Genomic DNA, 72,089 nt, shown 5'->3' on the forward strand with positions numbered 1-72,089 from the left:
AGTTGAAAGAAATGAAGCCAACTAAAGAAACAAAAATAAATTGTACAGGGGTTCAATCCGTTGCTTAAAAGATGACGAAATAGCATAGGGTTCTCCTTTAGCCTAGGGATGACAATGAAGCGGGTTTTTTTTCGGGTAACGACCTTGCCCTGCCTCTAATGGAACGAGGTTTAATTTTAATAAACAGGTTTGAGACGAGTATAAGATTTTTTTTTTTTAAAACCCAGGGTAGGTTCAGATATTGCCTCATCCTGTCTCGTCCCGATTATTTATAAAATTAAGTTAATTTAAAATTTTATTTTACTATTTTTAATATATAGATAATAATAAAAAATTTTAATAAAATAAGTTATAAAAATATAATAATTTTATTATTTATAAAATATATTTATTTTAATATAATTAAAAATTTTAAAAGTAATTTTTTTTTAAAAAATTTTAAAAAAAAGGTTAAATGAGACAGAAATGAAAATTATTTTTAATAAACTGGTCGGGTTCGTACTTCAGCCCTATGACGATGTAGATGTTAGGAAGAGGTGCCAATATAAGAAGGCAAAAAGAGAAAAGAAAGAAGTCCCATTATTTCTGAAAGCCATTTGAAATTCAGAAAGACCTTATCGTCCATTGTGAACTGTTGGCACTCAATGAACATCCGAATAGGACATCAACCCCTCCAGACATGACAGGAGAAAGGAATATGTGCTGCACCTGTCACTTTCCAGCCTGAGTAGAAGGGGAATGTAATGTCAGAGTGTACAAAGCGAAGATCCTAGATTGACCATTACATGTTGTCAAGAAATTATGCTACGTTTTCAGGATATGTTTGTTCCCTCTACTGCCATTTCCTATCTGTACAAGACGTGCAAGTTGGACGTGGCTCATGATCCCACGTTCAATCTCCATGACTCATAAACGACAACGAGTGCATCAACAACATACGGAGGTCATGACTCATCTCATCATCCTCTTTCAGGGAGTTTTACTTTAATTATATTCTTTTTGTAAATCTTCTTCAATCATTTTCATCTTGTATGATAAAGTCACTATTTCTAGAAAAAATCAGCTTTGAAGTTTCATGAATATGGCTAACTAATTAACCTCTTAATTATCTCTTTGTTTCAACTTTTAGCGGCACATCATATGAGCAGTTATTCCTTGGGATAGAAAAGAAGCGAATATATATGGATTGGGATGCCAACATAGGACCCTTTGTTTCATACCAAGAAAGTAATTCTTGAATATGATGGAATACTCAGGCGATATGTCTACCTAGAATCTGCAACCACAGGTGCTATGGTGTAATACCCGGGTTTTTAAGGAGATTTTAGGAGCATAAAGTATTTCGTAAAATTGTGGGTCAAATTGTCAAAAAGAGTAGTAAAGATTCACATGTTAGTATCTAATTGGGAGAGATTTTGGAAAAGTTGGTCAAAAGTCAATAGTTTGAAAAATTTGTCATGTCAGATGTAAGGAGTGGGAATTTTAGAAATTAAATTTAGATTTGGAGAAAAATTTAGCTATCAAATAATTGAGATTAGGTTTTGAAAATTTGAATATTAAGTACGGGAATTAATTTAATTATTATCGGGTAATAATAAAAAGAATCGTAGTAAGAAAAACTTTGTAAAAATTTATATTATATCAAATTGTTATAATCGATAATTAAAAAAAATGAATTTAATTTTATAATGAATCAATTTAATTTTTATAATTGGAATTAAACTTTATAAAATTACAAAATATTGAACGGAGTTGAATTGAAATTAAATTAAGAGTAAATTATGATATGTGAATTTAGAAAAAATTATATATATACAAAAGGGGTAAATTAATTAAATGTGAATTTTATGAATTTAACTTTTGAAATTTTGATGTGATTGAATAATTTGACAAATAAAGTAAATTAAATAAAAGTTATACCAATGAGTTGAGAAATTAATTTTTATAAATTGAATTACTAATTAATTTATGGAATTAAATTTTTAGAAAATTACTTAAATTTTGTTGGTAAATAAATATTAGTAAAATTAATGAGTTAAAGGTTATTATAAATTTCAACTTCTTGGTTGCTGAAAAATTATTTTATATCTTTAATATTTTTATGAAATTGAATTTTATTAATAGTTAATTATATTATGTTTTAAGTGAATTTTAGAGTAAAAATGTTTCAGGTAATTATTGTCAAATTATAATGTTTGAAGAGCAGACCTATAGTAAATTAAATTACAAATACGGTAATATGTTTCATGAGGTGGAAAATCATAAGTTGGGTATAATTCATAATTACAAAAGGTGAATTAGGGGATAATGATTTTAATTTAATTAAGATACAGGACGTGTGTGATATTTTCAAAATTGTTTAATATATATATATATAAAGTGAGATTGACTTGGGAGTTTAAAAGGTGAAAAAAGAAACATGTCTTAATTTTGGATTGGCGAAATTCGAATTATTTTATTGGTCAATTAGGCGAGTTGAAAATTTTGTGCCACGTCAGTTTTATGGTAGAAAATTTCTTAGAATTTTAGAAATTGAAAATTTACAAAAACAAAAAACGAAAACGAAAACAAAAACGAAAAGTGAATTAATTAAAATTAATTAGAATTAATTAAGTAAAAATTAAATTAAATTGCTTACTAATAAAATCGAGAAAATTAAATTTTTGGGTTGATATTTAATAAATTAATAAATTAATTTGTGTGTTGCAAAAAAAAAAAAAAAGAATTGGAAATGAAACAAAGCAAATGGAATAAAAAGAAAAACAAAATTAATTCAATGGGTTTTTGGATATTGGGTTGTAGACTTGTGGTGGCTGGTAGATTAAAAGAAACAAAATGAAATGGGTTTTTAAAAAGAAAAAGAGAAAAGGGGAGAAGTGGCAGAAGAGAGGGTTCGTGGCGACTGTGAGAGAAGTGTTTCGCCGGAACTTTGGGTGGCCGTTTGGACGGCCAATCGTCGTCCATTTCGCCTGAGAAGGTGTTCTACTCGACGAGAGAAACAATTCTACGGTGACCGATCTTGATTCTAACGGTTGGATTCATAGATTTGTGGTAGGGAAACCTAACCCTAAAACTTCAATTAAATGTGTTTTCCTTGAAAAAAATTTGTAGATCTTTTCATTATGAGTTAAGTAAGTAATGTTGGTGCTGTAGGAATTTTTTTGGATGATTGGGATTTTTTTTTGAATTTTTGTGATTTCGAGAATTTCTTTTTGGTTGATAAATGATTGTTTTGGGTTGTCAAAATTATTGGAATCGTTGGAAAATTCCAAAATTGTGGTATAATTTCAAATTTATTGATATGTGAATTTTTGAGAATTTGTTGGAATATTTTGATAATTGAAAATTATTAGAATTGTTGGAAAATTATGAAATTGTGGTATAAATGATAATTTATTCATATGTGAATTTTTGACAAATTGTTGGATTATTTTTGGTGATTTTATTGTGGGAAAATAATTATATTGGATTGTTGGGAAATTTTGGAATTGTGACATGATTGTAATTCCGATGATATTGGTGATACATATAAATGAGAGTAATTAACCTCATGGCATGCATTTGCATCATGGTTGTGTGACGAAAGGATAAAAATTGTGAAAAGTGAATGAAATGGCAAAAGAAAGAGAAAAATGAATAGTGATGAAAAGTAAAGGCTCATGTGAGGCGAATAAGAAGGGAAAGAGATCCCTAGGGTGAAAGACCCAAAAGTTTACCCCGGGAAGACTCTGAATGAGGAGTGTATTTGGGTGCGGACGTGTATCTTTCGGTGAAAGCCAAAGAACGACAGTGTATTGTATGACTGTGTGTCACACGTTCATATGCATTTCATTTAATTGTTGAATATTGTGGAATTGTGTATAATATTAGAAATTAAATTATGTGGCTTGATCGATACTGTTGAGATGCTTTTTTTGTGTTCTTTGGAACTTAATAATCCCCATTAACCCCTCGGGTGTTAGGCACCCTATTAAGCAATGTGGAATGCTTACCTCTTCCTTTTTTTTTTTTTTACATTTTTTTAGATGCAAATATCACTCTTGAGGATCCACAAGTGGGGGCAGGGAGGACTTCAGGATCCCCCTGGAGGTTTTAGAGCGGACTAGTGGAGAGGGGTGTATTTGTTGTGTTTGTTGTATTAGAATTTGTTTTAGTAAATTGTGAACTATGGATTTGTAGTGAGATCTTATTTTGATTAAATTGTTTAAGTGTAAACTTTTATTGTTGGACTGTAATGATAATTATTATATCTTGTTTCTTTTGAGTAGTGATTGAGATATTGTTAGTTGGTGGGAACTCTAGTGTGATGTATGTGTAGAAAAAAAAAATCAGAGCGTTTTGGTTGACTGTCAACTTGGAATAGGAGAAACCCTTAGGGTCAAACCTTTGACCTAGGGTCATGGGCCAAATTTTGGGTTGCTCGGAATTTGGGTCGTGACATATGAATTGGCTCTCCTTGTCCATGGCCACACTAAAAATACTTGCATGGAAAATGAAACAATTGTAGGTGGTAAGGATTGTGAGTTCAACATCTATTGCAGACTAGGAAGTGATTAGAGACTCAATGGCAAACGAAAGGTTTAAAAAACCATATGACCCTCATCTTAGGCATTCAAACATAACTCATTCTCGAAAACCAACAAAACAACCCGACTTGATGACTTAACTAGAAGGGAATACAAACATAGCAACTAGAAAAACAAAAAAACTACAACTATTGAGGGTGAAGAAAGGCTGCATGACCAAGCACATCCACGTCAGAAAATGTTGGGTTAGATTTGCTTGATACTTTGGTTGGATGCAAGTGGAACATTACATAACATGGGGTGCACGAAGTAGGTCTACTGATTCTCAAAGATGGGATTGTTGGAAAAGGAAAGTCCTTCTCTTTAATAGGAGCTCTTCATATGAAAACTCCACAGATTTGTTTGTAGTTATACTTATAGGCTCTAACAAAGCAACATCAACAAGAGCAATTGGATCTGAAGACTTTGGAAATTCAAAAACCGTGTTGACCATCCTAAGAAGGGGCAACAATAGACGCGTTGTTTAGGTCTCAATTGTTTCGCCCATGGCATTGATGTTGTCTTTATCATACATCATATCTTCGTTTAAACACACCAACCATCACACCCTTCCTCACTATTGGTAGTTGAACCTCATCCATAAAAATAATCACTTAAAACATGTTACATGTAGTTCAATATGCTTCGTAGTTTACTTACATTCTGCTTGCTTAACATACATATGTAAAAAATGCCTTACACTTTCTTTCAAGCAAAACTTGGTCAAAGGCTCTAATAGGGAGTTTAAGATATAAAAGTCATTAGTAGCATCTGGTGGACAAACATACTTTAAAGTAGAGGTGTCCAATGGGTCGTGCCACCCATTTTGGCCTGTGGCTGGGTATGTCGAAAGGTTAGGCTAAGCCAACACCACATAGTTGGTCATGCTAGGCCTAATGAAACGGTCCATTGTGCCATCACACCGACCTGTCGTGCCAACCCCCTTTCAAATATCTATTTTTACTCTTTCCTTTTTCCTTTTTATTATATGTCAAATGTTTATAATACATTTCTCAATAACTATATATTGACTAGTTTGAGGGGCAAAAAAGTGAATCAATAGCTATTTTTACTTTTTCATATCAAATGGCCATATTACCCCTTCTAACAACTATATAATAACTAGTTTTAGGGATAAATAAGTAAATGACTCATCAATAACTTTTTGTAAACACCTCACATTTTAATTCTTTCTCACACAATTTTCTATTATCACTTTTTACATGTTTACAATTCTCTCTAATCTTGCTTTCTACAATTCTCTAAGTTTAAATTCTCTACAAGTGCTCCGATTCAAGGCTTCAAGTTATCTACTCTCCACAAGTGTTCATTAGTTACAAGTTCTTTTGTGCTAAAGATATCTACTAACTCTACAAGTATTCATCATTCCAAGGTTGAGGTATATATATTTAATTATTTTATTTATTTTTTTAACTTTATAGTTTCATTTAATTGTTCTCTTCCTTTTACATTTTTTTTTCCTTGTAAAATAAAAAGTAGATCTTTGTTACTTAGATGTTGAATACCTTGACTTTGGTATTGATGATTGCAATGAATTTAATCCTTTTGAAGATGAGGAGACCCCCACTTCCTCTAATGTCCCTTTTTCTAACCTTTCCCAACCCAATCCTATGAGCAAAAGACCTAGGGTTAGTCAATGCACATCTGTAGTATGAAATCACTTCACTATAATAAATAGACTTAAAAATGGTATTGCACTTGATGCCACTTAAAAAACTACTGAAAGTCCAATAGGAAACATCCAGAAGTAGAGTGAATGGGTGATTTAAAAATTTAAATAATAATTATATATCTCAAGAGATATCAGGAATGTCTTAAGAGAATTATGGACGCGAAGAAAACCTAACCTATGTATTTTAGGGCTTTTGGTAGTGAGTCCTATATCCTCAGGGATAGGGAGAACCTTGGAAAGTTTGATGCTAAATTTGATTCAGGTATCTTTCTAAACTATTTTTCTTCTAGTAAAGCCTATAGGGTGTACAATCAAAATTCACAGATTATCTAGAAGTCTTCTAATGTGGTTATAAATTATATTAGGTATGATCAGAATATAATTGATAATCAAATTTTAACCTAGGTATCAATTTGGGATAACCAAGATGTGGAGACTATTAAACAAAACCTTAATGATATCTATGAAAGAAACATTGACCCTAACAATGATGAATTTGTACCTCTGGATGATACACTTATTTATTTAGGACATTCTTGATATCTCTTGAAATAAAGTTTTGATATAACTTATAATTATTATTTAAATCTTCAAATCACCCATTCACACCCCTTATGGATGTTCCCTATTGGGCTTTCAACGGTTTTTCAAGTGGTTTCAAGTGCAATACTATTTTTCAGTCTATTTATTATAATGAAGTGATTTCATACTACATATGTGCATTTACTAACCCCAGGTCTTTTGCTTGTAGGATCAGGTTGGGGAAGGTTAGAGGAAGGGACACTAGTAGAGGTGGGGGTCTCCTCATATTCAAAAAGATTAAATTCATTACATAAATCAATACCAAAGTCAACGTTTTCAACATCTAGATAACGAGGATCCATTTTTAATTTTAGAAGAAAAAATAAGTAGGGTAAAAAGAAGAGAACAATTAAATGAAGATATATAATTAAATCAATAAATAAAATAACTAAATATAAATACCTCAATCTTGTAATGATAACACTTATAGAGTTTGTATATATCTTTAGCACAAAAGAACTTGTAACTAATGAACACTTTGGAGAGTGGATAACTTGAAGCCTTGAATCAGAGCACTTGTAGAGAATTTAAATTTAGAGAATTGTAGAAAGAAATAGAGAGAATTGTAAACAATATAAAAAGATAATAAAAAATTGTGTGAGAGAGAATTAAAATGTGGGGTATTTATAAAAAATTATTGGTAAGTCATTTACTTATTTATCTTTAAAACTAATCATTATATAATTATTGAGAGGGGTATTATAAATAGGGGGAATCATGTAATCATGCATCATTTAAAAAAAATTCATTTTTTAAAACTTTAACTTTTCATTTTCAAAAAATATGTATTTTGGAGAAAATAACCCTCAAAACATGCGCTCAAATAATAAAATTAAACAGTATTCCAAACTTACTTCCCTTTTCTCTTAGCTCCCACCACCTACCACTCTTTTTAAGTGCCTTTTTCTTTTTATTATTTTGACAAGACAAATGAGCAACCATTGATTCATTACTATTATTATTATTTTTTTAAAAAAAACATAACTTTGACACGTGACAATCACCATACCACGTGATTTTTCATTTTTATTTTTCTCTTCCTCTATAGTATCCCCATCTTCTTTTTTACTTTTGTTTTTTAAAATATATTAGCTTGATGAAATTTTTTTAATATTTCATCTTTTTATATTTATTAATTTTAATTATTTATGGACATTTTTAAACAAAAATAATAATATATAATAAATAATTAATGATAATAAATTTAATATAAAAATAAATACGTGATAAACAAATTTAGAGATTTAGGGCATAAATTTTTTTATATCCATGCTAAATAAAATTTTTGTTTATTTTATAAATCTTATTATATTGTCAGATTATTTTATTATTTATATTTTTAAAATTTTAAATTTTCATGTGAAAATCATAATTAATGATTATAGTTTTAGCTTTTTGCTTATAAATTTAACTAACCCAAATTACAATTGAGATTTATAATATAATTTTTTTTCTTTGCTAAAATGTTTAATATTTTTAATTAAAGAATATGAAAATTTGGTTGTGATGATAACGTTTTGCTTTATTAAAATTTTAAATTTTTTATTTATATTTTCATAAAAAAAATTGTATTTAATAAGTTATATTAATTTTTCTTAATTTTACTAAAAATTAAAATTTTTGTGTAATGACATTATGCATTGATCAACATAATCATAAAAAAAAATTAATTCTTTTATGAAAAAAGTAACACTAAAGTGTGTTAAAAGTAACACACGTTAATATTACTTTTAATATACTGTGATGTTACTTCTTTTTTATTTTTTTATAAAAGAGTGATGTTTTATTTTTCGAAAATTGTGTTTATTAATGTGCAACTTCATTATATAAAAAATTTAATTTTTAATAAATTTAAAAGAAATTTAACATAAATGATTAAATACAATTTTATAAAAAAAATATTTTATTTTTATTTTATATAAATAAAATTTTAAAATTTTAATAAAGCAAAATGTTAAAACCACAACCAAGTTTTTATCTTCTTTAAATAAAAATATTAAACATTTTAACTATATAAAAAAAAGTTAAAACTACATTCAAGTAAGAATCCTAAGCAAAAAGTTTAAAAATCATGATAATTAATTTTGATTTTCATATGAAAATTTAAAATTTATTTTAAAAATAGAAACAATAAAATAATATGATAAAATTATTTTTATTTAATCTAAAATAATATTTATCAAATAAATAAATATTTTATTTAATGTGATATATAAAGTCTTATATTCTAAATTGCTTTGTACATTAATTTTTTCTCATTAATTATTTATCATATATTATTATTATTATTATTATTATTATTATTATTATAATAATATGTTTAAAGTGTCTCTAAATAATTAAAATCAACAACTATGAAAAGGTGTAAGAGTGAAAAAAATGAAATTTAAAAAAAGGTTGATTATTTTCTAAATAAAATGAAGGAAAAAGAAAAATAATGTGGTATGTTGATTAGCCACATGTCAACCTTAAAAGTAATTGACATCTTTTCACTTGTCATTTCAAGGTTGAAAAAAAACAAAAACAAATGGGTTTATAGGTTTAAGAAAGAGAAAATAATGAAGGGGAATCTTAAACTTTTAATGAAGTTACTATTTGAATGCATGTTTATTGGATTACTTTTTAAAAGTTCTTAAAAATTCTATATTTTATAAGCGATGCACCTTTACATAGTTTACCCTTATAGAAATTTGAGATAAAAATATTAATAGCAAGTAATTTACTTATTTATTTTTTAAATTAGTCGTTATATAGTTGTTGGGATGAGTAATATAGACATTTGACATGAAAAAGTAAAATTAACCATTGATTCACTTTTTTACCCTTTAAACTAATCATTATATAGTTGTTGAGAAGATTATTATAATTATTTGACATTTAATAAAAAGGAAAAAGGAAAAATTAAAAAGTATTTGAAAAGGCCAAGTGGCTTGACATGATGGGTCGTTTCATTAGGCCCAACATGGCCCCTCCTTTGGGTTGTGTTGGCCGAACCTGCTATAGTAATTTGGTCATGTTGGCCTAGCTTGCTACAATAATTTGGTCATGTTGGCCTGGCCTACTATAATAATTGGGGGTCATGCCAGCCTGGCCCAGCCTTTTGGCATGTCGGACCATGGGCCAAAATGGGTGACTCGACCCATTAGACACTTTTATGTGTGCATAAGGGCATTATAATAAATACACAAAGTTACATAAAAGCTTATAAACGATCTTTCTAAATTAGGTTAATTAATTAATTGAAACCCAATAAAGTTAATTAATTAAATAAGATCTAGTGTACTATATTAAGTGACTCAAACTTAGATATACTTAAACCATTTAAGTTTATATAAATCCATTTATATAAAGAGAATTTCACTTGATCCATTCTATCATCCAGAAAAGATCTTTAGCCTCCATCTCCATAAAGAGAATTTCACCATTTTCAAGTGCCAAGGTCTAAGAGAAATTGCAAGGTTTTTGAGATTTGCACCATCTCCTTCTTTGACTAGAACTTATTTAGGAACTGATCATAGGTAATATTATTGAACACCTAGATCTAGAGTCCTATTGTTTTTAATGCTTTCATTGCCTAAATCTAGTATCTCTAAGAAGATAGTTAATACACCTCAATGATCCAAGGCTTGGATATTCCAACACAACTACCATTGCTTGATGTTATTTCTTAAGGAAAAAAAGAAATAGCTTCTTTTTAAGTCCACCTAGAGGAAATGGAAGGTAGGGGGCTAACAAGGAAATTTAATCGCAACCGAGATCACATCATATTAAAGGTGCAAGAATCACGACTCCTAAATTGAAAAGCTGCAGCCTTGTCCCAATGCCGAAAAGGTCATTTTATGCCCTAACTTGAAGTTAGTTTTTGAAACTCGTTCAAGTCAAGCATGTTGTTTCAAGAAATTGGTCAAGTCAACTGATTCAAGCTTAGAAAATACCGAGTTTATGTTAAATCATAATTTGAGTATTGGAAGTGCCTTGAATCTGACCATGGTGGATACAACTCGGTCAACTCATATCAGACACGACTAATACTTCGAATATTGTATATTTGGTCAAGAATCAAGGGCATCTTAGGACATGTGCCACCAGAGAAGGTACAAGACACAGAAGAATGCAGGTTCCAGATTAATCAGCACCTTAAGATGACAAGAGTGCCTCAACATCCTACGCTTGACCTCGAACAATTGATCTCTAAGCTCTACCTTGCCGCTGCTGACGTTGATTTAGTTCTAGCGCCACTGGCTGCATAGGCCCACAGAAGGCGCTTGTGCAATCCTCAGTGGTGTAGTAGTTCGTCCCTCTGACTAGCATCAGCTTGGCCAGCAGAATCTCTAATAAAATGGCCCCCTTGACTGCCACAAGAATCAGATTAAAAAATTTCATAGTAGCATTACTCGCGCCCCTACCAATATCAGAGCGTATCTGGAATGTGAGAGCAAGTGACCAACTCCTGCTGGTGCTGGTCTGAGTCTTTAGCCTTCATTTTACTAAGCTATTCTGTGGGAGGATCCTTTCATCAACAGTACAAGTATAATACTCCAATCTTCATCTGCATGTACGTTTTTAGGACCCCACAAGAATTTGTTGGTCATGGCACCATGTGATCATGAATTCATGCCTTACATCTTAAAAATTTATGTAACTGCTCTCATGTGAAGTATTATAGTCATGGGTAACCATGGGTCCGTGTTCATCACTCTTACAAAAGGGTTTGCAATTGTGGATAATTTCAAATCGACTCAACTGTGACCATTGATGGGCATGTTTACTAACGGGTAATGAATTAGTATTGGTATAAACTAGTGTGGAAAGTCGTTGCATTTGATAAAAGAACCAAGTTGCATGGAAACAAAGGGAGGAAGTCATATACCTAGATTTGTTTATATTTTTTCTATTGTCACAGCTCTTCAAAGTCGATAAATTGAGAAGGAGAGATGCATTTCTTCACGGAAGAAGGAATATCAGAGATAGACATGGATGGTTGACTCAGTCTTTGTCTCTTCTACCTCAGCTGTATCCCTCCGTAGTTTATTCCCTCGTTTGCATCTGAATTTCGTTCATATTTTATGGTATAAACTAATGAGAAATTGTTTACAAAAGCTGATGTCAATCCCTGTAATATAATAGCATTCTTCGGTTTCAAGCTTTCTCTCCCTTATCATTGAACAAGTCTGCCTTCTTCCTTCACTCTTTCCCTGCAAATTCTTGATCCTCCGACGATCTCTGCTGGTTTCTTGGAGAATCCATTGTCATGGGACAGGAAACAAGGAGACTTTTAGATGAATATGAAGTATCAGACGTTCTGGGGAGAGGAGGATTCTCAGTTGTGAGAAGGGGTACAAGGAAATCAAGTAGTGGTGAAAACCCTGTAGCCATCAAGACGCTGAAAAGGTGTGGACAAACGAATCTACCAGGACTCCCCCGTAACCGTGGCAGCGAGAAACGTGTGGCGTCGATGGCATTCCCTACATGGAAACAGGTGTCGATTTCAGATGCATTACTGACAAATGAAATCTTGGTTATGAGGAAAATAGTGGAACATGTTTCACCGCACCCCAATGTGATCAACCTCCACGACGTGTATGAGGACCCAAGCGGGGTTCACCTTGTGCTTGAGCTTTGTTCCGGGGGAGAGCTGTTTGATCGGATCGTGGCACAGGCGAGGTACTCAGAGGCTGGCGCTGCAGCTGTGGTTAAGCAGCTTGCAGAAGGGCTAAAGGCGCTACACCAGGCCAATATTATCCATAGAGACTTGAAGCCTGAGAATTGTCTATTCTTGGACAAAAGTGAGGATGCTACTTTGAAGATCATGGACTTTGGGCTGAGTTCTGTGGAGGAATTCACAGATCCAGTTGTGGGGTTGTTCGGTTCCATAGACTATGTGTCGCCAGAAGTTCTTTCTCAGGGCAAAATCTCATCTGCAAGTGATATGTGGTCTTTGGGAGTGATCTTGTATATTCTCCTCTCTGGGTATGTGACCAATATATCTCAATCTTATAACCTTTCTAATTGCATATACTTGATAAGGAAATTACAAGAAAATTTGGAATCTTCAATTGCCAATAGTATGATTGTTCTCATGACGCATCTTTTAACATGTCATCTAATTTTAAGCCCAAGTGCTAATCTAAATTACCTAATTTTGATTTCTACCATTTTTATTACAGGTATCCACCTTTCATCGCACAGTCAAATCGGCAGAAACAGCAAATGATAATAGCTGTATGTTAAGCCCCTTTTCCATTGTTAAAATTTTGAGCAAATACCTCACACTTGATTACATCTTTTGCTGAATTCCAAGAGAATGCTTCGAATGCAGGGAGACTTCAGCTTCTATGAGAAGACCTGGAAGAACATTTCTTCATCAGCAAAGCAATTAATTTCCAGTCTCCTCACAGTTGATCCTGAGAGGAGACCTACAGCTCACCAAGTAAGGCTATTTCCCTAAAATCTTGAAAAATATCTGGAAAAAGAAAGTTTATCTTTTTACTGAAATCATCTTATGGAAACATCATACCATTACGACACACTTAACTTCAAAATAATTTTAAATGATAACCCAGTAAATTTAATTTAATTTGTACCTTCAAACAGCTCCTCCAGCATCCATGGGTCATGGGAGATTCTGCCAAGCAGGATCAAATGGATGCAGAGATTGTTTCACGACTGCAGAGTTTTAATGCCCGGCGCAAATTCCGTGCTGCTGCAATTGCAAGTGTGTGGAGTAGCACGGTGTTCTTGAGAACAAAGAAGCTGAAAACTTTAGTAGGGTCCCATGACCTTACCCAGGAGGAACTTGAGAACCTGAGGATACATTTTAAGGAAATGTGAGTAGTCAAAGCTAATCAAAACTTCTCTTCTGCAAAATATGGGCATGCCACTAAAATGATGGATTTCATCAGTAAACCAATGATAATAAGTCCGAAGAAGTCAGGGCGTTTGATTTAAGACCTTAAGAACTTGTCTGACTACAAGCCTTTCGGATTCTAATGGAGAAAATTCTTGTGGCAAAGTGCAGATGCTTAAAAGGCGACAATGCCACTCTATCTGAATTTGAGCAGGTGCTAAAAGCAATGAACATGTCATCACTAATTCCTCTGGCAGGCCGCATCTTTGATCTATTTGACAACAACCGAGATGGCACAGTTGACATGAGAGAGATACTCTGTGGGTTCTCCAGCCTCAGAAATTCACAAGGAGACGATGCTCTACGCTTGTGCTTCCAGGTGCAGTCTCTCCCTTGTTTTCAGTTATCACAGATTCATAATCACTGTACATGCACACAGCACTAGCACAGGCACAAGCACAGCAGATGCATACATATGCATATTTGTGAGTAATCAAGTAAGAAAATTCTCTTAGACATTAGAAACCTTATTCAGGAATGCCCTCTAAACTGTGCCCAGTAAGAATCAGGTAACCGTAATAAATTAAAAGCAAGTTTCCATTCTTTTAATGACCATCACAACCAACCTTGACATGGGGATATGGGTCATATAGGTCAGCCTGCCTCCACCTTGACATGAGTGATATAGATCAGCCCATCTACCCTAAACCACTCCACCAGTTACATATACAACCAGTCTACTGCACTGCCAGTGAGGATTCCTCCTCCTATTGATTGGGTTAAGCCGACATGAGTGATGTAGGTTACCAGTTACATAACAGAAAAACTAGAACTTGGGGTCTTCAGTTAATTGCCAAAAGATACTACCACCGAGCTACACCCTGAGAGGCAGGAGATCTCTTATTTGTTATGTCTTAATCATTGCATCAAAAATGGAAACCAAACCTTAGAACCATGTACATGAAGTACACAAGAACAAGGCATGAAGCAAATGCAAGAGTGTTTCCCAATGAAGCAATGGCCTAGCATCAAGTAAATAAATAAGATCCAATCAAGTAGTGCTAATTTTCTTTTTCTTTTTTCTTTTTTTCCTTTTTTCTGTGTTTTTGGCCATCAGATGTATGACACCGACAGGTCTGGATGCATTACCAAGGAAGAAGTAGCATCCATGCTCAGAGTATGTCTTTTCCTCTTCATAAAAGTCAAAACTTGGGTGCTTGGTTTTCCAATGGCCAGTACTGTTTTTGCCTAATGAATGAATGATTTAATCATACAGGCTTTGCCAGATGACTGTCTTCCAGCAGATATCACAGAACCAGGGAAATTAGATGAGATATTTGACCTGATGGATGCCAACAGCGATGGAAAAGTCACCTTTGAAGAGTTCAAAACAGCCATGCAGAGAGATAGCTCCCTCCAAGATGTAGTCCTCTCCTCTCTCCGCCCACTATAGTTTTCCCACTTCCCCTGTTTGCCTTTTTCAGCTCCAATCTAATCATTTCTTGGCCTTTTACAAAATTTCTTTGCATATTAATGTTATAGAAACAAAAAATTGGTGATAAAACAAGGTGGGACATAACTACGGCATGTGGCATTGGTATTTTCTACAGATGGCACTTTGTGTTTCAATGGTATATTGAATGACAAAACAATGAAACTGGGACTTAAATCATTCATGTAACCAACATATAAACATACTTTCCCTTAAAGCTGTATTGCAGGGCTTTTTTTTTTCCTTTCATATCATTGAAATCTATGGCCAACCACCCTGCTCCCCTAAAAAACAACAGAAAGTAACCAAGAAAACAACCATTCCAACATATTTTTAGATGAACAAAGAAAATATATCTCAATACCCCCAATTACCACCACATTCACCAAATACCCAAAGACTGATGAACTTTTATTCCTTTTTTACCATAGGAGGTACAGGTTAGCAAGCAAAGGCAGGTTTGGAATCCAGCTCCAACCATCATTACCACAAAGCAAGGTGGCCTTTTCCAGGAAAAATGAAACTGAAATATGTAGAAACGCAAATATTTGAACATATTTTAATTTATCAATGTTGCAAAGTATAAGAGGCAACACAAATCATCGTGATAGAACATATGAAATACATGAATCTGACAAAGTCAAAGAGAAAACAAGCTCTCTCTCAACACAGGATCACAGGCTCAATATTACATTGTTTGTGTTCCACCAAGGTTAGGCTCATGTCCAAAGAAAGCACTAAGAAAGAGATAAGTGTTTCATAAAGATTGGTGTATGTACACTCTGGGCTTCATGATCTTTGGCCGCATAGATCTTAAGGCAACATAACCATATCAAAATCAGTCCTAACTTAACCACAGAAAAATTAACCCTAAACGGCAGAAGATTGAAATGAAATATTTTGCTCTCCAGACAGACCCACACACACATATATGAAGAAAGCAAAGCCAACCAAAAATAAATAAATAAATAAAAATAGCCCTCAAATTTTCTTGAAAGAATGATGAATATCCAAATTTGTTGAAGTTGAACCATCAAATAAGAACGTAGGGTACAAGATTCCAAGGTCTACTGGAGCCACTCATCAAAGTCCACTGAAGCCACCCATCAAAGCATTCGCCAGAGATGTGGAGCTTGCTTCTGCAATAATGTGAGAAACAGCTTTGGACAATGAGGGAGACATCTTGGCAACCAGCAACAACAGTGAACTTAGTAAAATGAGTAAGCAGCCACAAATTTTTCAACTGCATCTACCTAACCAGAAATCCTAAAACCTGGAAAGATATCAGCAACTAAATCCTTAATTATATCAACAATTCAGAGTATGATAGCTTTTCTCCTGAGGCTCTGACCACAGTTCAAGACAAACAGGAAAAAGCAAAATAAAAATAGCCAAAAATATTTTGAGAAAGAACTCCATGTTTAAGTCAATTTTTATATTTTTCTTTTCCCTCATTCTTCCCTTGAACTGGATGAATCATAAAATCTTGATAAGATCTTTCATTTCCACATCTCCAACAGAATACAAAACTGGTGTATTGACTTTGGAGAAACTCATCGGTTACCATCCAAAAGCATTGTGATAAGATCCTACCCATGTCTCCAACAGAATACAAAATTGGTATAGTCACTTTAGTGAAACCCATTGGTTACCATCCAAAAGCATGCAACCACTTATAAGACCAGTGTGCCAAGGATGATCAGGACCTAAGTTATTCTCAGAAGGATTACAAGCTTAATGAGCAAGGCTGATGAAAGAGAACAGATGGTCAACAGATTCTGAAGCCTTTAATGCATAGACTTCATTGAAATAAACTTGTGGAAAAACAACGGAAATAAATAGGCCCTTGCTCTAACTGATTGGCAAGGACTTCTCCTAAAAACTAGGGATACAAATAACTCTAAAGACTAATCTAAAACAGCAGAATAAAAAATCCCCAATTTCTTCAAGAAGATCTAGCATGTATTTTCGTTGATATACAACGATTCCCTATGTGGTTCTCGCCACGTCCATGCCTAAGAAATACCTCAAGAAGCCGAGGTCTTTAACTTCAAACTCACTAACCAAAACTCTCTTCAACTTCTCCATTTCGCCTATGTCATCCCCTACAAGTATAATATTATCTACATACATGATTAGTATAGCAAATTTTCCATTAGTCAAATGCTTGTAGAACATAGTGTGATCAACATGTCCTTGACTATATCCATGTCTTTTTAGCACTTGGTAGAACCTTCCGAACCAAGCCCTCAGAGACTGCTTTAGACCATAAAGAGATTTGTTTAACTTACACACTTTTTTGTTACCTTGGTCATCAAAGAATCCAGGTGGAAGTTCCATATGCACTTCCTAAACAAGCTCTCCATTCAAGAAGGCGTTCTTGATATCAAGTTGATAAAGTGGCCAATCAGAGTTAGCTGCCAAAGAAAGAAGGATCCTTACTAAATTTAGGTTTGCTATTGGAGCAAATGTTTCAAAATAATCAATTCCGAAAGTTTGGGTGAATCCTTTCGCTACAAGCCTAGCCTTGTATCTTTCAACCTTCCCATCCGGGTTGTACTTTACCATAAATACCCATTTGCAGCCCACTGGACGTTTACAGCCCAACGATTTTTCATGTATCATTCTTTTTCAAGGCTTTCATTTCCTATATAACAGCTTCCCTCCATTTTGGGTTTTTCAAGGCTTCATGTATATTCCTCAGTACTATTTCTTCATAGGAAAGATGGGTAACAAATGCTTGACAGGAGGATGACAACCTGTGGTATGAGACAAAGTTTGAGATTGGGTTTTTGGTACACAATCGTACTCCTTTTCGAAGCGCTATTGGCTTGTCTAAGTTGTCACCCTTTTCCTCACAAGTTTTGCCTTGAACATCAACTGGACTGTTGTTTGTCATATTCTGGTTCTCTCCGGTTCAGACCTTTGGTTAGCTTGTGATGTGTTGAGCTCTATTTGTTGCTGCAGCCAAGAATAGACATGGAACTGTTGTTTTGGTGGTTCTGCAGGTAGTGAATTAGTATCTTCCCCTATAACAAAATTTTCAAGCATTAATGGCACTCTAGATTCAGTTGTGGTGGGTGATTCAAGTAGTAATGGTGGCAGTTGCCCAGCTGGTGGGCTATTTGGCAATTGAGGTGATGATGTTTCCCGGAAGCAATCTTCACTTATATTCTCCCCCTGAAGAGTGGTGATGGGAAAGTACGATTTTTTTTTTTCAAAAAATGTGACATCCATGGTGATAAAAAGCTTACTCGAAATAGGATCAAAACACTTATACCCACGTTTAATGGATAACCCAGGAAAACACATTTGATGGCACAAAGCTCAAGCTTAGATCTACCAGGAGCAGTGTAGTGAACAAATGAGATACAACCAAAAATTTTTAAAGGTAAGGTTTGATGAAGCCGAGAGTTTGGGTAGGATTGAAGCAGTGTGTCTAAGGGTGTTTTCATGTTGAGTATCCTAGAGGGCATTTGGTTGATTAGGAAGGCTGCAGTTAAGATAGCTTCGCCCCAATAACAGTTTTTGCATGTGGGTAGTAAATATGAGGGACTGGGCTACTTCTAAGAGACGGTTTTTTCTTTTGGCAATGCCATTCTGTTGGGGGGGTGCCGACACATGAGCTTTGGTGTATGATTCCATGGTCTTTTAGGTAAGGTCTAAGGATGGAATTATAATACTCTGTTCCATTATATATTCTGAGGATCCGAATGTCAGTTTGAAATTGATTTTGGATCATAGAATGAAACTATTTAAAAGTTTGGGTTGTTTCCGATTTTTCTTTTAACAAGTTGACCCAACACACTTGTGTGTGATCATCTATAAAAGATACAAAGTACTTAGTATTGATTAAGTTTGGAATTCGTGAGGGACCCCAAATGTTGCTATGTATCAAGGAAAAAGGTCGTGAGGCTTTATACGATCATGGTGGGTAGGGTAGGTATTTTTATGGCTTTTTTCAATTTGGCATATTTCACATTGTAAATCAGAAGCATTTTTATTACCAACTAAAGATAAAAACAAATATTGTAAGCACAAGAAATTGGGGTGGCCTAACCTAAAGTGCCATGACATTATTTCATCATTACTAGAAAAAGAACCTAACTCACTACTTGCAACGTGAGCTTGTCCATTCTCCACAGCTAAATGCTCAGAGTCATAGAGTCTGTCACATTCCCAAGCTTTCCCAATCATCCTCCCCGAAGATAGATCCTGAAATTCACAACAATAAGGGGTGAACTTCGCAGTGCAATTCAAGTCCTTGGTTAGCTTTCTTACTGACAACAAGTTGCAAGATAAACTTGGTACATAAAGCACAGAATTCAGTTCTAATGAATCTGAAAAAGAACAGTCCCCTTTCCTGCCACTAGGGATAATGAACCATCTACTATTTTAATTTTCCAACCACTGTTACATGGTATACAGGATGAAAACACTTTAGTGGCTTCTGTCATATGATCTAACGCTCCGGAATCAACAATCCACACCATTCCTTTCTGACTTGTAGCATTAAGAGCAGTAAGAAAGTTACGTTTCTAAGCTAACAAACAAGATCCTATATTAGAATCCCCATTCATTCTAGTTAATGAGGACTGATTGAGAAGTTTGTACAATTGCTCAATTTGTTCCTTGTTAAGACAGATGACAGCATTTTCAGATCCTTCTAATTTGCTAAAATTAATATTCGAATCATTGGTTGAGGTCTAAGCCTGGAATCCTCTGTCTTCCAATTGTCTCCTTGGTGTCCAGCTTGTTTGATTTTCATGAATTTTCCAGCAAGTGTCACGGGTATGCCCAATATGGCTGCAATGGTCACACCACGGGCGTTTTCGTTGTTCTCCATTGCTTTTGTTCGTTGGTACACCGCGTGAGACAAGGGCAGAGCCATCAGCCAGTCCCAGATTGTTGTTTTTATCTCCAAGCATGACTCATTTTCAATCCTCCTCTCTTCTGACCTCAGCAAATCAATTGACGGGAATGGTGATCTGCTTAGCATCCATCCACGAACTTCATCAAGTTCCTTATAGGGCCTGCAAGGAACTCAAAGACACACTCTTTCTTGATCATTCGCTTCTGTTTCAGGCAGCAATCTTCACATCCCAAATCAGATTCATAAAATAAATCTAACTCTTGCCAAATATTTTGCAATTCAATGTTATAGTGAGTAACACATCATTCCCTGCTTCATCTCTTTTATTCTTGTTTTTAAATCAAAAATCTGTGTTGCATTGTCCATATCTGAGTAAACATGAAAATCTGACCAATCTTCAGCTCCATTGAATTTATCAGCCACGCCATTACAATTGAGTTATCTGCTACCCATGACGAATAAGTTGGATCTGTTTTGTTTGGTGCACTCATTTCTCCGGTGACGAAGCCTAACTTTCCTCTACCGCAAATCACCAATTTGACAAATTGGGACCATTGAAGATAATTTTTCTCATTTAATTTGTGTGTTGTAATTTGCAGGGAGGCACTATCGTTGACCTAAAATATTGATGTCGCCTGCATTTTCGCCTAAAACTGGTTGGACGAAACAACCAATGAGCCATCTCTTCGTGCGTCATTTCTGTCGCTACTATAGGTCATGGCCATCTTTTCCATTCCCAGGATTCATAAGATTTTCTGCTCTGATACCCATAAAGTCTTTAATGCATAGACTTTATTGAATTAAACTTGTGGAAAAACAACGGAAATAAATAGGCCCTTGCTCTAACTGATCAGCAAGGACTTCTCCTAAAACCAAGGATACAAATAACTCCAAAGACTAATCCAAAACAACAGAATAAAAAATCCTAACTGCAGATGACCTGATTTATTTTGAACGCCTAACAAATAAAAAACTAACAGATAAGATAAAAAATACTCATAATCATCTAACTCACAGATTAGATAAAAAAAACTCATAATTATCCACAGATTCCACAGCCCTATCTATAGAACAGTTATATCCGGACAAAAGCACAAGTCCACATCTAGAAATTAAACCATCTAAATAGAGAAACAAAAATTATATACCTTAAGAGGAATCTTTTCACCAAAGTTCCTATTTAAATCAAATCCAATTTATATGATCAATTTGGAACCCAATAAATCCGTCATATGGTCATACCCAGTTTCATCCAAGGTCCAACCTGCACCAACCAAAGCCAGACTCCAGGTCCAACCAGGATCACAAAGGCATTCCAAATTTTGTGATCAACCAACAATTTTCAGTGTTCACTTGCCTTCCCAACACTTTTACAAGCATGTATAAGTGCACCCTATATTTTAAGAAATATGTACTTAAGGTCAATGCAAAACATAAAAGCAATGTGATGAATTTCAAATCAATTTTCTTTAGACAAGCAACTAAAACTAGCTGTCTATTAGGAAATGACTCATTGCAACAAAAGAAGCCTGTTCAAACAGATCAGGCTACATTATGTGCCTTTACTGCTCACAATCATCCAAACTGAGAGCTCATCCTTCTCCTACGTTACTCTCATGATTTTGGAGCATGGTGTGAAGATGCTTCCACCAAATATTTTTCAAATATCTTCAAAAGGACAAAGGTAAAGAGTTAAGGTCAAATCATTCAAGAAGAGAAAATTTGACATATCATATGTACAGTAAAACAACAGCAAAATCCTATATCCCAATTATTTAGGGTTGCCTACAGTTTACCAGTGAACTCTATCTAGGGAAACATCCTTTATCAAATCAAAGGCTTCCACATCTTTACTAACCATCATGGTTTGTTCTTTGCCTTCCTCTCATCTTTCTAACTCCTTTCTTAAATCAAATAATCACTTCTTATTGGTGCATTCATTAGCATTTGTTCCACATAAGCAACCCATTTAGCTAACTCCAAAATTCATACATCTCAACAATCTTCTTCCAGTTACACTGATTTTTGTCCGACTGCCCTACATTCTAGATCATGGAAAATGGCTAACCAAAAAGTCATAGTACATTTTTTTTTCTCTTGTAAGTTGACATGTATTTGACATCATAAATGCCACTTTGACTAGCCTCATTTAATTATATAGGCCTCGTCCTCTAGAATTCTACTTTCTTATGAACCATTACACTGGGGTAACCAGACCAATCACTTACAGGACTCACATAAGCATTGATGTTTATTGTATTCCCTTATCTCTTACCCTAGTTTTATCAAAGGTTACATCTTAGCCCCAATTAATCTAGCACCTTTAGAATCTAAAGTCTATCCATAGTTCTCTTGAGAAGTAACCCCAAGTCCGTTTTATTAAAATGAAACAGTTTCATTAGCAAACGGCAGGCATCATGGGACATCTTCTTAAGTATGCCCAATAAGTCCATGGAAAGTTACAGCCCAGGTTTACCATGTTTTTGTGTATCGCATTTCTTCATTGTTCATTTCTTATAAGACTTTTGGTCAAGAGACTGACAGATTTCTCCTCACTTGTACCTCACTCAATAATGAGAGAAGCCCCTAAATCGATTCTTCTCCATCCCTTATTATTTTCCTTCCTAGAACCTCGATTTTTGGACAAATTTGAGGAACCCAGAAATTGGTTCTTTTCTCCCTTTTCATGTTCCTGCAGAATGTTTCGATTGATGAATCTATTCCAAAGAAGTGATCAGAATTGGAGCCCGATGGTCTTTTCTCCTCCTCTATCTTAAGCTATTTCACTGAGTTTGTTCCCTCAAGTCAAATTCATTTGGAAATCAAAGAACAACAAAAATTCAAAGCTTTTGCTTGGTTAGTGTTGTTTTTCTTTTTCTTTTGATAACCGAGGAACTTTCCATGGCCAAGCCCTTAGGACTCTCCAATGAAATGACATGCCCCAGCTAAAAAGGCCATATAAAACTCTCAATCCAAACTGCTGTTTTATGTGTTTGAGGATTGTTGAGACTATTGATCATCTTCTTCTTTTTTGCCCCTTTACTTTGTAGATTGGATAAGGTTGAGTGGGTTGCCCCAAGTGGTATCGAGATCTTTTCAGTGATCTCCTTTTAGGGGTTTGGAAGGAGCCTTAGAGGGAGATCATCGTGGAATAGAGCTTTCCCATGGATTCAGCATTATGTTGTTGGATTGAAGATTTACCTACTCATCTAATCAAAATTATTGATCCTTTTAAAGACAGGAAGGGGACAGTTCTCAGACCTTCCTAAAGCCTGTTGGCTAAATTTTCCCATTGAGGCAGAGATCATAGCTTTACTGAAGGGTCTAAGAAATGCCACTGACTTAGGTTTCTTTAATTTGTTGGTATGAGGTGAATCAACATTAGTTATCTTGTGGCTTGCTCTAGGCAGAAGATGGCTTTGGAGATCCACTTATTGGATCTGAAGGGTAGCAGATCTTTCTATGGCGCCTCATGATCCTGGGGTTCTATAGGGGCAAATCAAGAAGTTGATTGCCTTTCCAAGAAAGGATCATTCTCCCCTTATCTTTTTGGGTTTTCTGTATTGGGGTTTCTTTTGGCTCCTTATTGTTATTATTATTTTTTTCCTTACATTGTCTTTTAGGTGTGATATCTATTGATATAATGGGATCCCCCATCCTTCATAGTACATGTTTTTTTCTCTATCTGTGATACTTCTTTTGTTTCTTATCAGAAAAGGCAAATTAAAGTTCATTCATAACCACTACGAAGAGGTAAAAACTCAATGACAGCCCTGATGCAAGCCCACAATGATTGGGAATCACTCGTCTTTTCTCTAGCTATTCTCATACAAATTTCTATTCCATCACATGCTCTTTGTCATGCAAAATCATGTTAAGTTATCAACTAGATGTTCTTCTTTCCATAGTTTTAAAAGGCTCAAGGAGCACCAAGGTGTAAAGTACTCTTGGAGCCTAAGGCGCAAGGCGCACCTAAGGCGCGGGCTTCAGTGAAGTGAGGCGCACCCTATTTTACATATATATTTGTATGTAATATGCTCAAATTTAATAATCATTTATTTGTCCAGCACATAAATCATCAAATATCATCCAAAACTTTAATCTAATCAACAAAAAACATAAATACAAAGAACTCCAAACATAAAAACAAAGCATCATGATTACTAATACATATCCAAATCCAAAGTTTTCAAACCAAAACATGAAATTTGTCCACAATTCAAAAACATCATTCTAAAACATCATTAAAAAAACGCTTGAATAACAAATTTGTCCACAATAATCAATCATAACTTGTCCTCTAAATCAACAAAATCATCATCATCACTTTCATCATCACATTTGTAGCCTTCCCCATCTTCCTCCTCTGTTGAATTAACCATTTCTCCATCTTCATCTTCATCTATTACTGAACGAGAAGGCAAAGTTCCAAAGCTTGAACCTATCCCCCTCGGTGGTGGTATTATGCTTGAGCTTGCTCTAGCTCTAGTATCAAACCTAGCCTCCTCAGCCCCAATAGCTTTAGCAACATCACCCCATGTCAAATTATCATCATCAAATACAAAATCATCTTGTTCACCTCCATGAGAATCCCATCTTCCATTCTTCCTATAAATCATTCGATGCTATCATCTATATCTTTCAAGGAAATCGGGTTAATGGCGTCACGTTCATTGTATCTTCTCTTTAAGGCTCGGTTATACTTAATCTATACCAAATCATTCAAGTGTTCATGATCTAACCTATTTCTCCTCTTGCTATGAATCTGCAAAAATTTATAAGCTCATAAATATATTTTCTAGTTTTAACTTTTAACTTTTAAGTTACATTCAAGACTGTATTAGACTATTACTTGTAATTATTTTGGTCACTTACATTTTCAAAGATGCTCCAATTCCATTCACAACCCAATGCACAACATGTTAGGTTGAGGATTTTCATCGCAAATCTTTGCAAATTTGGAGCTAAATGTCACGGACTTAGTCGTTCACTAAGCTCGTGCGGCACTTAGACAAGCCAAGACGCTTGATCTTGCAAAGTCAGCCTTGCTCCCCAATGCTTAGCTTGCTCGGCTAAGACACTTGCGACTCAAAAGCTTAAGAAGCTTGGTAGGCAACTCTTGAAAGAATGGAAGCTCTATTAACTCAAGAAGCCTTTACAAGTGCTTGGATGCTCACTTGCTTGGTGCCTTGGCCAAATGAGGCCCTCACCTATTTATAGGCACCAATGGAACTCTCTAGAACCTTGGAGGGTTCCTTACAATTCATGAATATTCTAGAATGTCCTACACTATTCTAGAATATTCAAGAGACTTCTAGAATGTCCTACACTATTCTAGAATATTCAAGAGACTTCTAGATTTCTCTAGAAAGCTTTGGACCCTTCTCATGCCTTCTTCCATAGTGTAGAGTTGTGTGGACTTCTCTAGGCATTTCTAGAACCTTCCACACTCTTCCCACTAGTGGCTAAGTGTGGATGTCTCCAAGGGTCTCTAGAAGCTTCTCTCCTCCTATATAAGCCCATGGGGAGGGTCATTTGAAGCATCTTGTGACATAAAGCTCCATATGCAACCCACCATTCAGCTATAGTATAGATATCAATAATTTAATGAAATAATTCACCTATTTTAGCAAAAATACAATCTAATAATCTAAATAAACAAAACTAAATAACTAACTTGGTGGTCTAGTCTTCCTTGTCCTAATAGTTAACTCATTCCCGAATAGCCCTTGGGCATTTATGTACAAACTCACTTCTGCCACAACTTTTTCTTGCTTAGCAGTAAAAATCTTTGCAGCAAAAATTAGGGATGTGGGACACAAAATTAAGATTGTCCAAAGGAAAGTGTCAATGTAGATGTTTTGGTGATTAGTTTTCTTAGTTCAATCAGCCAAGGATATTTTGAAAATTTAAGGACAGGAATGTTTGTGATCCGATCAATAGCAGTTTGACTATCTTGCTTGGAATTTGGAAAGTTCTCTTTGCTGAAGATTTTAATTTCTGAGGATTTTCTCTTTCATTGGACCTTCTATGTTCTAAGAATTTCTATTTAATCTGAGTTTCTACATTCAATTATTAGGAGTCTTTATTAGGTGCAATCAATCAAATTGTGTCTTAAAAGTTCTGATTTAGAAAAGATCCTATCTGGTTTACATTGGTAGTCATGTTTTCATATGTTTTTTTACTTTAAGAAAGTTTTCAAGAATATAAATAGCCACCCTAGGCAAAGAATTATACAATCTTCTTCTTCATTGTCAAGGGTGGTAATCATAATAACCAGCCACAAACAATTTTTCACTTTTCCTTCTCTTCAATTTTCTTCATTGTTGAGGATGGTAATAATGATAACCAGCCACAAACAAATTTTTTATTTCTTTTTCCAAAATAAAGACCCAACTTTCTAAATCCTAAACCTCTTTTCTTCTTTCACCAAAGACCCCAAAGCCAAAAAGTTGCTTTGAGAAACACCAGCAACCTATTTTAAGTAACTTAATTGTCTTAAGACCACACCCCTATTTTGTCAATATTTATTTCACTGACCCTAAAACCGTTTTTTAAACTTTCATGGTACATTGTTTTCAAGTCAGTCTTTGTATGACCTCATACCAAAAGTTCCAAGGTATAACTCATTATAGTTAATGCAGCTTTGGATATCTTCTCTGTTCCTAGGTGTAGGCACCAAAATGATCTTTCGCTATTCATCTATCATTTTCTTAATCTTTCTACAATCTAAGTTAACAATTTAGTTAACCACACCACACCATCATTACTGAAATCCTTCCAAGATTTAATAGGAATCAATCCTATGACCTTTTTTATTTTCATTTTTTCATATCCTCTCTTTTTATACCCTGGTTTCTCAGAAGTGCCAAAAGTTTGCTACCTCATTCCAATTATAATTTCACCTACACATAAGTCCCTGTATGATTGTTATATGATAGAAGTGTATGAAATGATTCTACATTTATTTTAATACTATCCTCCTCACAATACATTTAACACAAGTCTCTGCTCTCCCTTTCCCTTATCCTTTAAAGTTCATATAAGCCTTTGATTCTATGGGAGAAAGTGGTAAAAAATTCTTATTAAACTAGTTGTTTATATCTTATATTTACAAAGAAATTAAAGGAAACAAATAAACTAATAATCCCTATAAATCAGGACAATTCTTATAAATCAAAGATTATTCTTCCTAATCTAATTTACAGTTATACACACAATTACATAAGTATATACAAGAAACCCCAAATAGGAAAATTTAGATTTCTAACAGTCCCCCTTAAGCTAGCGAATAGATATTTATCCATTCCCAACTTACCTATAATCGCTTGAAATGTTATGCTCGCCAAACCCTTGGTCAAAACATTTGCAAGTTGTCTATCTGATGACACAAACGGAGTGCAAATCAACCCATTTTCCAACCTTTTTTCTTTATGAAGTGTCTGTCAACCTCAGCATGATTTGTCTAGTCATATTCTACTGGATTATGAGCAATGTTTATGGCTGATTTGTTATGCCAATACAACCTCATTGGTCCTTCCCATTTAATTTGTAGGCCCTCAAGAATAATTTTAAGCCATAATAAAACACAAATTTCTTGTGTCATAGCTCTAAACTCCGCCTTCGCACTAGACTTTGTAACAACCGATTGTTTTTTACTCCTCCAAGTCACTAAGTTTCCTCGAAGAAAGGTAAAGTAACCTAATGTTGATCTCCTGTTTACCATTGATCCAACTTGGTCAACATCTGTGTAGACTTCAAGGAACAAATTCGTACCTTTTTTTAAGAGAACTTCCATCCTTGAGATACCTTTAAGATACTGTAAACATAGTTGTTAACTCGTAAAATGAATTGTGTATCGTTTTCTATTTTTCTGTATTGTGTATCATATTATATCGTGTATCATAAGTTCTTTTATATAGTGAAAAGGAAATAGAAAAAACATGTATATATGTGTATATGTATTGAAAGTATGAACTATAGAATAATATATAACCAATTTTATAGAAGATAGTATGATTTAAAGAGTTCAACTATATCATATCACAAATAATGAATGTTAAAGTTTTGAAAAGTTCAAGTTATCAAAATATGATTTTAATGTATAGATTCATCACATAATCCACAAAAATAAACTTCTTCAATTTTTAGTTCCAAATTCTAACAAGGCATATGCACTTATTGTGTTTTTAATTAATATATAAATATGTCTTTATGTGACATCTTCAAAGTTCCAGCTTTTTAGGTTTGTCGTCATTTCTTTTCCACCAAAAAGAAATAAAAAAAGCTAATATATAAAGTAAAAAAATTTATTCACTAATCACCATCATTTTCATTGTCAAAATTCAAACCATTCAAATGACTAATATTCATTGTAAAAATAAACTAACCTAACTTCTAGTATAGCATTTGACAAGAATGTAGTTTTTCATATAAGATTAGTTTACCTATTTCTCCTTTTTATGATCAATTTTTAATCTTTTGGTATGTTTTAAATAATTAATATAATAAATTCTTTTAACAAAAATAAATTAAATTTGATTTTTTAAAAATTATAGAAAATAGTTAAACATGTATTGTTGTATTATAATATCACATATCGTATCGTGTATTGTATATGTAGCGTAAGATATGTTTTAAAATAAGATATGGATTGCAATATGTATCGATTTCCATAAATAAATAAAAAATGCATCATATTCATGCATCGTAAGTTTTTAACAACTATGATTATAAAATCCGAAGAAAAGCTTGTAAGTGGACCTCCTGGCCCACTACACTCAACCAAAGTTTTCAAAGGTGAAAGTATAAGGCGAGGCGTTTTTGTGTCCATGAGGTGAGGCGTAAGGTGAGGAATATAAAACAATATAAATATTAAAAAAGAGTTCAAGTGTAAGTGGTGTGGTGAGACTAATGGGTGATGTGAGAGAGAGAGAAAGAGAGAAGTGAGACTGAGAGGAGAAGCTCTGCAAAAAAAGAAGACACCTTACGAGATGAAGAAGAAGCTTTACAGCAAAACATCGTCATGAGGTGATGTTGCAAAGTGAGAATGAGTAGGCTCTTCCGTCGTAGTGAGGAGATCATCAAAGAAGATTTGAATCTTCAATCAGTCAACGATGTGGAGTGTTCGGGTTACGTTTCTCTCAATTTCTTTCTCTATTCTATTTTCTCTCTCAAATTTTAGGGATTTTTAGGTTAAACAATAGGTTTTCTTCAAAAGTTTTTGTTTTTTAGGTTGGCCACCTCAACAACCAAAAGGCGCACACAATACGCGCCTCAAAAGGGCCTCAGGCCAAAACGCGTGCACTTTTCATGTGTTGCGTGTTTTTTTTCAATGCCTCAAGGAGTTTTTTGGACACCTCACCTTAGAGCATGCTTCAAGGCACACCTCAGCAATGCTTTTAAAAACACTGCTCACAGCATAGACATTATGCAGTCTTATGTGTGACAAGTAAATCAATCGTCCCACTAATCTTTGATACACACCTCAATCCACTCCTTTGTCTTCCAATGCTTCCCCAAGCTTATGATTTGCCTCAATCGGAGTCTCTACCAATTTACATCCAAGCTTTCTTGCCTCCTTAAGCAAGTTAAGGATATATTTGTATTGTGATACAAAAAACACCCTCTTTTGAGTGTGCCACTTCAATTCCCAAAAAGTACTTTAGTTTGCCCAAATCCTTTATCTCAAACTCCTTTGCAAGACATTGCCGAAGTGCCTCTTTTTCTTTTGGATCATTCCCGGTCACTATTATGTCATCAACATACACTAATAAAGCCATAACTCCCAGTGAATCAAAATGTTTAATGAACAAAGTGTGATCTTCTTGGCTTTGTTTAAACCCTAGAGCTAACATAACCTTTGTAAATCTTTCAAACCATGATCTAGGAGATTGTTTCATGCCTTCTTCAACTTACACATCTTATTCTTGTCTAAACTTCCCCCAAAACCGAGAGGAACTTCTATATGGATTTCTTTATCAATTTCACCATGGAGAAAGACATTTTTTACATCAAATTGTTGTAAAACCCAACCAAAATAATCTATCAAAAACAATAAAATCCACACCATATTCATCTTTGCTATCGATGCAAAAGTTTCTTGATATTCCACTCCATATGTTTATGTGTATCCCTTTGCAACCAGCCTTGCTTTATATTGTTCAAGGGATCCATCGGCATTATATTTATCTGTAAATACCCACTTGCAACCCACTACTTTCTTCCCTTTTGGTGCCAAGTCTCATTCTTCTCCAATGCTTCAATCTCAACTTTCATAGCTTGTTCTCATTTCTCATTACCAAGTGCCCCAATTAAGGTTTGTCGAATCGATATGAAATCTATTTGGGTAAGAAAAGCTTTATGAGATGGTGAGAATTTTTCAAATGACACAAAATTGTACAATGGTTGTTGTGAGCATTTACGTGTACCTTTCCTAATGGCAATGGGAAAATCAACATTGTCAACATCATCATGTGAGTCAAGAGGAGCAAAATATTTGTGCAGCTCATTTCCAAGAGTTGGTTAGGATGTTTGGACTTGCATGGGTCTAAGTTTAGCCACCCTCCTCCTTGAGTAAACTTGTAGTGGCCCAGTGACAATAGGTTCCATCTCCGTTTCTTTTGTTATAACATCTAAAATAGGGCAGGTTTCAACTATTTTTGGGATTGTTATAGCTATTTGAGGTGTACTGGAAATCTTTAGACCTTTTTCATGACTTTTGAACCTTTTTCGGTTCCATTTGAAGATCCGGATGACGAAGATTTAGGTGTATAAGGAAACTCAAGCAAGAACATGTCCTTATCTTCCATAGATGATTTCTCCCCCTAAAGATAAGGAACTAAAAAATACCTTGCTATTTCTACAAAAGTGACATCCATGGAGACAAAAAAAAAATAGTTGGAGGATAGAAACATTTATACCCTTTTTGTGTCGATAAATATCCAACAAAAATACACTTTAATGCTCTTGGACCCAACTTTCCTCGATGATGACCATGAATATGAACAAACAGGGGACACCCAAACACTATAGGAGGAAGCTTACTCAATGTATTGAACTAAGGAAAGAACACTATGAACATTTCCATAGGACTCCTTAAACCCAAAACTTGAGAAGGAACCCTATTTATTAAATGAGTGGCACTAAGAAAGAGCTCTCCCCAATAGGTTTTTGGAACATTTTTTTAAAACAAGAGAGCCCTAGTAATATTTAGTAAGTGACCATTTTTCCTCTCGGCTACTTTATTTTGTTGGGGTGAATCAACACATGAAGATTCATGAATAATTTCATCTTTTTGAAATAAGGTGAGAGTGTTTGATTAAAATAATCCTTTGCATTGTTGGATCTAACCCGTTTTATTGACACCCTAAATTGATTTTTGACCACATTCTGGTAATTTGGAAAAACAATGCCCACATTCAACTTTTGTTTTAAAAGGAAGATCCAAGTAACATAGGTACAATCATTAATAAACGAAACAAACCAACAAACTCCCAAAATATTAGGAACTCGTGATGGCCCTCAAATATCACTATAAATTAAGGCAAAAGGGTGCTCAAAGGAAATGAGACATGATGCTGTTCTAAAAATTCACAAACATCACAATGAAAAGTGTCTGCATCAATTTTCTTAAAAAGAAAAGGAAGCATGACCTTAAGTGCATTGAATGAAAGATGACCAAGTCAAAAGTGATAAAACCAAATTTGGTCTTTATTTGAAGAATAAGATTGAACAAAACTGAAAAAGGTAGTTGATTCCATTGCTAACATTGCCACTACTTGTATCAAGGTTAGTAGAGTCTGATCTTTTTTAAGCCATGCCCAATCATCTTCCCTGAAACTTCGTCCTAAAAAACACATTAAGTAGGGTAAAAGATAACACTCCAATTAATATCTTTTATGAGTTGATGAATGGACACGACTTGGGAACATGTAAGACATTTTTAAGACTAAAAGAAGGGTTTACATTGACTATTCTCTAACATGTAACAATAGTTGAAGACCCATCAGCAGTAGTTGTTTTCTTGTTGCTAGGACACAGAATATATGTGCTAAATTTTTCTAATGAATGCATCATATGGTCAGTAACTCCTGAGTCAAGAGCTTGAAAGGGACACACCAAAGGCACTAAAAGCATGAGAGAAAGGAAACTTACCTGAATGTGCAAAAGAGCAAACACCCATAGTCTTCTCCAATGAACCTAAAAAAAATTTCAGCTTTTCAATGTCCTTCTAATTCAATTATCCAAGTACTGTGCGACTGTACTTTGATTGTTCCTCCCCAAAATTATTGGCATCAGCTGCATGCACTTGGCTTTGCTGCTGTCCGCTTTAAAACCACTAGCATGCTAGATACCTTGTGGTTTACCATGAAGTTTCCAGCAAGTCTCATATGGGTAGCCCAGTTTTTTACAATATGTGCGCCCACCAATCATTGTCCTTATTCTTAGAAAATTCAGATTTGCCACTATAATTACTGCCAACTTGTCCCGGGCTTAAGCCTTTGAAATTGCTATCTCTTGGTTTTATTGTAGCAAGGGCTGAACCTTCAGCTGGTTGAGAATCAATCAAAACACCTCGACGTCCTTTCTCCACTCGAATAATGAACACCTTATTAATGGATGACAAATCTTCCTTTCCCAAGACTAGAACTTGAACTTGATCAAATTCAATATTAAGGCCAGCAAGAAACTTGAAAATCCACTCCCTTTCGAGAAACTTTCGTAACATTGCAGTGTCTTCACTACATTTCATTTGAATATTTTGGTAATAATTCATTTCTTGCCAAAGACTTTTCATGAGATTATAGTATTCAATCACAGATCTTGCTCCCTATTTAGTGGTCAAATTTTTTTGCTTAATTTCATAAATTTGAGTTGCATCAAGTACCTTAGAATAGGTTTGTCTTACTGTGATGTAGGACAACCCTAGGATGGTTGCCTACACTCAAGGGTAGGTGGGCTAGGGTTTTATTTTTAGGGTGTAAGGAGAGGAACAAGGAATAAACTTTATGGTAGAGAAAATTATAAGATAAGAAATAGAGAGAAAGAAGAAACAATGAAGAAAAGATGGAAAACCTTAGAGTCTCACTAAGGCCTTCTAGCAGTCTCACCTAGAAGAAAATCAATGGAGTCTCACCATTGAGGGTTGCAACCTTGCAATGAAAGAAAGTATAATATTATTCATCAAAATTGATTCCTTTGATTTACATTGATTAGCCTATTTATAGGCTTCTCTAAGAAATCCAAAGTCTACTAGGACTCTAATAACCTATTCTACTAGGACTCTAATAACCTATCATGACTCAAATTCTAATTATATTATAACTCAACTAGCTAATCCTAATTAGACTCCAACAAATATCAATCCCTATTCAATTCTAATTAATATTAATCCTACTTAAAGTTTACTTAGGTTTTCCCTTTCTTCCTTGAATTAATGAGGCAAAGTTTCACCAAAAACGGATATAGGTGTGGACGAAGTCTCAGATAAGTCAGACACTGAGAGATCCCAAAAATTGCAAGTGGAGATTGAAGCAGGAGAACATATGAAAGATGAAATATAAAATAAGCAAAACACACAACAATCAAGGCCGAAAGAATCAAGCTTGAAAACTTCAGCAATGAAAGCTGAAAAACTCGAACAAAAATCAGCAATGAAGGCAATGTATATTATAATGACAATAAATTCATAGAAATTTTCTGGGCATGGGACAAACATGTAGAGTCTATGTAACAAGTAACAACAATAACAATAGCAGCAGCACTAGTAGCAACAACAGAAACAACAATAATAATAATCACCATCATCATCATAATAATAACGATAATAAAATACATCATTAATTAATACTCAAAACTTGCCCTACACTAACGGATTTTTCTGTCTTCTCACTGAAGCCCAAAAAAATTATATGTATTAAAAAAGTTCACAACAGAATTTTTCTTTAATGAAAATTTCAAGGAACCAATTAGAAGCAAAAAGAAAGAGAAACAAACTAACACAGTACTTACAAATTGTTTGATCTGTTGAATACAAAGACTCAATTCCATTTTGTTCCAATAATCTGCAAAATGTGGCATTCCATCCCCACATCATGTATATCAGCATCTTCTTCCCTACGTCGCTCACGGCATTTCTTCTCTTATAGGCAGCAATTCAAATGTGATCAAATACAATTTCATAGATAATACCATGACCATGTTACCAATGAAAAATAGGATTCTTCCCTTTATCTAGAAATGCATACTAAAATAAACCAAACTTACAAGTTCAATGGAATCCAAGCAAATCAAATATAGCATATCATTGATATGAAAGATACACAAAGCTAGTGAATTGAAACAGGCACAAAGTAACTACAAATCGCTATTTCCATCAATACCTTTAGAGTCATAGCTGCCTCTCTCATCTGTACTATCATTACAATCATCAACATTTCTTACTTTAGCACTCACAAAACTCCTATCACTGGGGACACTTACAACCATCCAGCTTAGGTCCTCACCCTCAATGGCTAGTGGGTCCTCCACCCAATCTTCCATGTTGGCATCTATAGCTTCCAAGCATGTAGGGTCAAATGTACCTCTCATGCACCTCCCTTTACTTGATTCTGATCGCCTACTTTCACAGGAAAAAATCTGAGTCATAAGGTGCAAGTGCTTGTAGCCTATTTCATTAAAGAAAGATCAAATAACAAGAAGCAATAATAAATTCACTTGATATTAGGATGGAAAGTGGAGCATCATTGCAAAAGATTTTCACATCTAGGAAACAATATGATGAATCACAAAGGTTAAAAGAAGTTTGAGGCTTTTCAAGGTTTAGAGTAACACAATTAAGAAGTGATGTACAATATGTTCACATCTCAGATCTCAAAATATGGGAACTCAGCGAAAAATGAACTTGAATGGTACTTGGATATGGCATAATAAAGAGAAAAACTCAATTGAAAGTCAATTAGAACCAAATAATTAACATATCCTTGATAAAAATGATATTCTTTCTTTTCTCTTCTATCCTCATTTTTAGAAAACAAAAACTTAAAATAATGAATATCCAAAGCAAAATAGGATCCCCATATTCACACCTTTGTTGTATCGTGTTAACACGGATACCTTGAGTGAAGTTGAAGAGCCCGAGTATCATAGGCTCTTTCACTATCATCCCTTTTTTTTTTTTTTTTTATGATAAGAAACAACAATTTCATTGCATTGAAATATTAAGTACAAGGAAGGATGAGAAATCCTTCTAGGAAGTACACATGGGAAGGGGGGATATGGCTTATTCATTTTCTAAGAAAGACCAGTTTTCAGTGAATTTTTACTTGCATTTGTTGCTGCCAAGCAGAGGTGTCAAAGTCTGAAGAGCCCATAGGGCCCTTGGCAATATATGAGATTTCTCAAGTGTTGCATGTTAATGAAATAGATGATCGCTTGAAGACCATCAACAAACAGAACTTTCAAGGAGGGTGTTCATTATGTTCTCAATGAGAAGAAATTTCCTCATCATGGTGGCGACTCTTAGTTTTGCACATTTATTTCTTGGTAGTGCTGTTTGAGAGTCTCTTTGTTGTGTTTATGAATTTGTCTCAAAAAAAACTCATTGTCACAAGTAACCAAAACTTTCAAAAGTCCTAGTCAATCATTACCATCCTTTAAACCCCCTTTGACCCACTCTAAAAAATTACACATAAAATGGAATTTAAGCTCTTGATCTAATAACTCAACATTGTTAAGAGCTCTCCTATTTCTCTCTTTCCAAATAGTCCAAAACAAACACAAAGGGAAAAAATCCAAGCCATCTTCCTTTTCTTACCGATGAAACCTCCATGCCAATTTAGTAATGTTGTCGCACAACCCAAGCTATTTTTTATCTCTTTTCAAGGTTCCAGCTTCAATAACCTTGAAGATTGAGAAATTACGAAGAGATTTTCTATAGTCGGGTTCAGGGGAGCGTAAGAGAGATCACTTGGTCAATTGAGAGTCTGGTGGATTAGGGTTTAGGAAAATTTCTCTAAAGAACCAAGCTTTATTAGGGAAGTGGTTTTGGAGGTACCTTAAGGAAAGTTCTATCCTTTGACATCAGGTTATCTTGAGTATCTATTGGACATATCCTAATGGATAGGACACCAACAATATAATTAGATGGTCACATCATTGCCCCTAGAAGGCCATTGCACATATTCTTCAAGTTTTTCTACACACACTCGCTTTGTAGTAGGTGATTGGAGCAGAATTCGTTTCAGGGAAGATCTATGGTGGGGCGGCCAACCTCTTTGCTTACAATTTCCATGACTTTTCAAAGTCACCACAACTAAAAACAGTCCTATTTCCGCTATCCTGGGTAAAAACACTTCCTTGTCTTGGGATCTCGTCTTCAAAAGCAATCTAATTGATGTGGAGATTATGGATCTTGAAAGACTAATGTCCTTACTTTCCCTTCTTCATTGACTCCTTCAGTTCCAAATACGAAAGCTTAGGTACCATCCTTTTCATGAATTTTCTTAGTAAAAAATCCTTTTTTCCAGCCTTATCCAATGTCTCAAATTTTGTTACTTTCCACCAAGCTAATTTTTTGTGGAAATCAAAAGTCCCCTCTAAGGTCAGGGCCTTTGCATAGTTAGTAACATATACGAAGGTACCAATGACATGCTACAATTGAGAAGGCCTTTCAAAACCCTTAGCCCTAATTGGTGCATCCTTTGTAGGAGGAGTAAAGAGATGATTAATCATCTCTTCTTGTATTTTCTGATTGTTTTGGGATTGTGGCATAGGATTTTTTCACGGGCTAGGATGGTGTGGGTTCGACCAAACAATGTTTGTAATATGATGGTGATTTCCTTCAAGTGTTTTAGGAATTCTATTAAAGGCAAAACTCTTTGGAGGATCGTGTGTCACTCTTTACTGAATTGTGTGGAGAAAGAAGAATGCTAGGATTTTCAAGGACACTTAGAAGACGCCAGAGATCATGTGGGATTTGCTTCATTTCTGTATTTCTTTTTGAGCTTACCGTACAGGCATTTTTAAACTCTATCCTTTGAGTGAGATTTAGCTCAGTTGGCTTTCGATATGTATACCCTAAGGTTGGGTCTACAAGTTCAAGAATTGTTATACTTGTTTGGGCCTTTTGTATCTTTTGTATAGCCTGCCTTGGTTAGTGGAGGTTTACTTAGTTCTTTTGATTAGGTTTGTACATCATGGGGAGAATTCCTCATCCTTCTTATGTTTCTATTCTCAATTAATATATATGTTTGTTTCTGATTATAAAAAAATACTGTTTTAAATAAGGAATGTAGCACCCATGAAATTCCAAACAAGGAGAAGACTAATTGTCATAAAATTCTTGCCTTGGTATAATGAAGAAGGATATGCTCACCAGATTCCTCCCTGCCTTTACACAAAAAAAAAAATCTATTAACAGAAGTATCATCTCCTCTTTAACTCATCCACGATTAGAATTCTTTTCCAAACTACTTCCCATACAATAAAGAAAACTTGCCTTTGTTGGAACTCAAGGATTCTAAATAACATCTGCCAGAAAACTCTGGTCTTCCATGCTCCAACCCACAATAGTAGGACTACTGAAAAGTTGCCCCTCTTCAAGGTCATCCATGTTGCCCTATCTTCAACATCCCTTCTTACCAATTTTTCTTGCAATCTTTATAAGAAAGCATCAACACCATCTAATTCTCAATCATGCAAATGTCCTATGAAACATTGAGTCTAATGCACTCCTTTAATATCCTACTACCAAACATTTTCTACCCAAGCATCCTTTGAGGTAGCTATAGCAAACAATGAATGGAAAGAAACCCTCAAATAAGTGTCCTCATACCATGTGTCCTGCCAAAATTCTATCCTCTGTCCATAGCCCACAATAAAAAATAAAAAATATGACTCCTAAAAACTCCCCACCCTCACCTCATAGAGCACCATCCCCCTTCTTCTTCATCAAACTTCCCTAAAATAACCTACTTCCAAAAAGATTCTCTTTCTTACACAAACCTCCAACACCACTTGCTTAGGAGAGCCTTGTTTAAAACAAAAAGATCACAAATGCCTAACCCTCCTTTCTTCTTTGGCATACAACTTTCAACCAATTCATTAAGTGAAGCTCTTTCAAGAGTTTCCCCTCCCCATAGAAAATCCCTTAAAATCTTTTTCAATCTCAAACTCATCCTTCTTGGAATGACAAAAAGGGACATTTTGTAAATGGGAAGGCCAGAGTCTATCGCCCCCATTTTGATAGGCATCGCTACTTCCACACTGCAAGTCTTAAAACTCTCTTCCACCACATCTTAGACCAACACTGATTTAAAGGCAGTTCCTAATGGGAGACCAAGATACTTGGATGGAAGAGTGCCCACTTTGCACCTCAAAGAAGCCACCAACTCCTCCACATTAGAGACACTCCCAATAGCGATCAAATCACTTTTTTTTCTAAATCAATCTTCAGCCTAGAGATTGCTTTGAACCACTTCAAATCTAACTAAGATACATCATCTAATCCTTGCATGCTTCACAAAAAATCAGTGCATCAGCAAACAAAAGGTGGGTCACTTCCACCTCCTCGCCACCACTATCTCCCACCATAAAACCTTAGATGAAACCATCCTCTCTCACTCCATGGTAGTAAGGAGAAGGGGGTACCCTTGCCTCAACCCCTGTAACTTTGAATGAAGCTAGCAAAAGTACCATTAAAAAGCATTGACTGCTTGGAGTGAGAGACCATTTAATTAATCCAATCTACTTCTTTCCAAAAACCCATTTCCTCCAACACTGCAAGCAAGAAAGTCAAATTAACATGTCATAGGCCTTTTCAATGTCAAGTTTGTACAAAACACCATTAGAACAACTCTTCAACCTTGACTCAATGACTTCATTTGCACTACGAATAACATCTAAAATTTGTCTCCTTTCAACAAAGACATTTTAAGAGCTAGAGATCACTAACCCATCATTTTCTTGATTCTATTTGCTAATACGTACCTCAATAGAATAATTAGCCTAAAATCCTTCAAATCTTCTACTCAATCTATTTTAGGAATTAAAGCAAGAAAGTAGCATTTAGATTTCTTTCAAAAAGCCCTTGCTTATAGAATTCCCTAAAAATCTCAACATTTCCCTCTAAACAAAGTCCCAGCACAGCTGCCAAAAGGCCATACACCCATCAAGTCTATAGACTGATCCCCATTTAGAGTTGAAAGGGCAAAGGAAACTTCCTCCTTTGAAAAAGGCAACTCCAAATTCCTAGTTTCCTCCCCTCTTAAGAGACTCAAAATCCATCCTAATAATGGGTCTCCAATCTTCACATTCAACAAGAAGGTGCCAATAAGTATTGGCCACCCCTCCTTTATCTCCTCACTAGATAACCACACCTTATTCACTCTTATTCTAGCCATATGGTTTTTCCCCTGCGAGCATTTCCTATTTTGTGAGAAAATTGTGTTTTTGTCTCCCTCCTTCAACCATAACTCTCTTCCAGGAAATTTCTTCTATCATTTCCCACTTTTTAAGTCTTCTACAACCACTCTTTAGCCTGAACCTATTCCTCAACTAGTACTACTTCCCAATCCTTTGCATCCCAAAAGCCAATTTGATTGAAGGCTTTTGTTTCTTTCTATTGATACACTACCCAAACACCTCTTGGTTCCACATGTTTAGGTCCTTCTTCATGGCTTTCAATTTGGAATCCAAAACAAAACTGTTTGAGCCCCTGAAACTGCACCCCATCCACTTTGACCAATTAGCACAAAAATTTGTCCCACAAAATTATTAAACACATCCAGCTTGCATTTTGACCAATTAGCACAAAAATTTGTCCTCACATCTGAACTTGGGGTGCTTCCTCTAGCTATTGCTTAGCCCTCTTACAAATCACTACCTGCCGAAACCTTAAGGCTTCTCATCCCATTTTAAGGGAACTCCAGAGAACTACCATCTTGTATAACCATTTTCAAAGGGCCCCCTTCCTAGCACTATGCAGCGACAGCAAGCTCTCCATACAATTCCTTCAAACCCTCTTAACTCCCACACTTTCCCACAAGACCAGACCCTCCCTTAAGAGGAAGATAAGAAGGGGAAGCCCCACCCTCAAACCAAAACCAGAGGAAGGACACACAATTGGGAAACTAGAGAAAACGACAAGAGAATGCTCCATTGCCGCCAGTGAACACACCACCTTCAACTACCGAACAAGCCTCGCCTCCAAAGTGACACTCCATTTATGTGCACCATCCTCTTTCATCATGTTGCAGAGGGGATCAAGTCTAAAGACTTCCATTTGCTGGCTCTTGAGGACCCTTATCTCACCCCTTCCACCCTTAAGTTCCTCAAGGAAATAGGCTCTCCACTAGATTGTACGGCTCAATCCAAATTATTAAAAGGCCTCTTCTGGCTAAAAATAGTATTCCCCAAGCTCATGAACCCTAACCCATTAGAAGCCCCCCTACCCACTGGAGTCTCTGGGCTCATAACTCACAGCCCACTAGCCTCTTTGCTACCTAAGCCCAAAACCATTTCTCTGTTGCTTGCACTATTGTAGTGTATTAAGCATTGGGCTTCATCAGTGCATAACACCTCTCCCTTGTGGCCAACCTCGATTCCACCACCCCACATTGCCTAAGAATTTGGATCACCATGATTTTTTTTTTTTTCTTTTTGATAGGTAAAACACAAAAAATATAATATCATATATAAAGAACAAAGGGCGCCCAAAGGGTAACCTAAAACATACATGGAGCATATATCAAGGGGCTAAGGGCAAAAACAAAAGAGAAAAGGGGATACAAAAAACCTCACTTGCCCTTATCTAGAACCCAACCAATCAAAAAAGTTGATTAAAGGTAAAGGTCTTTCATCTATAAACAACTTAGTCCAAGACCAAAAGCTACAAACAAATGAATTTTTCATCCTTTGAATCGGAAGCTCCTCATTATCGAAGACAATCTTGTTTCTTTCCTTCCAAACCATCCAAAAGAGACATAAGGGGGCTACCTTCCAAACCTTTTTATGCTTCTTGCCCACAAAGGAACCATGCCACCCAAGGAGGGTCTCCCTAACCGATAATGAAAGGACCTAAGTCACATCGAAGAGTGCAAAAACTAACTCCCACAAAACCCTAGCATTAGTACAATGAATTAGAATGTGATCCATAGACTCTTCTTCAACAAGCCAAAGGAAACACTTCTTGGCTAGAGACCACCCCCTCCTCTTTAGTTGATCCAAAGTTAAGGCCTTACCCCACAAAGCTTCCCAAGCAAAAAAGCCCACTTTGGGAGGAACACAAGGACTCCAAATGATGCTCCTCAGAAACGGGATTGCATCTCTAGGCTCCAATGCACCATAAAGGGACTTAACAAAAAACTTCTCATTCTTAGTCTCTTTCCACAGCACCTATCTTCCAAGCTTGTAATCACCCTCTTCCCTTGGATTGTCAAGAGGAACCACCCCACCAAGTCCAACTCCCAATCATTGAAAGGCCTAGAGAAACGAGCATTCCAAACCTCCCTCCTTAACTGAAGAATCCCAAACCTCCACCACCCACACCTCTTTTGAAACCACCAAAGCATACAAAGAGGGGAAGGAAACACACAAAGCAACATCTCCACACCACTTATCCTTTCAAAACCTCACTCCTCTACCATTACCCACTGAGAACACAATTTTATCACTCAATAAAGTCCCTTCCTTCCTAATCTCCTTCCATAAACCCACACCATACCCCTCCCTCATTGATCGGGTACTCCACCCCCCTTTTTGTACCCCAAACTTCCTATTAATAACTTGCTTGCAAAGAGCCCCCCTTTCATCTGCAAAGCGTCAACTCCATTTACACAAAATGGTCAAGTGTAGAAAGGCATCTAATGCCCAAGCCAACTTTACTTTTATCTAAACAAACAACTACCCACTTTACTAGATAAGGCTTTCACTCTAGGGAGGCCCCGCTCCATAGAAAGTTCCTTTGAATCTGCTATAAACTCAATCTAACCACTCTTGGCATTCACAATAAGGACGTAAAGTAAATGGGCATGCTAGACAAAGTGCTCCAAATGAGAATGAGTCTTCCTCCTTTAGAGATAAATTGTCTTTTCCACATGGCTAGCCTCTTATGAAACCTCTTCTCCATCTCTTCCCAAACAGCCACAGATTTATGTGGAGCACCTAAGGGACGCCCCAAGTGAGGGGGAAAGCACTCCCACCTTGTAACTAAGCTCAAGGGCCAAAACCTCTAAATTCTCCATCCTCTCCATTGGTAAAATCTCACTTTTGTCCAAATTGATTTTCAACCCTAAGATGGCTTCAAACTACATTAGCAACAAATTCAAGTAAGTAATCTAATCCTGAGAAGCCTCACAAAATACAAGTGTATCATCAACAAACAAAAAATGGGATATTTGAACCCCATCACCATCCCTCCCCTTCATCCTACAACCTGACAAAAAGCTCCCACTCATAGCTCTCTCTTAATAAGGCTATTTAAAGCCTCCATCTCAATCACAAATAAATAGGGCGAAAGAGGGTCCCATTGCCTCAATCCCCTAGTGTTGTAAAAGAAACCTGATGGTGTGCCATTGACCAAAACAAAGAACCTCACAGTAGAGATGCACCACCTTCTCGAACCTGCCCACTTCTTCCCGAAACCCATTTTTTGCATCACAAGAAGCAAAAAATTCCAATTTATGTGATCATATGCCTTCTCTATGTCAAGCTTGCAAAGCACAACGCACTTGTTTCTTTTCAACAAAGAATCTATAGCCTCATTAGCACTCAAAGTCACATCAAGAATTTGTTTTCCCTCAACAAAAGCATTTTAGGACGATAACACCACCTTACCAACCATCTTCTTTAACCTATTAGCTAACACTTTGGCTAGTAGCTTGTACAAGCCTCTCACCAAGCTAATAGGTCTAAAATCTCTAAGATCATCAGCCCTAGCCCCCCCTTCCTTTTTTGGGGTCTAAAGCCAAAAACGTAGCACTCAAGCTCCTTACAAATCTTTCATACTCATGGAATTCTATGAAAAAACCCATAACCTCATCCTTCACAAACTCCCAACTAAACAACTAGAGAGCTGAAGAGAATCCATCCAAGCCAAGCACTTTGTCCCCGCTTAACTCTAAAAAGGCAAAGAAAACCTCTTCCACTAAGAAAGATTCCTTCAGTCTCACACCATCCTCAACTCCTACTCATTCAAAATCCAGACCATCAATACTTGGATGCCAATTACTAGGTTCCAAGAGCAGATTTTGGAAAGCGCTAACCACCCCCCACCCCTACCCTTAAATCTCATGCTCCTTTAATAAGGAGGTTCCCTTAACTTTGATCTTGGTCAGACAATTCCTCCTTCCATGGGAATTAGCCATCCTATGGAGGAAGCCTATGTTCTTATCTCCTTCATTCAGCCACACTTCTTTTTATTTTTGTCTCTAGGAAATTTCCTCCATAAGGGCCCATTTCTTGAAGCCCTCCCTTGCCTCCTTTTTAGCCTCCACCTCCTCCGTCGATAAAACTCTCAATTTTTCCTGTTCATCCCAAAAATTCACTTAATGCAAAGCCAAACTCTTTTTTTATATATAAGTAAACGCACAAAAAAAATACATATATAAAGAGAGAAAAGGGCGTCTGAAGGCCGACTCAAAGCATATAGGTAGACAAGAGGCGCCAAAAGGCAACAACAAAAAGAAGATGGAATACAAAGAGCCAAGCTCTTTTTAACCTCAACCTTCCCAAACACTTCCTTGTTCCAGTTTTCATGTTGGTCTTTAGAGCTTTCAACTTTGCTGTCAAAATAAAGCTAAAAGAACCACTGAAATTAAACCCTTGCCACCAACTTTTCAGCAACTTTTTAAACCTCTCCTCCTTCAACCACATGTTTTCAAAGGGGAAAGGAGTTGGACCTCTCCTCACCCCTCCCCTATCTAACAAAATGGGAAAATGATCAAAAACCGGTCTAGGTAAAGTGCTCTACACAACCCGATTGATATGGCACTCTTAGTCTGCAGATACCAAAAAAGGGTCCAGTCTTGAGATGGATTGACTATTCAACCCACCACTCCAGGTAAACGAATCCCCCCTACAAGGGAAGGTCTCTCAAATCCAAATCATCAATCTCTTCCGAGAACCTTCTCATGGTTGAAGACACTCACCCTTCTCTACTACACTCGCTAAGGAATCTAGTCACGTTAAAATCCCTTCTAATGCATCAGGGATCATTCCATAAACCCTGGATGGCCCTAGCTCCTCCTAGAAACTTTCTCTGCTTCTCTTCTAGGTAGGGACTATAAACCCCAGTAAAGATCCACAAAAAGCCATCCTTGTAATTTTTAAAACGACAAGTTATCGAAAACTGGCCCACTTCCATACCAACCAACTCTAGCACCTTCTTGTCTTAGAACACTACCACTCCTCCTGCTTCACCCCTTACATTCACTACTCCCCTATCTAAGAATCTTCCCACTCCTAGACTGCGCACCACCCTTAAGGATATATCCTGAATTTTAGTCTCCTGCAGACAAACCAAGTCCATCCTTTGAGAACTAATTAAAGAATTAATTACTTTCCTCTTATCACTGTTGTTAGCCCCTCTTACATTCCAAGATTAAATTTTTTTTCTTCATTTATGGCTAAGGACTCTAGCCCCTCCTCTTTTGTTCATCTTGCTCTCTGCCCACACCATTATAATTGATTAAGCACTCTTAACTTTTTCAATTCTCTTTCAAACCTAGTTGACACTGAATATCTCCTCCTTTTGCTTTGTTCTTTTTTCTTTTTCATCCTTGAAAACAAATACAAGATTTCCCCTTCAAATCCTTTTATTGAGAATCCTAAAAACTTGCTAAAGTTCGCTAGACAACTATCGTCCCGACAATCACAGGACCCCCCACTTCTTACAAAGACCCCTCATTCACAGACCTTTCCTCAATGTCCCCAACTCCCACCTCAACCAAAGCCTTCTTCTCGCCTAACGCAATCACCAACGAACTACCATCAACTAAAATAATCCTCAACGGATCTTGATTCACCTCTCCTTCCACAGCTACCAACCCTCCCAAGCCAAAGGACCTACCCGCCATCAAGGCCAAGCCAAAACTAAAGGAAGAAGGAGAAGAAGAGAAATCCCGAGTCCCCATATAGATAGGAAAGTCGTACTTGGAAGCCTCGGCCACCAACATTTCATTGATAATCATAGATCTACAATTCACTGCGAGTGCCACCACCGTCAAAGCTTCCCTCACAACCCCTACGAAGAAACCTTCATCACCCCTCCCTTCTCCAACCTTACCAAACTAAGATCCCACCGATGCTCGAGCTCCAAAAACACCTACTGAAGGAACTGAAGCCTCTATAAGCCCACTGCCCACTAAGCCCACTTCACCAAGCCCATCTTCTACCCCAAACACTACTTAGCCCACTAATAGGCCCTTCTTGGCTTTGGACTTGAAAACACCTTTGTCCAAGCCCCTTTTCTCCTAACACTCTATTCCTTGCACAAATGGGTCCTCCACTTGGCCCAAACCACACAACCCACTTCTGAAGCCACACGACCCACTTATGAAGCCACCCAATCCACTACAACATAACACTGGCCCCTAGAACTTTTCCTCTACACTCTAGGCTCATTCCCCAACACCATCCTCAAAACCATAATCAGATGCCACAGCGAAGGACGCAACAACAAAGACTATAACTTCCATTGATCTTCCACCGAAGGCCAACACGTCATGTACCTTAGTCTGCACCACCCTTCTCTTCGATCATCCATCGAAGGTAGCGTGTGGGCTTCCCCCATCTTCTTCCCTAACCATTGTATCATCATTCCCATACCTCTCTCCCAATGGCACCACTTGCACAAACCATGGTAGAATTTCCCACCACAATCTGCACAGAGCTAGACTAATCCCTCCCAACCATCTTCAACAAAATTCTAGCCCATTACAACACGAACAAAAAATTCATATCTCCATCTATAACCATAAAACCTCCACAACCATCACCAAGTTTTTTGAACACCTCACAGTTCCACAAATGAAGTGGGAGACCCACCACCCTCACCCACGCCTCATTAGCATTAGCACCCTTATAGAAACACCCCACCTCCGGGCTCCATCTTTCCAAGTGCAAAAGTTTCTCCTTAATCCTCCTTTTGCCTCTAACAAGGACTCTCTTAGCCTCAAAACTAGACCCAAACTCAAACAACAGAAGTCCTCTTCCCAGAACAGCAATTCCCAATCTCCCCTTAAAAACCAATGGTAAGACACTCATTTCTTCAAAATATCCAGATCAGGGAATGGGTCCAAATATTCTTCCCACCAGCCCACCAAACAACGGTTTAGTTGTTCCATCCTTCCTTGCAACTCCCTTTCCCCCAACACCAACCAGACTAAGTCTCCTACCCTCCCCGGCTTCAACTTTGCAACCTCCACAAACATCCTTCACTTCGACCCCTTCTCCCTCAAAGAAACCTCTGGGGTATGAAAGTCCTTTAACCCTACAAAGGGAACCACTCCAAGGCCTCACAACTTCTCTGCCAGAGTATTCCATCCTCCAATTAACCCCTTCCTTTATGGGAAAATAAGATAAAATCTTTTTGTCTCAAGATCACGAACAGAGCAGAGGAGCCTTCCCACCTCATTTGAGCGACACTCCAACTTGTACTTCCTTCTCCCCTCCTCCCAATCAAGGAACCACCTTCTATTTCCATTCTCCCTGCAACAGGCCTCAACTCCATCCAACAAACAGCGTAAACTCGCTTCCCCAAACCTAATCCAAGAGAAGACACCTCTACATCTCTCCCAAATGCACCCTCTCAACTTCCCTCCCTCATCCTCAACTAGAAGCTCGAAAGATTTAGACTCTACAATAAACCAACTTCTTCCACCCCTTGAAGCTTCACTCATTGGAAAGCTCATTGCTTCATTGGACCACCATCACCATGATTTGATATCACCTCCTTGTGAATCCCACCTCACAAGCTCACCCCATTCCCCTTTGCAGAAGTCATACCAATCACAACGTCCTTTGCTCGAGAAGACGACACGTCCTCTACTTCACTTTTAGCCTAAAGGAACCACATCCCTCACCTCCTCACTAGTGCGTGAACCTTCTTCATCCACCCTTTCCCTAACCTCCCTCTTTCTGCTCACATTAGCTCAAACCGCTTGTTGCATCCATGGCAAAACCTCCCACCACAATTAAGTTGAAAAATTCAAGCAACCCACAACCACCTATAGTGATCCCAACACCTTTCTCCCATTAGTTTTTACAAGCACACTTGCCCACCAAAAATTTTGTCGTTTTGTTGCATCTTCATCTACTACAACAAAGTCACCACAAGAATCCCCAAGCCTTTTGAAGAAATCCCTCCCAAAAATGCACTGGAAGGCCTACTACCCTCAACCAATCTTCTTTCACACAACCTCCATTACTATAACAACCAACTTTTGGGACCCATTTTTCTAATAACGAATCCTTCTATCTGTTTAAGGACCATCCAACCATCAGCAGCTAATTCAAATTCAAACAGGAGAAGAGCTACTCCCTACTCAACCACCTGCAAATCCCTTTTCAAATTCCAGATGTACTTAGCCTACCACTTTAGCATCTTTATATTCAGAGCTTGATCTGAGAAGTTCTCCCATCTCCCCACCAAACATCTCTTCATAACCTTGATTTCATATTTTACTTCATCTTCCCCCTAGTTCCAACAATACAGCATCACCCACTTCAGAATGTGATTTCCTCAGAACTTCTGAAAAAGAACTTCCAAATGACAGGGCTACACACCACCTTCTACAGCATTCCCCTCTTTGAGCAGAATCTAGAACCTGAAAGAGTAAGAGCCACCCCAAGGCTTCACAACTTGCTGGCAAAAACCATCCCCCAGCACCAAGCCACCCCACCCACCAAACCCAAACACCGCGACCCCCCCACCCCCACCACATCCACTGAGCACTAAATAAATCACCCTGCTCCATCTCTGGAATTCTAACCTACCCCCTTTCTTCCAAACATTCTGATAGGGACTCACCCTCTTCCAATGGCAGCACAACTCCACACGCTCCAGCAAAAGAGAAAGATTCTTCTCCCTAAATTTGATCCAGCTAGAGAAACCACAACCTTCTTCCAGGACTATTCCTTCCACCCTCTCATTGACAACCTCTACTAAGATTTCGAATGATTTGGAATCCGCCCCAAACCAGCATTTCCCACTTTGATATTTGTGTATGATTTCTTCATATAACATTGAAAAAATTACAACCATTTCTTGTTGTTTTCAAGATTTCCTTCCATTGGCAAATTAGGGGCACCTTTGGAAGCTAGAGAGATAATACCATCAATTCCTACTTCCCTTTATTCAATAGTATACACTACGAGCAATAGGCAGTCGTTCCAATTCAGTTCTGAAGTAAGGAGAGACTGCAGCCAGGATCATTTGTTATGGAACTTAAGCAGACAGCCAGGCTAAAGATCAAGGAGGTGGGAAGGCTGCAGAATAGGATCATTTAGTTCCACCATCAATAATAAGCTTCTAAAGAATGCAAGGCCTCATAGGCCATGCATAAAGGCAATTAATATGTTATCTAAAAGTTCAAACACTAGCTTTATCCTGCATGCTTCTGCCCAATGTTCTAAGCACTAAAGCTTTCAAACATAAACCTTTTACATAACTTCCACTATGGATCTTCAAGATAAAAAAAAAACACAAACAAACAAACAATGGATCAAGGAAAATACATTTTCAATAGAAGGGCTAAGTGGCATCTCATCTGCTAATGTGTTCAAGGAGACATCGACTTCGTCAATCATTTCTTTTTCTATTTGGAGAAATATAGAGAGGCAAAGAAAAAGGAGCAATGAAAGAAGCCAAAAGAGCCACAGAGCACATATCAGTCTTACAAGCCTCTCAATCATAAGTAAAGAAGCACAGGAGAGAGATGAGGAAAGTGAGAGAAAAAGGCAAAGATAGAATGAGGAGGCAGAGAATGATAGATAGGATATAAAATGGAAAAACCACAAAGGTATAGAGTACAAATAATGGGGAAAAAATTGTGTAGCAAATTCCAGCTGCACAACTATCACCATTTCCCACAGAACATATAATATGTATACTATTGGAGTCTAATATGCAAGAAATCCATATTATGCAAGATGAATAACTAATTCTAGAAGTTACATTTTCTACTCTTTCCAGAAAGAAAAGAAGAGTTCCAGTAACAGATGAGCTTCAAACAGCACAACTGGAGGCAGCTTTTGATTAAAAGGAAAACGTCCAATCAACCAGCACCATTTTTTTATTCTGTAGCTATTCTACATATTATTTCAATTAATGAAACTGGGATTCATTCAATGACTTGATCTACCGAAAATATTCCAATTCATAAATTTTTCATTACCTAAATGTAAAATGTAGGAAACAGGAACCATCTAACTTGGCTTGGACCAAAAGCATGAGCCCAATCCAAGGAATGGCACCGCAGTATGAAAGAAGCTAAGCATTCTGCTCTTTGGTCAGGTAAATATACTTCTAATTTGTGTGAGATAAACTTACTTCTCTTGAAGGCGCAAGTTATAGTGAACAAAAATGAGGTCGCTCAACCGCTGATGCTCCAACCGGTTCCTCTGCTTTGAATGGACACGTTCAGACATGCTCCAACTTGTCTCACATCGGGTAACACTGCAGGTTTGACTTAATATCCGGACAGCTAGGCGTTGCAGATCTGGATAATCAGCTGCATAAAGTGACCACCACGTAGCTGTAAAACAGAAAAGACAAATTAATACTGACTTACATGCAATTAATGAATTTAAACCTGAAAGTTGAAACATCAAAACAAATGGATGCTAACCTGGGGCTAATGACTCTCGACCACGTAATGCAACAGGCCGACTAAAATCTCCCACAGCTTCCTCATAGTAATTTATGTGGCTCGTAATCATGACCTGGGTAGATAAGTTAGGCTCCAAGGACTCGATGCAATCAAGTAAGCCTTTTTGGATGACTTTGTTAGTGGAGAAACTGGGGTTATAAAAAATGGATGGGTTGAGATAGTAGGCAGCTGCATGAAGTGGACTATGGAATTCCTCTTTCCAAATACAATCAATAATCTTTAAATATGGAGAATAATCAGATTCTTTATCGTCAAATGCCAGAATGATACTTTTCTTTGCTTTTTCCATTGCATCATAAATATATCCTACAGAAGGCCTCTCTTCACAGTCAATAAGGTGTAAGACAGCAAGTAGGGGCTTTGAGACCTTAAGAGCTCGGTCACACATGGACCAGAAAGTTGGATCCACAATTATTTCTGCCACCTCAACCCCTGCCCTTTGCTTAGAGAAAGCTGACTGCATCCAAGTGGCACTTGTAAACATCTGATGGAGTGCCTCCTTAAAAGATACAATGCTTTGCAATGTCAGAAAATTGGATGCAAACCTTGTAATTGCAAGCTGAACAATATCTCTTCCGCCTGTCCTCTTCCTCGTTAAATTGAGGACCCAAGTATTGTTATATATGAACTGAGTAATTCTTTTAGCCTTAGCTAACAATTCTTTCACTTCATCTCTTTTTCCAACTTCCTCAAGCATTAAGTCAATACAATGAGCTCCACAAGCACTCCAGAAGAAGGTTTTATATCGGCCCATTAAGAGCTTTCCTGCAGCTTTATAAGTGGGTGTTGTATCTGTCACAAAATTGACTATATTCTTAGGCCCCACCTCTTCAACAACACTAACAAATAAACTCAAGAGGGCCTCTGTAGAGTTTGCAATGTCTGATGCATAGACAGATCTGAGGAAGACAGTGCCCTTCGGGCAATAAACATAAAAGTTTAAAACAGTATGACCAGTTCTATCAGTACACCTATCAACCATGACCGAACAACCAGTCACCTCCCAAGATCTTCTCAACTCCTCACATAGCCCCTCTACATCCTGAACACTTCTGTTCAACAATTTACCCCTCAAAGAGTGACAAGAAGGCATCTTATAACCAGGGCCAACAGCAGCAATAGCATCAGCCATCTGTTGAAAATAATAAGAATTTGCAGCACTAAATGGTACACCAGCCTCATACATAAATCTTGCAACGGCCATATCGGCTTGATCCATGCTCTCTTGGGAAGCAAAACTATTGTGTATAGAAACTTGAGCAACAGGAGTAGCAGTTGGAAAAAGTTGTTTCTTGTGCCTCTTTTTCTTGTAGGAAGTTCCTTCATCAATCTCTTTTCCCCTTCTTTTCCGGCTAATGCCCCTTGCTGAGGCTGCTTTAGGGCTCCTCTGTACATCATCAGCCCCTCCCTCCCTATCCTGATAGTAGGGCACCAAGGAGTTCTTGCTACTCTTTAACCCTTTCTGCCTCTTTAGCTTTTCTAGAACTTTAAAACCTAAATGTTGTTGAATTTGAACTTTGACATCTTCAGGTACTTCCTCACATGGAGCTACGTTTCCCCTTTCACCAGCTAAATGTTGCTTTAATCTGGAAATTCCACCCCCAAGGATAACCTTATGACAATATTTGCACTTGATCTTTTGCCGACCCCCATTTACCATAATTCCATGGGCCCAACCAGGATCAGTGGCTCGGGGAGGAGCCGTACCCTATTAAAAGAAATACACGTCCAGAGGTGAAATTTTACAAAAAGAACATTAATGCAACATCAGAAGGTATTTTGCTCCAGAAAATACATACAAACATAAGACAAAATGGCATTACTCGGACTTTGGGTGAACTATGTTTATGAAAATATGCATAAAAGCAGAAGAAAAAATGTCAAGATATGCTCACTTGGTCATCCTTGTGTTGGTTTGCTGGGAAAGCATCAAAGAACTCTCGAGTTTCTACCATGTGCTGTTGGTGAGCTGATTTAGAAGCATAGAACCATAATAATATAATTAATTAATTAATAAAAATGAATAGAGAGTCGAGAAATAACTTAATCAAGACAATAAATCCAGCAAATTTTCAAGCCTATAGCTTAAGCGGAATTATGAAAACTATGAAGTACATTGTAAATAACTTATTCAAGGGATTTTATTGATGTGGAAAAAAATGGTAAAATTGTATACAATAGGGACACATATGAATGAACACATTAATTATGGCCCATTCAAGCATAGTGTGAATCTAATTCCAGCAAGCTACTTTGGTGATACAGGACAGATCATTATTAAAAATGCATGACTAAAATTATCCCTGACTTCCATAATTCTTTAGAATGCATCTAAAATAAGACTCAAAATGCCCCTTTTCTTGATCAAAATGACAGTAGGTCTTTTCTACTAATTACAAACAATCAAGAAGGAAGAAATATCCTTCTACAATGTACACAAATCTTATCAAGACAACAGAAGAAACTCGTGAAAAAGAAGCCATAAAAGTTGGAGTGTTGAAAAAGATTATAAAAATCTTAGAGCAAACTATAACAAACACTGAGTACAACTCGAGGAAGCAAGATCCCCAACAAAAGACACAAATGTTTCACTCCTTTTCATGGCTAAAAGATCCACCATGAACCTTAGTCAATAACAATATTGAATATTTGGCAGAGCTGCTTATCAAACCTCCATGAGCCTTTCCTTCTTACTCACTCATCAAACGAATTTTATGAAAATTAAAATCCAAGACTGGGAAGGGGAGGACCCTTTCACAAAATCATAAATGAATTTTTTAAAAAGCAGCATCAAAAATAGGAAAACAGATTCCAAACCAACACATAAAACGATAATTGAAAAGACCAAAAGGGAAAACAATTTCTGACATTCTTTTCTTTGGACCATATTTCTAAGTATTCAGATTGTTCCAACCATTCCTAACAATTAAAACAAATAGTATTTTCCATATAAAATACAAATTGGCAACAAATTTAGTTAGTGAATATGTCTAACGACACTGCTAGTTCAATAAACATGATGTTCAAACAAACCATCTTCGTCATTTTTGTCAGTCCATCAATTACATTTTCTTAAACATTATTTTCACTCTTTTTTGTCTTGTAGTTCATCAATTACAATACATTCTCCAAAGTTCTTCATGAAATCTAGATGCTCCAATGCATAATTTTTTTATTTCACTACAGAAATTGCCTTAAAATAAATAAATAAATAAATATCATTCTCAACATAACCAAAATCACAGCACCTCATAATCAGGCACTTTGGCAGCCTAGACCAAGAGAATTTCGGCCGGTAATGGGACATTCCAGCCGAAACCTCTAAGGACAGCCGCGGAAAGGCACTCAGACCGCCCGAAACAGGCAAATATCGGCCGAGACCTCGCCGGAATCAACAGTTTCGCGAAATATCGGCCAATGAAGAAGGGGGGTAAAAGAAAAGAAAAAGGCTCACATACGTGTAGTCCGATTAGTGGAGCAATGGAGGGATTGGGCAGCTGCTTGGTGGTCGTCGTCTTCTTCTTCTTGTTCTGCGAGACTCGAAACCCTAGCTCATGAATCAACCAATCAAAGAAAAGAGTTGGGCGGCATCCTCTGTTCGCAACCCCACGATGAGCGTGCGTGTGATAGTCGAGCCTTTTAAAAGTAGAAATTAGAATTACCTTTTCGGTTACGGACGACAGTAAAGTCCAATGGTGTGAAACGGCATTTCGGAAATATTGGAAAATTAAGCTATTTGTTTGCCTTTTAGTCAGTCAGTATATGATATGATCGGTATGGATAGAGCTCTTATCCTTATCTTTCCTAATTATTCAATCATTCATTTCCCACGTGCCTTGGCCTTTACATATATACTAAACAATTCTCAAGTACTTTTTAGTCCTCTTTCCAAAGGCTTTTAAATACAAATTTGAATGTGAAAAGTAACTTTTAAAAATATCTAGCTTAATTTGTTTTTAGAATTAGAATTAGAAATTTTTATAAGAATAGAATATTTTTTATAAAAATTATTAAATTACCTTATATCTTACAAAAATTAGTTTCAAAAATTTTTAAATTTGACATAACAAAAAAAAAATTTAAGAAAACCTTAATTAATAAATATTTGAGAAATTAATAATCTTATTTAAATAATAAAATCATTTGATCTTAATTTGAACCAGTGTATTAAATTAATAACCTCACTAAATATATAAGATAATAATTTTTTTTATAAATCTCATGGAAATATAAGTTAATAATTAATGAAGTATATAAAAAATAATAAACAAAAATTTATATTTATTTTCTCATATTCAACTCTTTCTTAAAATATGTATATGAAGTTAATTGCTTTTTTTTATACCTTGAGAACTCGATCTTATTTTTAATTTTTTGCAATCTATACATTATCTTTAATACATTTTTTTTTTTTTGTGTGCAAGTATCGCAGTAGAACATGATACTCTCTAAATTATAAATTTTCATTCATCAATAAATCAACAACTTCGTTAAAATAACAATTTATTATGGTCCTAAGAGTATTACTTTATAGGGATTTTACTATATTTCAATTTTTAAAATTCATAATTAATGTATCTTATATAAAAGTTACAACTATTTTTTAAGTTTAAGTTTATTTCATTTTGAAAATACACAATACTTATTAAGTTCATGTATTATTCTTATATAATCAATTAAAGAAAATAGCAAAGTATATAATTTATAAGTCAGTTTTCTCACATAGTTAGTAAACTAATAGCATATTATGAATCTAACGCAAATAAGGTATTGTTTACTCATCAAAATGTAGTGATGAATTATGTAAAATTCTATATTATATTTTAATTTATTAACTCATAACGTAATTGATTAGTGGACATATTTCTTTATTTCAATAATAACACTAGATTCTTTCTTTGGGCATTTGTTTAGAATTCTAAAATTGAATAGTTTTAACTTTTTATATTGGAATAAACAAATTCTTATTACCTTAGTGTCACAAACTTGGGCATTTCCCAAACTCATGTGCAACACTTAGACAAGTGAAGCCACATCATGTTGCTAAGTCAGTCTTCTCACATACTTAACTAGTTATGCTAGACAAATACTCACAACTCAAAAGTTAGGAAGACAAAGGAAACAACACTTCCAAAGTTTGGAAAAATGAGACTTGTATTGCACTAAAATGCTTAACAAGACTTAGATTGCTCTCAAGTGTTTGGTGCATTGGAAGATCCCCCTTCTCTTGAAATTAAAAATTTATTAATTTATTTCTCCAAATGAGTACACACACCCCCAAGACTCCTACCTCCAACATTGTTAATCGAATGATTCTTATGGAGATGACGTAACCACTATATGGTTGTTAGTTTTTTTTTTTTTTTTTTGTATTTTTAATTCAAGAGTTAAGAGTTTCAATCGCTACTCTAGTTTAAAATTTTATTCTTATAAAACCTTATTGAAACATTATTTCTAGATCTTGTTTTAAATAAGGAAAATACCGTTGGACCAAAAATCTTGTGTTGTTGTTGGGGAACTTTTGCATTAACAATGCTAGAGGTATCTTTTTTGGTATGCATCTATTGTTTTTGTAGCTCTACAAGTGTATCTCACCAATTCTCCATCCTGTTTGTTTCTTTAGCTGCTCATATTTTACTCTTATTATTTAATTTCTTTTTCTTTTTCCGTTTGTTTAATCCACCATTATAACCATGTTTCACTATAGTGGGATGATGTTTTTGGATAGTATGATAGTTAAGGAACTTGATTCGAATTGGTATCTCATGCCCTCTGTTGTCCAAATGCCTCAACCCACAAGCCACCTCAAATTCATTTTTCAAACATTACTTTTGTGTCAATAGTGGAAATGTGATGAATAAGAGATTTTGTTTCCTTTTTTTCTCTCTCTCTTAATATATATACATATACACGTATACATATACATATATATATATATATATATATATATATATATATATATATATAGTATTTTTCACTTTCCCTACTTTTTTTTTGTCTATTACTAATATTTTGCTTGTAAAAATCTTCTATTTTCCAAAAATTGTTTATCTCCACACTCTTTGCAAAAGCCAAGTGCACGTTTCTTTTTGGCTATGTTTGGGCTATGTCATCTTTCAAAACAAAGAGAGATTGATCCTCTTATGAGGATGGGATTCCACACCTACAATGCATAGTGGCAAATGCACACATTGGAAGTGTGGTTTAACTCAAACACTTAGGGCAAATAATTTGAATGACGCATTTGGAGGAGTGCAATCTAATGCATACCTTTGATGGGCTATCTAAATTGCGCACTCAAGGGCGCAAGGAAAACTAGGTGATGCAAGTGCACGATTGGAATTCACTACTTTGGTGCACAATCTCCCTCATAAGGAGACTAATCACCTCCCTTGGTCAAAGTTTCCTTGGTCGAATTGCCTTATTCTTGCACTAACCTCAAGAAGAGAGAAATTTTTTCCTAATACTATGCCATAATTATGTAGAATACTTTTTAGCACCCCCTTACATCATTGCACTGCTTGGGATGTAGGACAGGAGCTGAAAGGTCTTTTGACTTTTTTTATAAAAAGGGAAAAAGACCTCTAAGTTTTGTAGTTGCTCACCCATGCTCACATCCTATAGAATTGTATAGTTTTGAAGAATGATGAGGCCTAAAAAGTTGAGGGTGAGGAAGAAAAAAAAATGGTTTGTTTGTGTTTCTAATCTAAATTGTCAAGCCAGAAACAACTCCACTAGCCCTCATAGTACATGTACAATCTAAAAAGGTATTAGGAGTAAAGAGCTAACGTGCCTTGAAATCTTCCATTTTGTTTAGTAGTAAAGACCAAACCCCCCACAATCAGGCCCACATTTATAGGGTCGGTTCCGATCTAATCTTTCAATTTTCCACTACTGGGAAAAAAAGTGGTAAGTGAAAGTTAACAAGGTGTATCCACAGGGGTTGGCAGTTCTAGCGGATAACTCCTTCAATAATTTTTGTTTTTATTATTTTTCATTCGTCTTCTTTTGTTTATTTTCTTCTCCTTTGGTTATGTCTTAGCCAAAGACGTTTTTGTTTATTTTGAGTCTGCTTGAGTTTTGAATGACATCAAATTGTGTCAAAGACTAGTTTCTAATTGATGTTTATAATCTAATGAATTGTTTGTGAATTGAATGAGAATGTTTTATTGTTAATGTTTCACTCTTCTCCAAACTTCACACACAACACCAACCTTCTTTGATATAAGAAAAATGAGCCCTAAAGGAAACATATGGTGGTAGTTTCTTGACGAGAACAAGTTTGCGACAAAAAAAGAAACTAATTTACCTTCTTTTCATAAGTATCACATTGGATTCCATTCCTACTACCCATTTAAAAAAAACTAAAAAAAAAAAAAGAACAATTGTTCTCATTATACCTAAAACAACTACCTCACTTGCTTCTCCATCAGCTTTTTGTCCTTTTTGTTTTTTCCTTTTTTATTTTTTTTCTTTTTTCTAATTTCTTTCTCTTTTCCTTATTTCCACCAAAACCCTTATGCTGACACATCCACTCAACACATTGTCGTGATTGCACCTTTTTTTCTCATCAACCGCCACATCGTTGTACACTACAAGAAAATGGTCATTATTGACATATATTATCTTGAATTAAGACACTATACGTTAATATTTTTTATTTAAATGACAACTAGACATATAAAACTTAGTTAAAAACAATAATGACATTTATGAAATTTGCTAAAATTTTCTTTAATTTATAATAATACAACCTTGATAGAAAAATTATAAGTCCATATATATAGTTAAAATATTCTTATGTCAAGGCTAGTAAAATTTATCTAAACCAAATAATTTATAAGTTAATGTAATCTCATTTATAAATCAATTAAGTTTATATTAGTAAATGTTGAAAATCTTACTTCTCATTTCCCCCCTTTAATTCTATATGGACTCAATCCCATTTACAAACAACTTAAAAGAAAATTATAAGACAATAGGCCACCATGGAAAATTTTGTGAAAAGTAGAAATATTTTTAATAAAAATTTATTGAATCAGATATTTATTCCATGCAAATATATATAGTTTATAAGGTTTAAAATTTTATTTCTTCATTTTTTATGACATTTATTAAATAATGTAACATGACTTCCTTTTATTCTATTTATTATTGTAACCATAATAATTATGAAAATTTTCATTATAATATTTTAAGAAACATTGGAACTTAAAAAAATGTCGTCCTTAATTATTTTAGGAAACTTGGGCACTTTTTACAAGCACCATTGTAATTCATTTGGACAATAAGAGAAGAAATAAAAATGGTATATCAAATTTTATTAATTGTGTTCTTAAGATAATGAACTTGTTTTATATTTATGCATAAACAGTATGGATATAAAGTAGCTAATTTTAATTCTCTCTTATCTAAGTCCTCGGTGTCGTAAGGAAGCTTTGATCTCATAATATACTAGAAACCACTAACATCAGGTTGTCTATAGTTTGACTTAAATGTCGATAACAATTTCTTTGATCTTGAGCTCGAGTTATGCAAAGAATACTTGCTCAAGGTTCAAGAACATGAATCAAATTAAAGCCAAGTGGAAAACCCATGGAAACTTCTTGAAGAAATAATTAGAAAAATAAAATAGAAATTGAAGCAATAGTGTTTGTTCTCTGACAGTGTTTCCGTCACATATCTTCAGGTTTAGAAGTGAGCTTGAGATAATTGTTGTAACAATTCAATAGAAAAAAAAACAAAAACAAAAAAACAAAAGATTATATATATGAGATGAGATTTCATAAAACTGAAAATATGGTTCATGAGGTGGAGTTTTCAAGGTTCTTTAATTCCTCACTTCTATATTGACCAAAATCTAATATCATATGATGTAGGAGTCTACTAATGAGAAAAAACCCAAAATGTAAATTTGTTGAAATTAACTATTCTATGTTTAAATATGTATCCAAGATGTTGTTATGTTAGAATAAAATATGTAAGATTTAATCAAACCACAAAGCTCTTTGTCATTTTTCCTTGTATTGATGACCATTTGTTATGAATTTGTAGAGTATCAAGAAGATTAGATTTTAAGATGAATCTAATATTATTGTAGAAACATCTAAAGAGTCTTTCTATGTGCTAAAAATCACATATATAGTCAAGAAGAACAGTGTCTGAAATGGTTGAAAATATACTTTTCTTATACAACAAACACTTTTTCTATGAAATACACAATAAAAACCAATAGAAATTCACCTAATATCAAGCATCATATTGTTTTTTAACAATAATTTGACCACTAGAAAATAGATTCAAAACCTATGTACTTATTATTTGTTGATCTATCTCAATTAACTCCATTTGCCACTTTAATTAAACTTGGTTCTCAACTACTTTCATGACTTCAATATGATTTATAGTTCATGAACTCAACATTAACTGCAACAACCAAAGAATGGAAGTGAGAAATAATAATTAAAAACTAAACCATTCCAATAAGGCAAAAAGATTACTCCATGGTTCACCCAATCATATTAATAATTCCAAACAAAGACTTGAAAATATAACAATATTAAATAAATCTATGAATGAAAATAAATTGATCACATCACAAATCTAAAAAGGTCAAATAAACATATACACATAAATTACATTATCTTTGTACTTCATATTTTGTATTTTTTTTGTTTTTTGTTTTTTTTTTGTTTTTTCCATGAACTTTGTTATAATAAATTCGTTCACTTTAAAGAAAATGTGAATACATATAAAAAAAAATCACATCAAGTCTCTACAATATGAAGAATCCATCATCAAATTAATATAAAGCTATCAAGCACAAGCATCACAAGTCAAAATGAAGACAACCCTATCATCAAATTGTAAAAGAAAATCTAAAGTAATACATTTTATTGCACCTAGAGAGAAAGTAGTGCAGAATGCAAAAATCACATAAACGATCTTCAACCAACCTTTCAAAGTGTTGTCCATATGAATAAAAATTACAACACTAAAATCAATTGAATTCTACAACCACAAAAAGGCTATGATTAGAAAATAATGAAACTGGTTTTGTTGTAGAAAACAGGGTTACAAATAGAATAGATGCGTGAAGCAATTCGATTTCCTTTCTTTATTTGACAATTGATTTGGGATTGTCTTTAATCCAAGCTTCTAGAAAAGCTAGCAAACTTTATACCTCAAAATAATTCGTAAGATGACAATGCTACTGTGATGAAAAATGAGAGTGCGTATGTTATTGAGTAAATGGATAGTTTTTCATTAGGATTTAATGTCCCAATGCAGCAAAGGGAGTCCAACTGAATCATACAAGAGTACATTTAAACCTAGTATATATTTATGGTCTTTTTAGAATGGATTTGAAACATTTATGAGATTATCTAGATTATTTGTTGGATTATCTGTGGAAATGATGTCTTTGTTTCTTAAATAGAGACCCATATGAAATCCCACTAATACAAATTAGGATCAGTCTTAATGTAAAAAGATTTATGAGAAAGTAGAATTCTCTATCAATTTCAACATAACATTAGAGAACACAGACTAGCCTAACCTTAATGCACTTAATTTATCCATTACTTTTACATGAAATCATAGTGCAAACCATTAAAATGAAACCTTAGGTAAAGGATATGGTTGTGAGTGAATTCCTACGAAAATATGTGTGTGAGAGAGAAAGAGGAAAAAAAAAACCATTTATGAAAAGAAAAAAACCATCAATAAAAAAAAGAAGGAGAATAAAAGTTCTCTTGTCTGCCATCGAAGTGCACTGTAATTTGATGCACCTTTTTATATGAATGAAGTAAATTTTGTACATTTCATAATGATGAATGGGCAAACATAAAATTTCATAAGATTGTTACAGATCTTGTACATTTCAGTTAAAATTTAGAAGTACACAAAATGTATATCTTGCAATTTCAATCAAAGAAAAAGTTTTAGATTTTGGTACCTCCATTTATATAATTATTTTAAAAATATATCTTCCTCAAAATTGTATTGCTACGTAATAATGATCCAAATTTTCCAGCCTATTGTAAAAATAAAACAAATATTCCTCAAAACTACATTTGTATGTAATAATGGTTCTAATTTTCCAGTCCATTGTAAAAAGAACACAAGTGAAATGTAACTTAGGATGAGAAGAAAACAAACAAACAAGGGGAAAAAAAGAACCAAGGGTTTAAATGGAGATTGGTGATGTCCCTCCTCAAATATCAAATTCAAGGTGTTCAAACTTAAGTATATATGCATGTCTCTAGCTCCTTCACCATTGACTACTCTTATCACCATCTATTGCACTTCCATTCATTGGTCACTCATTTCCACACTGTTTTGTTTGTTTTAATGATATTCAAACTAGGTACATAAGGATTTTTTTTTTTTCATCTCCTTCTTTACTTTTTACTCAAAGATCTAAGAGAAGTTTTTGCTTATTCCAACTATTGTTTTCCATTTGATGTTTTGTTTGTAGTTAAAAAGTCTGTCTACATCTAAGAGAAGCTTTTACTCATTCATACTATTTTTTTTATTTGTAGTTAAAAAGTTTCTTTGCTTGTAACAAGTAAGTCCTCCCAATCATGAGTTAGCTCTCTAATTTCTCAGTCACAAGATGGTAAGTTTCTTTAAGGCAATTATTTGCTCTTTTCACATTCTCTCTAATATCTCTCTCTATATTTTGTAGTGGAACTTTAACTTGTCAGTACTTTATTTTTATCAAGGAAAATGATCATAAATAATTAGACTTGCAGTTCTGTTATTTGGTCATTAGTAGATTTGGTCTAGTGGGTAGGTTTATTTTGGATTTAATTCAATTCCATTGAATGTCAAGTAATTTAATGAGTTACAACTTTTTTTTAATGGTGAAGCATGTTTGAATGCCATAAAAAGAGTAATGAACTTCATAAATATTGGGATATTGCCTAATGAAACTCTTTTTCCTGTTACATAATCACTTATAGTATTCAAAACTTTCAACAATTATATAATGTGGATCTAGTAGTGTTTGCCATTTGAAGAAACGAGATCTCCATTATTTCCAAGACTAAAAAAGTATATATCAAATTGATGGTTGAGAACTAAATTCAACTTGTAAATAACACTAATATATGCTTTGTGTCCCTAAACCTTAGAAAAATCAACAACTCTTGTAACCTACTAAATAAAAAAATATATGCGATGTATGATTAGGGATATGTTATGAAAAGCCCTAATTCCTTTCATTATAAAGCTCCACATTCTTTGACATTGTTCTTCTTAAAATATTACCATCTCTATTTTTATTTTTGAAAGGGACAAAGACCTATTGTTATTATATATTATATTATTATTATTATTATTATTATTATTATTATTATTATTATTATTCAATTTACTCATTAGTATTGTAAAAGAATATTGTCTATTTGAGAAACTTAAGGGGACTACATTATCATCAATGTATGGGTTTGCTTGTGAAGTTGATTCCTTTATATTTTGAGTATTAACTTTTTTTTTTTTGCTAAGTCTAATTAAATTTATTTGCTCATGAATTTTCAAGAAAATATATTTTGTTTTTCTTCTACTAGGCAAATAACAAATGTATTAAAGAATTTAAATATATTTCATTTTAATGTGTTTAGCTACTTAGGTAGGATTTAAATAAGTACATGCATAAAATATTAGACTTCTCATTCTAATATCTTTGTATGGCAAAAATTTCCCTTATTACATCGTAAAGACATTTAAGTTGTCAAAGAGTGAAAATGGTTCTATTAATGAACTAGTTTGAAATTAACAACTTCTAAATTTTTCCAGCATGTGAATGAGACTTTTTTTTCCCTACAAATGATGCTTGAATTGTCCACAATATAAGGAAAACATAATATTTTTGAAGTTACTCTTTTATGCTTGGCTCATTTTTTAAAATTTTAACAGTCTCTCATTTTGTTCTTTGGGTACATATTTGGACAAGGCTGAATAATATGTGTTCCCTATTTTGTGTACTTGAAGAAATGTTGCAAAAAATTTTCATTCCCCATTTTGTGTACCATGGGGAAATGCTGTCGAAATATTTCTAAGATGAAACGAAACATAATAGCAATTGACACATAGGGATTATGTATTCCTATATGGGATATGAACCACCACCTAAACTAGGAAGTTGGAGATGTTAGAATGCATAAGACAGGTAGTATAAGTTGATTTTAGTTTAACAAGATAGAATAAGAGTTAATTATGTTTCTTGGTTTAATATTTCCATATGTAATTTTATTTCAATTTTACGGAAATATGCATATTAAGCTATCTTTGAAGATACGAGAGTAAATAAACCCTTAAACCAATGTAAGATATATTTATGTCCTATTTATATAGTAGAACTTCAACTAAATAGGATCATAATTCTATAAGAGAACCATATTTTTTACTTTGGTTCAATACCAATTGAAATTAAATGTACTTCATAAAATGAAATACCATGAAGTTATAGGAATTTTAAATTAATAATTTGTGGCATTAACTACAATGACATGAATTGAATAAGACAATTTTTAAAATTAACTATCCCACTTTGATATACTTGTAGACCACATGGGTATATTAGATTATGAATCCTTTTGATCTATGATATAACATTATATAACATTTCAAATTAGTGTTAAAATAATAGCATTTGTACACAAGAAAAAAAATGGTATAATGCATGGAGCAAGAGCCCTCACTCTTAACAAGTTGATTCTAATCTTAAAATTCCTTAAAGTTTAATTCATTGTGTATTTGAGCCCTCACTCTTAACAAGTTGATTCTAATGTTAAAATTCCTTAAAGTTTAATTCATTGTGTACTTGAATCATAGAATGGATCAAAGTTGGATGTTTAAAGACAGAAGGTTAAGGGAGCATGAGGAAGGAGTTGAAAACTTCATTAATTTTGCATTAGAACATTGTTTGAATCAAAGTGTCATTCGTTGTCCCTGTATGCGATATGGAAACCTAAATATCATACACCTAACAAGATTTGGGAACAATAGTATTGACCAAAGTTATCGTACATGGTATTGGCATGGAGAAGTAGGTCCTATTAATAGACAACCAAATGAAATGAAACAATTTTTTGACACGATCGATTGTGGTGATGCTACTAGTACTATAAAAATGGTTCATGCTATAAAGGATGAGTTCATGAAAAACCTAATGTAATTTGAAATACTACTTGAAGATGTTGAAGAACCTTTATATCTTATTTTCATAAAGTTCACAAAGCTTTCTGCATTAGTTAAATTATACAATGTAAAGGCACAATAGGTGGTTAGATAAAAGCTTTTAAAATTTACTCTAAATATTAGGGGATATGCTCCCAATGAACAATGAGATGCCCTTATCCATATACAAGGCTAAGAAAATATTGAATGTATTAGAAATGGAAGAGAAAAAGATACATGCATGCCTAAATGATTGCATACTTTATAGGAATGAGTTGAAAGATGCCTCTTCGTGTCCTACTTATGGAATGCCTAGGTAGAAGGTAAACAAGTCAAGGGTGAGAAACATTAAGAGGATTCCTACAAAGGTGTCATGGTATTTCCCACCCATCCCTAGGTTTAAGAGGATGTTTCAATCTCCCAAAACAATGAAAAACCTAAAATGGCATGCACAGGGAAGAAAAAATAATGGTAAACCCTAGACTTGCGATTTCAATGGATGTGTGAACCCATATTTTTCACGTGCGTCCTCACTCAATGATGAGACTTTTTTTCTTAGTGAAAATTTGATTTTTATAAAATTGGAGTTACCACTTATTTTTAATTATTTTTAAAAGAAATAAATAAATAAGAAATAAAACCCTAAAAAATGACTTATTATTTGAAAAACATGTCTTTGAAAAATCCGAGTAAAGGTTTGGAGGTTAAGTTACCTATCGAGAAGGTACCATAAAGGTACCACCCCTCTAAGCCCTGAAAATATGTCTCTACTAACTAAGTCGAGGTAAGCATGAAAATTGATCAATAAATCAAGGATACCAAAGACAGCAAAGGTGATAAAGTCTAAGGATAAACAACATGTTATTCATATCCAAATAAACATACCAAAGAAATTGATCATAAGAGAAGGAACGATGAGCATACCTGAACTACAACTCAAAGCACTTTCATGAAAACAAAAAAGTTAGTTTAAAAAATGATACAACACATAACTCATCTCATTTAAGAAAGCCAAGCAATAACTAAAGCATAAGAAACAATATGAAGCATGAGGGCATCTGACATACAAAGTTTGCAACTTTATATAGGATTAAAGAGATAAAGGGTGTAGAGAGTGTACCTTGATAGCATACATAGCTTACAATGCACTTGCATATAGTTAAAGAGGGTTAGATCAATTATAACAACAAATGACTATGAAAATGAATCCTAATATACATGGTTATGTACAACTTAAATGAAATGGCAAGAATCTAAAGTAGTATCAACTATCACATAGGACATGTATACAACTCATTGTTAAAGCTAAACTATGTACAAGATAGCTGGAAATACCAAAATCAGAGACTACCAAAACATGCAGCAAAGGATTAGAATAATAACATCTATAAGAAAAATCCTAAATAAATATCCAAAAGCATTATTTCATCTTGGAAAAAAATGATACAACACCCTCATTATGTTTATATTATAGAACAAAGGCCAAAGTCAAGTGAAGATATGTCAATTAACTCCAAATTCAAAAATAAGTTATTCACTATACAGAATTTCTAGCATGCAGTCAAAATAGAAGTCATCACAAAGCAAATCCTAAAAAAAAAATCTAGAAAGTGAGTTTAATTATAAACATTTTTAGGGAATATCTCCTACATATTTAGTTTATCATCCAAATTGCCAAATAATTTATTAAAGTCCTAATTAATTCGGGTTTACAAAATATCTCAAAAGGTCTAGAATTGGATAGAATCTAGTAGCATGCATAAACCGATTTTTTTAAACAACCTAGAAGTTCTATAAAAGCATAAAACAAGTCTTGTATTTAAAATGTCTAATTTAAATAAAAAATAATGACAAAGTCAGAAGGCACACATAGCAATTTTTAAAACAGGAAAATCCCCCTCAGGTCAAAATAAAGACAATGCAATGAGGGTAATAGGGAAAATTATATCTCTCAATTGGAAAAATATTTTTTTTAAATATTTTATGAGTTTAAAATTAACTTCAAGAAATCTAAAATTAGGAAAAAATATCAAAATAAATTTAAACGGTCATATAATAATTTTAAAATATAAAAATTCTCCGAGTGTCCAAAACTAGGTGAAAACGGAATCCATTAAAGGATGGACTCGTAATTCCTATTTGAAAAATTATTTTTAACTCACACAAAGTTCTAAAATAAAGTTCAAGAAGTCTATAATGCTATAGAAGTATTGGAAAATTTTTAAAAAGATCCTAAATTAGTCACATCAAATTTTTATTTCAAATGTGCAATAAATCCAACAAATTGACAATAAAAGGTTTCTTGAAAAATTAATTTATGTAGGAGTTTCATCAAATACCCATTTGATATACACAGATCTAGTCTATGCATTCCTAACCTTGCTTGATTATTGACAAACTAATCAAAGCAAAAAATTATCCCATTTCTTTGGGACGGCAAGCTTAGTTTCATGTTTCACTCAAAACCAGAATTTTTATTGAAAGCACAAAAATGTCCAAATCAATCAAAATCAATGTTTTCAAAACCGGACCGGTCATCGAACCAGAAAAGTTACATTTCATAGTTCACTAGTGTGACTGGTGGTTGAACTACAGTGAAACCAATGACATCATAAATATGTAATTTATATATTATTAAAATTAAAAATAATTATAAAATTTTAAAATATTTATGAATAAATTAAAAATCAATAATATTATTTATGAATAATATTATTTTAAATTTTATTAAATGAAATATGTATAATATTTAAATGTGAATATATTAAAAATGAGAGAAAATTCAATTATTTAATTTAAACTAATTTTGTAATTTTTAAAAATGTTATATTACTTTTATTTAATATTATAATTTTTTTTTAAATCCAATATATATTGTTTTGTTTGGAATATTAGATATCAAAAGACTTGTAGTCGATTGGTATCCTAGGTTGGTTACTCAACCTGGGGTCCGAGGTTCAAACTCTCTTGGGTGGATTATTTTTCATTGATTAATGTTAGGAATCCCACATTGGATTCCGAGAGGAATAAAGACGTCTATAAAAACTATCCTCATTGAAGGTACATGCATCACCACATCTTGTGGGCTTAAGAGTCAGCCCACAAAATGGCTAAGGTGGGTGTGGCCTTTGTCTTAAAATAACAAAGCCCAACGATGGGCTTTTGCCAAAAATGTATATATAGTGGAGCCTTCCATGCTTACAAAAAAAGGGGGGCGACTTGAACCGATCGATTCGTTTAGAACAACTCGGTCCACCGGGTCATCGGTCTAACCACTGGTTTAGGCGGTTCATGATCGGTCCAATGCTCAAACGGTTTAATAAAGTAAACCGGACTGAAAATGCGATCGGTTGACGGTTGAACCGGTTGGACCGACTGGTCTGGTCTTGTTTTCAAAACAATGATCAAAACATGAATGCATATTTTTTAAGAAAAAGATTATTGATCATACGGGCTTTAAGTAAATTTTTAAAATAGACTCTCAAAGTAATTTTTGAGAAAAGATTTTCTTTATTTTTATAAAGGAAGAATTGCACTTTTAAACAATAGAACACAAGGATAAAAAATTAAGCAAAACAAGGGAAAATAAAATCACAAAGAGAAAATTTTGACAACCAACCAAACTAATAAGGTGAGAGTAGAGATTAATCTTCATTATTTTTTGAGGGCCACTAAAATCAAATTTAACAAATAATCACTAAAGTAATACACCAAACAAATAAGCTAACAAGGTATCAAAAAAGAATGATCAAATATCAATAAAACATATAAACTGAGTTGAACAATCAAGAACTAACATAAAAAAAAAATTAATTTTCAAGCTTTTATCTAGGAATCAGGGAGACAAATATTCAAAAGTTCTATGTTTCAAACTAAATTCTAGAATCAAACTAATCTAAAAAATAATCAAACAAAAAGGATCAAAATTAACATGAAAACTCTCCAACTTTCAATACTAATTAAAAATCAAAACTAATAATAAATCAAAATCTCAACTGTCAACCTAATTAAAAATCAAAATCTCAACTTTCAACTTAATTAAACAAACAAAACTAATAAATCAAAATCACAACTTTCAACCTAATTAAGAAAAACAAAACTAAATCAAAATCTCAACTTTCAACCTAATTAAGAAAAACAAAACTAATAAATCAAATCTCAAATTTCAACCTAATTAAACATCAAAACTAATAAATCAAAATCTCAACTTTCAACTTAATTAAAAATCAAAACTAATAAATCAAAATCACAACTTCCAACCTAATTAAAAAATCAAAAACTAATAAATCAAATTCTCAACTTGTAACCTAATTAAAAATCAAAACTAATAATAATAATAAAAAAAAGGTCTAACTTACCCTATGGTAAACAACATGCATGGGTTGTTTATAGATTGTGCACTGTTTTCTCAACTTTGTTATGCACACATGTGGAGGACCTTTGCGCGGGGGTTTTCTTTGTATTCTTTTGGCGACTTGTTCCCTTGTCAATGGTGCGCTGATGGAGATCCTCAAAAGCGATGAAAAATGGTTACTTGGTAGCTTTTTCAATGGCAATGTGTAACCCTCATGTGTTGTATGCTTTTCTCTTTTTTAATGGTAAAGTGTGAATAGTATACAGGTTACCCTTCTTTTAGTGTCTAATGATGTTTCGACTCCAAAGTGGTAGTCATGGTTGTGATCTTGGTTGTGTAAATGTGGCTTTGTGTTTCCCAAATGTGCATGTAGATCCTCTTCTTAATAGTACATGTGTGAAGACCTCTAATGCACATTGATGTTTTTCAATAATCGTGCAATGTGTTGTCTCCACTTTTAAATGGTTGTGTACTGGAGAACTTAAGGTGCATGTGGGTTGTGCGGTGCTCTCTTTATATTATGGATCATGCCGTCTGAAAATAATCTCGATCTTGGGTAACTGGAGTCTCCCCACTTTCATGGCAACCTTTGATATTGTTGTTTTTTTTTCCTTGTGGTAGTTGTGAAGAAATCTTTTTGGTCCCATGGAGATGGTATGTGGAGATTTAAAAACTCATTTTTCCCCAAGTGGCATGATGCTCCCTACGTGTGTTGGAGATTTTCTTTCCAAAATAATTCAATCATGATATTTTTTTCGAAAATTCTAGTGATCCTCTTTCCAAATAGCTGGCAACTTGTTTCTTTTTTCATAACCGCCCAATGTCATCTTCCTAAGTCTTTTCTAATGCCATTTCTCCAATGGATAGCCACGAGATTCATACAAAAATAAAAAATAAAAATTACAAATCACACAATAATAAAAAAGCAAATAGAAATTATGCCATTTAAAAAATGAAAACAAACATGGTCAATCATATTGCATTTACAAGGTAGAATATTGGCCCATACAATTTAAAAAAATTTGAATCTTCAATCTCATGCATATTTTTAAAAAGACAATAAAAATAAAATAAAAACATCAAGCACATGCAATCCTCTATCAAAATATTAAACTAAATGTAATAGAAAGTGAGGAAAGAAATATCGGGCTCACATAATCAAATATCGAAAATTTATCCCATGTACTTAAAAAACAAAATCAAATAAAAAAACTCACTCAAACTCAAAATCAAGCAATCAAACTCAGAAAAAAACACTAAGTGAACTAAGCCTAGTGAAGTGTCTAAGTGATCCTATCCTAGAAAAACTGTCTAAGTGACTTAAGTCTTGGAAAGTGTATAAGTGAACTAGGTGGAAAAACATCTAAGTAAAACCTAACCTACGCTCAAAGTGCGACCAAGATCATAGTAAGGATCCAAATGAGCCCCTTAGCTATGGGTCCTTGAAAATGGCTTAAAAATGAAGGTATGCGAGTGTCAATGTGCCACTAAGGCATGACTACAAGTCAGGAGAGAAGTAGAGGAAAGTACCTAGTATTACATGTGTTAAGAGGACAAAATAGAGGGTCTATAAGATGGTATCGATCCTCATAACTCTATGCCCAATAGGCATAGTTATTGGCATGTCCTCATAGTAACTTTTCTAATATCAGGACCATGACAACCTAGTAGTGATATCGATATTTACTTGACACCATTAGTGGATGATTTGAAAACTTTGTGGGAAGTAGGGGTGGAAGCCTATGATACACATCAACGAGAGTTCTTCACATTAAAGGTTATTTTGTTATGGATAATTAATGATTTTCTTGCATATGAGAACTTGTCTGGTTGCATCATTAAGGGATATTATACTTGTCTAATATATGGTGAAGAAACAAATTCACACTGGTTAAAATATGGGAATAAGAAGTCATACACATGCCATAGAATATTTCTTCCATGCAACCATCCATTTAAAAAGCAAAAAAAGGCATTTAATGGTGAACAAGAGTTTAGGTTACCTCTAAAAGAACTTACTAGAGATGAAATATTTAGAAAGGTCGATATTATTCATAACTCATGGGGAAAGAAGAAGGTTAAACGATGCAAATCCTTTGCTAATGCTACAAGCTGTTGGGAAAAAAAGGTCTATGTTATTTGAACTTGAATATTAGAGATATTTTTATATTCGACAGAACTTGGATGTCATGCATATTGAGATGAATGTTTACGAGAGCATCATCGGAACTTTCCTTTACATTCCAAGCAAAATAAGCGATGGAGTAAAGTCTCAACTTGATCTTCTTGAAATGAGCTTAAGGCTTAACTTAGAGTTGGAAACCTTGGATTACTTTATTCCCTATCTCTGAATCTTGTAAGGTGAATGTAAACTATCTTAGGTTTCTCTAAATGCATCGCAATAGAAACATATGACTTTAAAAACCATATTAAGATTAAAATTTAGAGAAATAAATGTTCATACCTGAATCTGGATGCTCCTAGTGATTACTACTCAAAAAGTGCTATTTGATAGCTTATAATTAATCCTTTTAAACACTTTTGAGTAGTAGTTTTGGCCTTTTAACTCAATTGGCATGTTAAGGACCCTTGAAAGCAACTTTAATCACTTTGTGTAAGTTTTGGTGTTATTGTTAGTAATTTGATCACCAAAGCAATCCAAGATTGAGGAGAGTTATGTGGAATCTAGGACAAAGCTTGGAATTCATTTGCCAAGAGTAAATCCAGAATGCAAGGAGAAAAAGTAAAGAGAATCTGCCATGAAGCATATTCTTGATGACAGTTGTGGCAGCCACTTTTGGAGCACTTTCTGAAGTCCAATTGATGCATGCTATATACCATTTCAAAGCTCAGGAAGTCAAAAATCCAATGCTTCAAACGGTGCGCAATTCGGAGTTGAAACGAAGAAGTTACAGCCATTGGAAGTCAATCACTCCAAGCTGAAGGAAGCATTTTGCAAAGTGTTGCGAAATCACCCTTTTGTTGCGAAGTGATTTCGCAGCCTTTTTGTACAATATGGTGTATTTCCTCCTGAAGTTGCCTGATATATGCCGCAAGCTGGAAGCTGGGAACCTCAAGATGGAAGCCAACTTTGCAGCCCTGCGAGAATAGACTTTTGCTGCGAAGTGATTTCGCAGCCCTTCTTGAGTGTCTGCGAAATCTCGCAGACACCATTTTCTCTTGCGAAATGGTCCCTGGAGCATCCCGATATTTGCTACCGACATTGGGAGATATTTTACATCAGATTTTTGTTATCTAAATCCCAAAATACTCCTTGTAAGCCACCAATTACAAGATTTCTTAGCTTTTAAGTTAGTAAAAAGAGAAAATATCTATGTAATAATTAGTTTTATATTATGTTCATATAAATACCTCTCGAGAGCCTGTTCTCGAAGAGGAGACCCTTTGTAAAGTTTTGAAAAGCAAGTAAAGTTCAGCCCCTTTGTTTTGCCTTACCTTCTCACTTTGTATTATTTATTTCTTACTAAGTTATGCACTCCCTGAGGAATTTTCCCCAGAGAATGAGTAACTAAACCTCTAGTTCCTTGGAGCTAAGGTTGCCGGGAAAGGTTCCAAGTGTAAGAATGCAAAGCTTTGTGGTTTCAGCC

At 34.7% G+C, this 72,089-nt stretch overlaps 2 protein-coding genes across 10 annotated transcripts; one reads left to right on the top strand and one right to left on the bottom strand.

The window, feature by feature from the left end:
• Nucleotides 1–11,679: 11,679 nt before the first annotated feature.
• On the top strand, nucleotides 11,680–15,396 carry LOC100250591 (calcium and calcium/calmodulin-dependent serine/threonine-protein kinase). The gene is made up of 7 exons (XM_002273306.5): nucleotides 11,680–12,810; nucleotides 13,008–13,062; nucleotides 13,160–13,270; nucleotides 13,435–13,667; nucleotides 13,859–14,066; nucleotides 14,805–14,864; nucleotides 14,964–15,396. Exons 1-7 carry the CDS (start codon nucleotides 12,092–12,094, stop codon nucleotides 15,138–15,140), a joined length of 1,563 nt encoding a protein of 520 aa, XP_002273342.1. The 5' UTR covers nucleotides 11,680–12,091; the 3' UTR covers nucleotides 15,141–15,396.
• A 328-nt stretch (nucleotides 15,397–15,724) lies between these two features.
• On the bottom strand, nucleotides 15,725–53,667 carry LOC100260844 (uncharacterized). 9 transcript variants are annotated; one of them, XR_002031546.2, is made up of 7 exons: nucleotides 53,402–53,667; nucleotides 51,839–51,912; nucleotides 49,902–51,651; nucleotides 49,604–49,808; nucleotides 34,437–34,672; nucleotides 19,292–19,394; nucleotides 15,725–16,318 (listed from the first exon to the last, which is right to left on the bottom strand). XR_002031546.2 is itself a non-coding variant. In XM_019224404.2 (7 exons), exons 2-6 carry the CDS (start codon nucleotides 51,896–51,898, stop codon nucleotides 34,095–34,097), a joined length of 2,352 nt encoding a protein of 783 aa, XP_019079949.1. In that variant the 5' UTR covers nucleotides 51,899–51,912; nucleotides 53,402–53,667; the 3' UTR covers nucleotides 15,725–16,318; nucleotides 34,066–34,094. The 9 variants fall into 9 exon arrangements, 8 of the variants coding, with proteins under 8 accessions (XP_019079949.1, XP_010659022.1, XP_059597408.1 ...); XM_019224404.2 differs by lacking the exon at nucleotides 19,292–19,394 and adding an exon at nucleotides 34,066–34,195; XM_010660720.3 differs by adding an exon at nucleotides 34,066–34,195 and having other exon boundaries at nucleotides 15,725–19,394.
• Nucleotides 53,668–72,089: the final 18,422 nt, after the last annotated feature.

The sequence above is a fragment of the Vitis vinifera genome, chromosome 13, assembly GCF_030704535.1.
Source record: "Vitis vinifera cultivar Pinot Noir 40024 chromosome 13, ASM3070453v1".
NCBI lineage: Eukaryota > Viridiplantae > Streptophyta > Magnoliopsida > Vitales > Vitaceae > Vitis > Vitis vinifera.

Excerpts from the sequence above, each read along its gene's own strand:
- LOC100250591 (XM_002273306.5), top strand. The coding sequence starts at position 12,092 with ATGGGACAGGAAACAAGGAGACTTTTAGATGAATATGAAGTATCAGAC. Across the intron at positions 12,811-13,007 it reads TTGTATATTCTCCTCTCTGG|GTATCCACCTTTCATCGCAC; the intron begins GTATGTGACCAA and ends TTTTTATTACAG. Across the intron at positions 14,865-14,963 it reads AAGTAGCATCCATGCTCAGA|GCTTTGCCAGATGACTGTCT; the intron begins GTATGTCTTTTC and ends TTAATCATACAG.
- LOC100260844 (XM_019224404.2), bottom strand. The coding sequence starts at position 51,898 with ATGGTAGAAACTCGAGAGTTCTTTGATGCTTTCCCAGCAAACCAACAC. Across the intron at positions 51,652-51,838 it reads ACCAACACAAGGATGACCAA|GGTACGGCTCCTCCCCGAGC; the intron begins GTGAGCATATCT and ends TTCTTTTAATAG. Across the intron at positions 49,809-49,901 it reads TCGAGAGTCATTAGCCCCAG|CTACGTGGTGGTCACTTTAT; the intron begins GTTAGCATCCAT and ends TCTGTTTTACAG.